The sequence below is a fragment of the Lithobates pipiens genome, unplaced genomic scaffold (genome assembly GCF_037356315.1).
Source record: "Lithobates pipiens isolate NorthernLeopardFrog02 unplaced genomic scaffold, aLitPip1_a1.2 Scaffold_10, whole genome shotgun sequence".
Lineage (NCBI taxonomy): Eukaryota > Metazoa > Chordata > Amphibia > Anura > Ranidae > Lithobates > Lithobates pipiens.
Window position 1 is genome coordinate 64,491,127 of NW_027507686.1, and position 72,089 is coordinate 64,563,215.

The 72,089-nt window shown below is 45.1% G+C and overlaps 1 protein-coding gene across 1 annotated transcript; it reads left to right on the plus strand.

The window, feature by feature from the left end:
• Positions 1 to 14,760: 14,760 nt before the first annotated feature.
• OTUB1 (OTU deubiquitinase, ubiquitin aldehyde binding 1) lies at positions 14,761 to 43,388 on the plus strand. The gene is made up of 7 exons (XM_077455766.1): positions 14,761 to 14,902; positions 25,645 to 25,706; positions 26,579 to 26,677; positions 41,128 to 41,246; positions 41,423 to 41,507; positions 41,726 to 41,920; positions 43,041 to 43,388. Exons 1-7 carry the CDS (start codon positions 14,854 to 14,856, stop codon positions 43,236 to 43,238), a joined length of 807 nt encoding a protein of 268 aa, XP_077311892.1. The 5' UTR covers positions 14,761 to 14,853; the 3' UTR covers positions 43,239 to 43,388.
• The last annotated feature ends 28,701 nt before the right edge of the window (positions 43,389 to 72,089 follow it).

A 72,089-nucleotide genomic window follows, 5' to 3' on the forward strand; every position in this document is an offset into this window, starting at 1 on the left:
ATCGGCTGTTGAAAGCACTATACTAAAGATCAGATAATTCACTGACCGTTCATCGTAAGAATTTTTTTTCTCAATCTTCCTATTGTGTGTGCAGGCCTTATGCCGCGTACACACGACTGGACTTTTCGAGGGACTAGGTCCGGCGGTCTTTCCGACGGACTTTAGACGGAGTTCCGACGGACTTTCCGAATGAACGGACTTGGCCACACACAATCACACCAAAGTCCGACGTATTCGAATGTGATGACGACCGGACTAGAATAAGGAAGTTCATAGCCAGTAGCCAATAGCTGCCCTAGCATCGGTTTTTGTCCGTCGGACTAGCATACACACGAACAGATTTCTTGGTCCGGCGGAGTTCCAGTGGGAAAATTTAAAACGTTCTATTTCTAAAGTCCGCCGGATTTTTGGCAAGCAAATGTCCAATGGAGCCCACACACGATCGAATTGTCCGAGGGACTAGTTCTGTCGGACCTTTGCTGTCAAAAAGTCCGGTTGTGTGTATGTGGCATAAGAGTCACTACAAAGGACAGGCAGATGTCTCCAAATCTAGTGCTTTTGGAGAACAAGGTCTCATCTAGGGCAAGGCTAAAAATCATCTTGATGAAAGGGTTTTATTTATAGTCAACCTTTTATGATCCGTGCAGTAAGATAAAAGCATTTGACTGCCAGAAGAATGCAGTTCTCTTGTTTACTACTGGTCTAAAATTATTAGCATTCAACAAAAAAAACATTCCAAAGGACAAAAAAATATGAAACCAACCATGCTTTATTTTAACGTGCCTTACTTTTGGTAAGAAATTATAAGAAAAAAAGCAAGTAGCAATCTGATACAGTCTGAACACTGCATGTCTTTTTTTTACAGACCTGGGAAATGTAAACAAACCATTTAATTATATATACTGTTTCCATCTTGATGTTTAGAGAGGCACAAGGACACACTAAGCACCCCTTTTAGACATTGTGTAAATGAGGCCAAAACATACCCCAATGGCTTCTCCCAATGTTGCACAAAACCCTTGGGATGAGAGGAAATGAAGCAGATGTATAAGAAAGGCTGTGAAGGACCTCTGATAAAGTGTTAGATACATTTAAAAGCATATAGTTTATTTCATTGAAATACTGTATGTCAAATATCTTAAGAAAAGAGAACTCATGAGTGACACTGGTAGGACACCAACCAATGAAGTCAATGAAAAAGCCTTTAGCTTGAAATACTTATGTTTAGAGCAGTGATTCTCAACCAGGGTTCCTCCAGAGGTTGCTAGGCGTTCCTTCAGCATTGGGCCATTTCTGCCTCTCGGATAAGTTCCCACTGACACCATTGATCTTTTTAGCTATCTGTAAGGAGGTAATTTTTCCCAAGGACCATTCTTCCCACTGACCATCACACTAATGTATCATAAGTTGTAGATTTCAAATCTTTAGCAGGGGTTCCCCCGAGACTGGAGAAATATTTCAAGGGTTCCTCTGTGTTGAAAAGGTTGAGAAAGGCTGGTTTAGATGATAGGGCCTCTTAACTTTTTTGCAATAGGCAAGTATACGCCTTAAAAAAATACTTTTGAAAAAAAGTTTTGAGACCTCTGGTACATATGTTTTAATGTCTTTCAGTATACCAAAGAATACAAATTTTAACATGATAAGCAATTAATTCCGTTTTTTGGCTCATAAAGTGTGGAATAAACACAGCAAAAGTAGTGTTTGGCTTTCTTTGTCTGGAGGTGAAGGACTCCACAATTAAAATGTAGGTAAAATCCTTAAAGCTATTTTAACTTCAAACATTTTTTTTGGTGGGAAGTCTTATGCCGCGTACACACGACCGGACTTTTCAACATCAAAGGTCCGACGGAACAATTCCGGCAGACTATTCGATCGTGTGTGGGCTGCAGCGGACTTTTGATTTGCAAAAGTCTGACAGACTTTAGAAATGGAACATGTTTCAAATTTTTCCGCCAGAACTCCGCCGGACCCAGTTCCTACCGAGAAATCCGCTCGTGTGTATGCTAGTCCGACGGACAAAAACTGACGCTAGGGCAGCTATTGGCTACTGGCTATGAATTTCCTTATTCTAGTCCGGTCGTACGTCATCACGTTCGAATCTGTCGGACTTTGGTGTGATTGTGTGTGGCCAAGTCCGTTCATTAGGAAAGTCCGTCAGAACTCTGTCAGAACTCCATCAGAACTCCGTCGAAAGTCTGTCGGACCTAAGTCCAGTCGTGTGTACGCGGCATTAATGGCCAAACTTTGTAGCTCACTGTTTTGAGCAGAAGCCAACAAAAGTAAAACCAAGAATGAAAGAGATTGCTTACTGGAGGTCATATGTTTGTTGCTCCATTAATGCATGTTTTAGTGAATTCTAAAGGCAAAACTGGAGAGGGTGTTGAGGGATTTGAACACCTGCCAGGTTTTTGTTGCTGTCTGTGCCAGTATTTGAAATTCACCCTCTCTATTTGTCCTGTTTACCATGATCTGTACAAACAAACGGCAACTGCCCCAACCTATAACTGGCATTAACAGAAAGGAGCACATGGGAGGGCGATGCATGTCAAACAACAAAGAAAAATTCTCAGGTCAACTTACCAACCAGCCTGCAACAATCCGACTTGTTCTGTCTAAGCCCTTGTACACACGGTCGGACATTCCGACGGAAAATGTCCGATCGGACCATGTTGTCAGATAATCCGACCGCGTGTGGGTCATAGGACTTTTTCCGACCAATGTCCGACCAACAAAGTTTGAGAGCTGGATATGAAAAATTTCTGACAACATGATCCGATCGGACTTTGTCTGATCGTTTGTAGAGAATTCCGATCGGACAAAGTGGCACGCATGCTCATATCAAATTCCTAGACCAATGCTATTGGCTACTAGCCTGAACATAGTCCCGTTGTAACTAAATAACGTCATGTTACGAACGATCGGATTTTCCGACAACTTTGACCGCGTGTATGCAACACCAGTTTTGGACAAAATCTGTCGGACAAAATCCGACGGATTTTGTTGTCGGAATGTTTGACCGTGTGTACAAGGGCTAACATTTCACATTAAAACAAGGTTTTAGTTTGCACACAGTTGCAAATACATGTGTAAGCCACAGAAGCTGCAACAAGGCACCCCAGCATTTTCTGAAGTCCTACCTCTATACAGTACCTTGTGAAAGTATTCGGCCCCCTTGAACTTTTCAACCTTTTGCCACATTTCAGGCTTCAAACATAAAAATATAAAAAAATGTATTTTTGTGAAGAATCATCAACAAGTGGGACACAATTGTGAAGTGGAACGAAATCTATTGGATTTTTTAAACTTTTTTAACTAATAAAAAAATGAAAAGTGGGGCGTGCAAAATTATTCGGCCCCTTGCGTTAATACTTTGTAGAGCCACCTTTTGCTGCGATTACAGCTGCAAGTCGCTTGGGGTATGTCTCTATCAGTTTTGCACATCGAGAGACTGAAATTCTTGCCCATTCTTCCTTGCAAAACAGCTCGAGCTCAGTGAGGTTGGATGGAGAGCGTTTGTGAACAGCAGTTTTCAGCTCTTTCCACAGATTCTCGATTGGATTCAGGTCTGTACTTTGACTTGGCCATTCTAACACCTGGATACGTTTATTTGTGAACCATTCCTTTGTAGATTTTGCTGTATGTTTGGGATAATTGTCTTGTTGGAAGATAAATCTCCGTCCCAGTTTCAGGTCTTTTGCAGACTCCAACAGGTTTTCACCCAGAATGGTCCTGTATTTGGCTGCATCCATCTTCCCCTCAATTTTAACCATCTTCCCTGTCCCTGCTGAAGAAAAGCAGGCCCAAACCATGATGCTGCCACCACCATGTTTGACAGTGGGGATGGTGTGTTGAGGGTGATGAGCTGTGTTGCTTTTACGCCAAACATATCGTTTTGCATTGTGGGCAAAAAGTTCGATTTTGGTTTCATCTGACCAGAGCACCTTCTTCCACATGTTTGGTGTGTCTCCCAGGTGGCTTGTGGCAAACTTTAGACGAGACTTTTTATGAATATCTTTGAGAAATGGCTTTCTTCTTGCCACTCTTCCATAAAGGCCAGATTTGTGCAGTGTACGACTGATTGTTGTCCTATGGACAGACTCTCCCACCTCAGCTGTAGTTCTCTGCAGTTCATCCAGAGTGATCATGGGCCTCTTGGCTGCATCTCTGATCAGTCTTCTCCTTGTCTGAGCTGAAAGTTTAGAGGGACGGCCAGGTCTTGGTAGATTTGCAGTGGTCTGATACTCCTTCCATTTCAAAATGATCGTTTGCACAGTGCTCCTTGGGATGTTTAAAGCTTGGGAAATCTTTTTGTATCCAAATCCGGCTTTAAACTTCTCCACAACAGTATTACGGACCTGCCTGGTGTGTTCCTTGGTCTTCATGATGCTCTCTGCGCTTTCAACAGAACCCTGAGACTATCACAGAGCAGGTGCATTTATACAGAGACTTGATTACACACAGGTGGATTCTATTTATCACCATCAGTCATTTAGGACAACATTGGATCATTCAGAGATCCTCGCTGAACTTCTGGAGTGAGTTTGCTGCACTGAAAGTAAAGGGGCCGAATAATTTTGCACCCACCACTTTTCAGTTTTTTATTTGCTAAAAAAGTTTAAATTATTCAATAGATTTCGTTCCACTTCACAATTGTGTCCCCCTGGTTGGTGATTCTTCACAAAAAATAAAATTTTTATATCTTTATGTTTGAAGCCTGAAATGTGGCAAAAGGTTGAAAAGTTCAAGGGGGCCGAATACTTTCGCAAGGCACTGTACATTTTGAGAGCCTCCTGAGAGCCTCTTGAGAGTAGTTTACCATTATCACAAAAAATTTAAGAAAATACCTAATTTTGGATTGTCATCAGACCTGGAATAGACTGAAAATATTTTAATAGGGGCACTAGTTTTGGTGATAACCTGGGATTCATTCCCATAAGTCAAGGGGAATCTCCCCAAAGGGACACAGATGGAAAAAACAGCCATAGATGGCCAGGTCAGGGACCAGCCCATATTCGAACCATGTATGAGCAGACTGAATGTACCCAAGTTGATCAATCGGTCAACTTGGGTGCAACCAGCCTGTCGGATTTTAGATGTGATTATTGCTAGCGGCTGTTATAGCTGCTAGCAATAATTATTGTGTTCTTCCAGTGGGATCAACTTCCCCTGTAGTCAGACTGAGTCTTGAATCAATCTCGGTAGCTTCACAGGTAGAAATCAGATAGAGAGATAAACCACTCTTACCAGATAAGTTGGATACAAGTATCATATGGCAATGTATCATACAGGCTTGAAGTGCTAGAACCACTAGCACACAGGGAGGACGGAGCCAGATGATCCAGGCTACAAGGTGGCCATCGTGGAGAGTAGCGCCTATCCACACCAAACGTCTTGTGATCAAAATGTCTCAGCAAAGGTTCCAGAATGGCTCAGAACAATTCTATGGTGTAAAAAACAAAAAGGCAAAGAATGCCAATAGTGCAGGTCAAAAATTATCTAAAACTTTATTCACATCTTAAAGTAAAACAGATGTGACATAAAATGTGATCACATAAAAAGATTAAAAGCAGTGTGGGAAGCGTAAGATAAGCGTACCCGACGCGTTTCGACACAATAGTCATCGACTGGGGCATATCTCAGGAGGCATATCCCAGCATCCTCTGGGACTGCGACATCATAAGGGCGGGGTCACCATGTGACATCACCCGGTGACCCCCCCCCCTCTTGTCCCTATATAAGTTGCCACACAACGCGTGCCTGCCATTACGGCCAGAGAGATGGCCTCCAAACATGTGCCCCATAGCACACAGCTTGTTATGAAGGCATACTCAGAGGAGCGAATAGCAATCTCTCATAATAACAATCTCTTAAAATGGCTGTTGTTTTAACCATTTCCCTGCTGTGCTCTGCCGTTCCTGAAAGAGTCTGATGGAGGTTGCAGCTTGGGAATGTAGAGAAGGTTGTAGATGCGTGCTACAGGGGAGATTAATATATTACTTCTTCTATTTCAGGGAAACTCCAATATGATTTTTGTTTGCAACTGGCAGGATCACTTTGAACCTACTGGGCCTTTTTTCACCACTACTTTTCTTTTTTATTAGTATTTAAAAATAACCAATGCAGTATTGCAGGATTATTGAAAAATTTTGAGCATTATAAGCAACTCTAGGTATTAAATATTATCTTTATGTACAGTATACAGATCTTTACACTAGAACCAAAGGATGGACATTTAGGGCTAGTTCAATTCCTGAGTTCAGTGTACGTTTCCACATATGCATTTATACATTTTTTTTAATGTGTTTTAACCACTTCAGCCCTGGAAGGTTTTACTCCCTTAATGACCAGGCCATTTTTGCGCTATACGGCACTATGTTACTTTAACTGACACTTGCACGGTCGTGCGATGCTGTACCAAAATAACATTTATGTTCTTTTTTTCCCACAAATATAGCTTCCTTTTGGTGGTATCTGATCACCTCTGTGGTCTATAGTTTTTGCGCTATAAGCAAAAAAAAGTGACAATCTTGAAAAAAAAAAAATTTTTTTTACTTTTTGCTATAAAATACATCCAATAAAAAATTGTAAAAATGTCTTCATCAATTTAGGCCCATATGTATTCAGCTACATATTTTTGGTAAAAAAAATCCCAATAAGCGTACATTGATTGGTTATCGCGTCTACAAACTATGGGATATTTCTGTGGCATTTTTTTTTACTAGCAATGTTGGTGATCAGCGATTTGTTTTTTAATCGAAAAAACTAACTTTATTGAAAAAAAGAAGGAAACAGAGAAGATGACATACATAGTAGGCATACATACGGTACATCTAGTGACAAGGGTCGTTCTGGCCAAAGCAGTGTTGCATACATGAGTGCTTTGGGTTAGCTGCGCTGTATAGGGTTCAGACATCCATCATAGGTAGAGTCAGCATAGAGCTAATGTGTATCAACCAGGGGAGGGGGAGCAGACAAAGAAAGAAAGAAGGGGGAAGGGGAAGGGGACATAATACAAGTAGGCCCATGAGGTGGAGGAAGCACAGAAAGGGGAGGGGGGCAAGGGATCAATATAACAACATTTCAAGTACATGTCTCCCCATCCCCCAACCATCTACCCCAGACCCGCTCGTATTTAAGTGGACATCCTCTATGCGTATAGATCAGTTTCTTATACGGGAGGGTATCGTTAACCTCTTTCTTCCAGCATTGGACCGTGGGGGGGGAGGGCCTGCATCCAGCCACGAGCAATCACTTTTCTCGCCAGGAACAGCGTTTCATGCAAAAAGGTGCAAAGGGATTTGTCAGCGTCTAATTCTGGCAATAGACCAAGCAGGCACAGCTTTGGGTCAAGGCTAGCAGGAGAGCCCATCTGGTCATGGAGAAAGCGAATTACCTGTATCCAGTATGTTTGGATAACCGGACAGGACCATATGAGGTGATAGAAAGAGCCTGGAGCGTGGTCGCATAAGCGGCATCCTGGATTATACATGGGTTTGAACCTTGCTATCTTCTGGGGGGTCAGGTATGTCCTATGGATAATGTACAGCTGTGTGAGGTGGTCCGACAGCCTGCGGGAGACTCTCTTCACATCCCCCAAGACTTCATCCCACTCCTCATCCTCAATTATTCCAACATCCACCTCCCATCTGGCGTTAGCAGCATAAGCCAATGCACCGGTGCCTAGGAGACGGATGGTGGAGTAAAGGGTGGAGATCAACTTGGTTGGCTCAGGACCTGTGATTATATCCACTATAGGGGGGACTGTCAGGATGGGGTTGGAAGTGATCAGCGATTTTTAGCAGGACTGCAACATTGCGGTGCCCAAATCAGACACCTAACTGACACTTTTGACACTTCTTTGGGAACCAGTGACATTATTACAGTGATCAGTACTAAAAATATGCACTGTTACTTAACTGATGTCCGCCGGACCCGCTGATCCCCTGTGTCCAATCAGCATGTATTTGTGCCTCCGGCACTGCGTGATCACGTACCACCCAGTGGAGATTGTGGGAAATTACGTACAGGTACATGATTTCACGCAATAGAGCCAACCTGCAGCAGTAAATATGCAGTAGGCGGCTGGCAAGTGGTTAATGCATTTGTAGGGTATTTGTAATGCATTGCAGTGAGATTTTGTCATTATTCTGGCTTGAAAAATGTGTTTTTCTGCATTTCAGTGTGTTTACACGTGGTCTGGTGCAAAAAAATGTATGCTGCGCATTTTCCACAGCTAGCCCCTGGCTGTAAAGTGAAGGGGATTGGCCACCGCCGAAAAATTGGACCACATCAACTGGCTTCAGGATGACAAAAGGAGGAGGGAAGACAGAGGAATGACTATTCTGGATCTTCTCTACACTGAATGGAGCCAGAAGCGATGATGATTTTGTCACTTTGGGGGTTCTGAGCTGTCATTCCCTGGCTGACACAGCCATGGAAACAGGAGGGCAGGGGAGACATTCAGGTCTATTAGACCTCCAGTGTCTCCAAAAAGAGTACCTGTCATATGCCCAAATATTGTTTGCTAACCCACTGTGATAACAATAAAGTTAAATAAGAACTAGTTTAAGAGAAAGTTACAGTATAATACAAATGTATTAAAATAAAATTAAATATACCCCCTGTTGCCCTGCACACACCAGCAAATGCAAATGCGAGCACAAGGTAAGCATGTGTATATAAACTGCGATTGCACACCACATTGCGCTCACTCGGCGAACGTTGGGGTGACAGCATTAATTTTAGCACCATAGCTCAGGGGCTCATTCACACCATATGTGCATGAGAACTGATGGGAAAACCGCACAGATTTCACTTGTAGAGACATGAGTTCACATCAATTTTCATGCACATTACAATGAGTTTTCATGCATGTCAGTTATGTGTCCTGTTCACACCAATGTTGATTTCATGTCAGGTTTTTTTCTGTGCAGAAAACTGCATACACATTCCAGATTCCTGTTCAGAAAAATCCACACATTGTTGTGTGAACAGGGCACATGGAGAACTATTGTTTTCTCTGCTCTTGCAGAACGCATGCAGAAAAACTGACGTCTCTGCACCATGGTGTGAACGAGCCCTAAATTCAAGGCATTCTGTGATTCAGAACTGTCACAGACCGTGGCTGGTATCATACCTGATCACATGTGCAGCATCATGGCAGTTGCAGATCAAACAGAGACTAAAGCCCCTTTTCGCACTGGGGCGGGAGCGGCATCTGTGGTAAAATGGCGCTATTTTTAGCGCTGCTTTATCGGCACTATCCGGCCTGCTAGCGGGGGTAAAACCCCCCCTAACGGCCAAATACCGCCTCTAAATTGACAGAAAGGGTTAAAGCAGCACTTTGCCGGCGGTATAGCCGCGCTGCCCCATTGATTTCAATGGGCAGGAGCGGTGTATACACAGCTTCAAAGATGCTGCTAGCAGGACTTTTTTTTTATCGTCCTGCTAACGCACCACTCCAGTGTGAAAGCCCCGAGAGACAGCAGCGGCTGTTTCAGGTCGGTTTGCAGGCGCTATTTTTAGCGCAATAGCACCTGCAAAACGACCCAGTGTGAAAGGGGTCTAAGATGGCAGCTTCCTTGGCTGGAAGGGATAGAAGGGTTTAGTTTCACTTTAAAGTGGAACTTTAGTCAGAAAATGATGTCCTGCTATATCACTTCTTGCTGTCCTCTTTTGCAGGTATAGCTATGTAAAAAATTGAAAATAGGTGTCTATGCTGTTTCAAATCCACTAATACATTGTCTCACTCTGCTCTACACATTCTTAAAGTGGTTGTAACCCTAGATTAAGGCGTACTGAGCATGCCGCTGCTAACGGCGATCATGCCGTTAGTGGCGGCTCCCGCGCGGGAGTGACGTCATCGCGGGTCCGGCCAGTCACAGCGCCGCAATGCCCGGAAGTCATTCCGGGATAGATGGCGGCATCGGAGGAGGACAATGAGGGTCGCTTCGGGGGCTTCCATCTCAGGTAAGTTATTCATAATGAGCTAGTATGCTATGCATACTAGCTCATTATGCCTTTGCCTTGCATGGTCTATTTTATTTTTATTCGTTTGGCTTTACTTCCTCTTTAAGGCATGTGGATTTGGTGTATCTGGATTTTGCAAGGGCATTTGATATAGTTCCCCATAAACATGGATCATAGGGTATGTACCTGGATTGAAAACTGGCTACAGGAGCAGGTCCAAAGAGTGGTAATAAATAGTTAGTATTCGGAATGGTCTGGTGTGGTAAGTGGAGTCCCCGAGGGATCTGTGTAGTGGGACCAATTCTGTGCATTTGGGTGCTAAAAATAGGAACACAAGTTACTCGATAGGGGGAGAACCTCTGGAGGAATCTAGGATGGAAAAAGGACCTGGGGTCCTAGTAGATGACAGGCTCAGAAACCGCATGCAATGCCAAGCTGCTGCATGCAAAGCCAACAAAATATTAGCATGCATTAAAAAGGGGATTTACTCCAGAGATAAAACGATAATTCTCTCTGGAGAAGAGACGCTTGAGAGGGGATATGATAGTGATATACAAATACCATACTGGTGATGGTGACCCTAGCATAGGGAAAAAACTTTTCAATGAAAGGGAGTTTAAAAAACGTGGCCATTCACTGAAATTGGAAGAGAAGCAGTTTAACCGTAATCATTCTGCATAGAGGCTTCTTTATTGTCAAAACAGTAAGGATGTGGAATTCTCTTCCACAAGCAGTGGTATCAGCAGGAATCGTAGATAGTTTAAAAAACTATTAGATGGGCATCCTAATGATCAAAACATACAGGGGTATACAATTTACTATTGACATAAACCCATGCACATCCACAAACCGCAGGTACCGACTACGCAGCTATGCTTAGTTGCTCTTTATTAGGGATGAGCTTCGAGTTCGAGTCGAATTCATGTTCTACTCGAACATTGCCTGTTCGCCTGTTCAGCGAACAGTGAACAATTTGGGCTGTTTGCAGCAAATTCGAAAAGCCGGAACACCCTATACAAGTCTATGGGAGAAATCTAAAGTGCTAATTTTAAAGGGTAATATGCAGGTTACTGTCTTAAAAAGTGTTTGGGGACCTGGGTCCTGCCCCAGGGGACATGGATCAATGCAAAAAAAAGTTTTAAAAACGGCCGTTTTTTCAGGAGCAGTGATTTTAATAATGATTAAAGTGAAACAATAAAAGTGTAATATTCCTTTAAATTTCGTAGCTGGGGGGTATCTATAGTATGCCTGTGAAGGGGCGCATGTTTCTGGTGCTTAGAACTGTCCCTGCACAAAGTGTCATTTGTGCAGGAAAAAAAGTCTTTTAAAATCACTTGCGGCAATTGTCGGGTCCCGTAATACAGAGAACACTCAATGAGTGTTCTCTGCATTAGCCGACAATTCATTCATTCATTGATAAAAAAAAAAAAAAAAAAAAAAAAGCGTGAGGGTTCCCCTAAATTCAATTACCAGTCCCTTCAGGTCTGACATGGATATTAAGGGGAACCCTGTGTCAATTAAAAAAAAAATTGACGTGGGGGTCCCCCTAAATATCCATAACCAGACCCTTCAGGTCTGATATGGATATTAAGGGGAACCCCGCATCAAATTTAAAAAAAATTGATGTGGGGGTCCCCCTAAAAATCCATATCAGACCCTTTATCCGAGCACGCAACCTGGCAGGCCGCAGGAAAAGAGGGGGGGACGAGAGAACGGAAACTGCGTTACATCAGAGGGGGCGGGGTCACCCACACGTCACTGGGGAACCCCTGGCTTCCCTCTCCAGCGTCAGAGGGGCGGGGTCATGTGACGGGTGGCCCCGCCCTCCTAATATAAGAAACGTCAGCGCTGGGATCTCTGCAGTGTCTCCGGAGTGGAGACAGAAGAAGGATGTATGGACAGCGCTGGACTGAGAGATCCCCCGTCGCTGGATATGATCATCCATCGCTGGACCCCGGAGACCCGTCGCTGGATAGCAAGAGTGGATTAGCACCGCTGGAATCTTTTTTTTATTTTTTTTATTTTTAATAAAGGAATTTTTCAAAAGTGTGTTTGTGTTATTTAACCATTTTGACACTTTCTTTGTGAAATGGTAGGGGTACTTTTGTACCCCCTTACCATTTCAAACAGGGGGGGGGCCGGGATCTGGGGGTCCCCTTGTTAAAGGGGGCTTCCAGATTCTGATAAGCCCCCCGCCCGCAGACCCTCACAACCAACGGCCAGGGTTGTGAGGATGAGGCCCTTGTCCTCATCAACATGGGGACAAGGTGCTTTGAGGGGTCGCAGACCCCCAAAGCATCCTCCCAATGTTGAGGGTGTGTGGCCTGGTACGGTTCAGGAGGGAGGGGGGCCGCTCTCTCGTCCCCCCCTCTTTTCCTGCGGCCTGCCAGGTTGCGTGCTTGGATAAAGGGTCTGATATGGATTTTTAGGGGGACCCCCACGTCAATTTTTTTTTAATTTGATGCGGGGTTCCCCTTAATATCCATATCAGACCTGAAGGGTCTGGTTATGGATATTTAGGGGGACCCCCACGTCAATTATTTTTTTTTATTTGACACGGGGTTCCCCTTAATATCCATGTCAGACCTGAAGGGCCTGGTAATTGAATTTAGGGGAACCCCCACGCTTTTTTATTTTTATTTTTTTTATTTTTTTTATTTTTTTATCAATGAATGAATGAATTGTCGGCTAATGCAGAGAACACTCATTGAGTGTTCTCTGTATTACGGGACCCGACAATAGCCGCAAGTGATTTTAAAAGACTTTTTTTCCTGCACAAATGACACTTTGTGCAGGGACAGTTCTAAGCACCAGAAACATGCGCCCCTTCACAGGCATACTATAGATACCCCCCAGCTACGAAATTTAAAGGAATATTACACTTTTATTGTTTCACTTTAATCATTATTAAAATCACTGCTCCTGAAAAAACGGCCGTTTTTAAAACTTTTTTTTGCATTGATCCATGTCCCCTGGGGCAGGACCCGGGTCCCCAAACACTTTTTAGGACAGTAACCTGCATATTACCCTTTAAAATGAGCACTTTAGATTGTGAACGTTCGAGTCCCATAGACTTTAATAGGGTTCTAAAGTTCACACGAAGTTTAGGTCTGTTCGCAGGTTCTGGTGCGAACCGAACAGGGGGGTGTTCGGCTCATCCCTACTCTTTATTTTTAGGCACTGCCGAATTTGTAGAGGCTGATCTGCTGACAGCTTCCTATTCTTTACAGCCAAGGAAGCTGCTTCCATTTAATCTTCAACAGCCATGGTGCTGCACAAGTGATCAGTTATGACACCAGCCATCGTGGGCGCCCTGGACAGATAAGTGTCCTTATTAAAAGTCAGCAGCTACAGTGTTTGTAGCTGCTGACTTAAAAAAATTAATTTTCTGCTGGAACACCCTTTAAAAATAAGTGTCTATACTGTTTCAAATACAGTAACACACGGTTTCACCCTGCTCTGCACATGCTCAGCTGATCTCTATTTTAGGCATTTTTAGGCACTGCTGGGTTTGTAGAGGGTGATCTGCTGACAGCCTTAAAGCAGAATTAAACCTTCCTATCCTTTACAGCCAAGGGAGCTGCTTCTGCAACTGCTGTGATGCTGCACATGTGATCAGTTATGAAACCAACTGTTTAACAGTTTGTTTGAGGGCACAAGCAAATGTGACCGTTTGCAATCCCAGCATTCCAGGAATGTAATAAATCTATGTAATAGATGGGAACTAAACCCATCTATTAAATAGATGGGTTTAGTTTAGGATTTACTGCTGTTCAGGGGCTTTGGGCTTCAGAAAAATGGCAGTCTCCAGTAAGAAGAAACAGAAGCAATGCTGGAGGCAATTTACAGCACACACTCATTTTGGTACATAATTATTAATGCGGAATGTATGTTCCTTGCTAAAGAACATTATTTTTTCATCAAGTTGTTATGAATAAAGTTCCACTCTAAAGGGGTTTTTAGAGTTTTAAAGTTCCACTCTAAATTTAATGCATCCTATGCATTGAGGTGAAAAAACTTCTGACACTGCCCAGCTCCCCCGTTATACTTACTTGATTCCATTCGTTCCCTTGGCAGAGACGGTTAGATTTATAGCAGCACAGCCATTGGCTCCCACTGCTATCAATCAAATTCAATGACGCGGGCACCGGGAGGTAGGGGCGAGTCCCATTTTCTGTGTGAATACACGCAGAAGCAGGGCTCGGGAGCACGCCCACAAATGTGTCCACCAAGGAGAGCGCTTCTCCAACGTGGACATCTGTTGCAGGGAGGAGCTACCAGCGTTGCTGGGGGACCCCAGAAGAGGAGGATCATGGCAACTCTGTGCAAAATGAACTGCACAGTGGAAGTATGACATGTTCGCTATTATTATTATTATTTTTTTTTTTTACACAAGGGTTTACAAATCTTTAACTCCAAACTAGTGAGCTGATAACAAGGGCACACCCAATTTTATGTCCTGACATGTTCAAGATCTATTCACTTGATGCAACTTTATGTTTTATATTGTGTGTGTTTGCGCTAAAATTAATTTTATATCTTTTCCTTAAAACATGGGTTTGATAAACAGTTGCGCAAAAGTTGTGACATAAAAAAAAAAAAAAAATCAGCTTTCAGAAAATATATAAAATTTTGGGGTTTTAAGAAATGTTATCCCCAAGCCCAGACCAGCAACATGGGAGTCCCAGCATGTCCTGGCAGCCATAGCCTGGAGCTGGTGTGCAGCATGTCAGCAGGCCATGTGGCCTCTGGAGGGCAGGGTTTAGGGTTACTGCGCAGTTTCCATGGTGACCACTGCATCCGGAGCGCAGGGGTGAAAGGACAGTGGAGTTTCCGGTATGCGGCTCCCGGAAGTGGTGTAGGAAGAGGCGGACCGGAGAAAAGATGGCGGCCGAGGAACCTGAGCGGCAGCAGAAGTTGCAGTGTACTGACGGTGAGAGGAGACGCTGCGTGTGAATGTGTGAGGGGAGGAGGCGGCGGCCGCTGGAGCTTGTTCCCGGAGTGTGTCTACCTTCCCTCAGGGCTGAGTGTGAGCAGCCCCGGCCGGCTCTTTGTATCGCTCGGCTCTGGGTGTCCTTGTGTCTCCACATCCCACCATCACCGGGCAATGCATTTATGTACGGGGGGGGGGGGGGCCCTGTGTGCTCAGTCCTCCCTGCCACCCTCATACATGGCACTGCGCAGTGTGGAGCTGGAGGGGAGGGTAGAATGTTCTGGTAGGGGTCCCTCTATATTCTTCCTGTGTACAGAGTCTGTGGCACATTGCAGCGAATGCGCTCTTTGTATCACTAAGCCTAGGTTCACACTTGTGTGTGGTGTTCATGCGCTTTTGCATGGGCTTTGCGGGCAAATTCTCAGAACGGCCTGCTGTACCCATAAGAAACGCGGGCTAAGAAGTCCCTAACCCTGGTTTTTAGAAACACGGCTGTGTGGAATCGCAGGGTGCCGTGGCACAGTGCAGTTTTGCCCACGTGAAAGTGCACAGCGTTTTACAATGTGTGGTGGTGTCATTAAGAATTGGGCTTCGTTCACACCTTGTGTTCTGGGAAACGCACACAGAAATGGGTGTTTCTGTACATGTTCCTGAAAACTCGCCAAAACACGCATTCTGCCTTGCAGAGACATTATTTCAAAGGCTAGGTTTACACCTGCAACAAATAAAGAAAAGACAGAAATGTTGAAAATAAATAAAAATAATTTTTCTTTGTTTCTGTTACTGATTGGGGGGGGGGGGGCACTGGTATGCGTCACTGATGGGTGGGCACTAGGGGTGCAACGGATCGAAAAACTCTCGGATAAGAGTCACGGATCGGATCACTTTTCGGATCAGCAAATAATAATTGAATTCACAAAAACCTGTGAAAAATTACACCACAATATAGCCCCCAGTGTAATATCCACATCATCGTCCCCCCCCAGTGTATTATCCACATCATCGTCCCCCCCCCCAGTGTATTATCCACATCATCGTCCCCCCCCCCCCCAGTGTATTATCCACATCATCGTCCCCCCCCCCAGTGTATTATCCACATCATCGTCCCCCCCCCCAGTGTATTATCCACGTCATCGTCCCCCCAGTGTATTATCCACGTCATCGTCCCCCCCCCCAATGTAATATCCACGTCATCGTCCCCCCCCCCAGTGTAATATCCACGTCATCGTCCCCCCCCAGTGTAATATCCACGTCATCGTCCCCCCCAGTGTAATATCCACGTCATCGCTCCCCCCCAGTGTAATATCCACGTCATCGCTCCCCCCCAGTGTAATATCCACGTCATCGCTCCCCCCCAGTGTAATATCCACGTCATCGCTTCCCCCCCAGTGTAATATCCACGTCATCGCTTCCCCCCCAGTGTAATATCCACGTCATCGCTTCCCCCCCAGTGTAATATCCACGTCATCGCTTCCCCCCCAGTGTAATATCCACGTCATCGCTTCCCCCCCAGTGTAATATCCACGTCATCGCTTCCCCCCCAGTGTAATATTCACGTCATCGCTCCCCCCCCAGTGTAATATCCACGTCATCGCTCCCCCCCCCCCCAGTGTAATATCCACGTCATCGCTCCCCTCCCCCCAGTGTAATATCCACGTCATCGCTCCCCTCCCCCCAGTGTAATATCCACGTCATCGCTCCCCTCCCCCCAGTGTAATATCCACGTCATCGCTCCCCTCCCCCCAGTGTAATATCCACGTCATCGCTCCCCTCCCCCCAGTGTAATATCCACGTCATCGCTCCCCTCCCCCCAGTGTAATATCCACGTCATCGCTCCCCTCCCCCCAGTGTAATATCCACGTCATCGCTCCCCTCCCCCCAGTGTAATATCCACGTCATCGCTCCCCTCCCCCCAGTGTAATATCCACGTCATCGCTCCCCTCCCCCCAGTGTAATATCCACGTCATCGCTCCCCTCCCCCCAGTGTAATATCCACGTCATCGCTCCCCTCCCCCCAGTGTAATATCCACGTCATCGCTCCCCTCCCCCCGGTGTAATATCCACGTCATCGCTCCCCTCCCCCCGGTGTAATATCCACGTCATCGCTCCCCTCCCCCCGGTGTAATATCCACGTCATCGCTCCCCTCCCCCCAGTGTAATATCCACGTCATCGCTCCCCTCCCCCCAGTGTAATATCCACGTCATCGCTCCCCTCCCCCCAGTGTAATATCCACGTCATCGTCCTCCCCCCCCCCCCCCCCAGTGTAATATCCACGTCATCGTCCTCCCCCCCCCCCCAGTGTAATATCCACGTCATCGTCCCCCCCCCCCCCAGTGTAATATCCACGTCATCGCTCCCCTCCCCCCAGTGTAATATCCACGTCATCGCTCCCCTCCCCCCAGTGTAATATCCACGTCATCGCTCCCCTCCCACCAGTGTAATATCCATGTCATCGCTCCCCTCCCCCCAGTGTAATATCCACGTCATCGCTCCCCTCCCCCCAGTGTAATATCCACGTCATCGCTCCCCTCCCCCCAGTGTAATATCCACGTCATCGCTCCCCTCCCCCCAGTGTAATATCCACGTCATCGCTCCCCTCCCCCCAGTGTAATATCCACGTCATCGCTCCCCTCCCCCCAGTGTAATATCCACGTCATCGCTCCCCTCCCCCCAGTGTAATATCCACGTCATCGTCCTCCCCCCCCCCCCAGTGTAATATCCACGTCATCGTCCTCCCCCCCCCCCCCCCCCCAGTGTAATATCCACGTCATCGTCCCCCCCCCCCCCAGTGTAATATCCACGTCATCGCCCCCCCCCCCCCAGTGTAATATCCACGTCATCGCCCCCCCCCCCCAGTGTAATATCCACGTCATCGTCCCCCCCCCAGTGTAATATCCACGTCATCGTCCCCCCCAGTGTAATATCCACGTCATCGTTCCCCCCCCCCCCGCCCAGTGTAATATCCACGTCATCGTTCCCCCCCCCCCAGTGTAATATCCACGTCATCGTTCCCCCCCCCCCAGTGTAATATCCACGTCGTCGTTCCCCCCCCAGTGTAATATCCAAGTCGTCGTTTTTGATTCCTGTGAACTTCAATCAACAGCCGGGCTGGGTGAAAGGCAGGATAATATAGATCCTTAGTCTCCCTAGCCTGGCCATCGAGCATGAGCATGACCTAGCTACGCGCTGGGTCAGCCATGACATGCCCCATTTATTCCAGGGGCAGCCGGTGAGCTATATGCTCTGGGGCACACATATGACTGGGCTACTGCTGTGTTACAGTGTGCCTATGGATGCACTGTCGGCGGTCCTGGAGGCCTTTGTTGCCGTGGCGTGCGGAGCAAGGGGGGGGTAAAAAATGCCCCCACCATCTTCTGGGGAAAGCTCTGATTCAGACTTGGGCTGTGACTGGTGGCCCCTGTTGTGATGTATCAGAGGATGCGGACCAGGACCGTTCAGACAGTGAGGATGACTCCGTGTCTGGGTCAGCGCAGGAAAAGGCACTTGTAGGAGAACTTATTACAGCAGTGTGGGATACCCTAAAAATGGAGGCTATGGCGGGGGCATCTACAGAGGTGTCTGTCCCTTTCGGGTCCCACAAGCTGGCCCGCACGCCTAAGGTGTTTCCTTACCTAACTTATTTTGATAAGTTTATTTACAAGGAATGGGGAAAACCGCAGTGGGCCTTTCAATCCCAAAACGCATGGTGGTGCGTTACCCCTTTGAGGAGAGTTTCCTGAAGAAACTGAAATCTCCTCCGATTGTCTTCGTCTTCTGGCTCGTCGGGAGGCCCTGTTTGGGGCAGTACAGGACCTGCTTCTGCGCGTGGGTGATAGTACCTGTACCGACTCCGGAAAGGTTTCAGGGGTTCTACTCCAATCTGTTTGTAGTCCCAAAGAAAGAAGGGGTGCGTCCGGTCCTGGACCTCGAAGCCCTCAAAATCTTTGTAAAAGTACAATGGTTCAGGATGGTCGCTGCACTCTATCAGGGGGATTTTCTGGCATCCCTGGACATCAAGGGTGCATACTTGCATGTCCCCATATGCATCAAGCATCAGAGGTTTCTGCGATGTGTGGTCGGAGACGAGCACTACCAATTTGTAGCTCTCCCTTTTGGCCTGGCGTCGGCACAGACGGTCTTCACCAAGGTGCTAGCCCCAATTTTGGCTTTGAGGCAGCGAGGGATAGCAATTGTGGGTTACATGGAACATCCTTCTGAGGGCAGCTTCCGAGGATGTGGCAATCACCATGCATACTGTTCGGGAGTTTAGTTGGGTGCTGATGCAACGCCTGGAGTACCTGGGCTTGCTTCTGGACTCAGAGGCGAGAGTCTTTCTCCCTTCGGACAAGTTGCAGACTCTTCAAGCTGCGGTAAAGTTGTTGGTGTCCAGCTGGTGGTCGTCGCTGCGTTTTGCATGCGAGTCCTGGGTCTCATGGTAGCCACTTTCGAGGCAGTACCATATGCTCAATTCCACACTTGAGTCTTGCAAAAGAAGATACTGTCCAAATGGGACAAATCTTAAATCTCCGTTGTCCCTGTATTGTCAAATTCGGATGAGCCAGCTAGTCGGGGATTTCCTGCTCTGGTGGCTGAGGTCTCTGGCACTTCTGTCCAGGAAGTCAATCCTTCCTCTTCATTGGATGGTGATCACAACGGATGCCAGCCTGACCGGTTGGGGAGGAGTTTGGGGCATACAGTCAGCCCAGGGTCGGTGGACCCAGGAAGAATCCTGCCTGCCGATCAATGTACTGGAGCTTCAGGCAATTGGGCGGTGCCTCTCCACAAGGTCACAGAGGCTGCAGGGGCGTCCGGTCAGGATCCAGACGGACAACACCACGGCGGTGGCGTCAACCATCAAGGAGGAAAAAGGAGCTTTGCTGCAGCACTGGAGGTCGCTCACATCCTGAGGTGGGCAGAGCGGCGTGTGCCAACTCTGTCAGCCGTGTACATTCCAGGCATAGAAAACTGGCAAGCGGACTACCTAAGTCAAGAGATGCTGGACTAAGGGGAATGGTCACTACATACGGATGTATTTCGGCTCCTTTGCCCAAGGGGCACGCCAAATTGGATCTCCCGATTGAGTTGAGAAGCCAGAAGTTAGAGGTTTGTGGCCAGGTCAAAGGATCCCTGGGCGGTCCGCAGACAGTGACTCAACCTGCAGACATGTTGGTGGCTCCATGGGGGCATTATCGGCTGATTTATACCTTGGCTTCCCCCCCCCCCCTCCCACCCAGAGTGGAGGCCGAGGGGATTCCGGTGATTCTGATTGCCCCAGATTGGCCCCAGCGTCCATACGCCGACATAGTACGAATGGTGGCAGATGTTCCTTGGCGGCTGCCGATGCGAGAGGACCTTCTGTCCTGCTTTACTGTCACTGCTAAGGGACAGAGGTCTGTCGGATTTGGTAATATCCACTATATTGAGGACACGGATCCTGCTGGTTTTGCAACGAGGAGTGGATCAGAAACTTGCATTAAGCACCATTAAGGGGCAGATATCAGTTTTTGTTTATCTTTTTTCAGCGGCCCTTGGGGACTTGTTCATTGGTGAGTATGTTCAGGGGGTTCGACATGTGGCCCCCCCCCCCCCGATTTGGCAACACCGATACCTCCGTGGGATTTGAATCTGGTGCTCTCGGTGCTTCAGAAACTGCCATTTGAAAACATTAGGGAGATTCCGTTATTGACACTCTCTCAGACGGTGGTCTTGCCAGTGGCCATTACATCTGCCAGGAGGGTTTCTGAGTTGGTGGTCTTTTTTTCAAGTCTCCCTACTTGATCCTCCACAAGGATAAGGTGGTGCTGCGTCTGCAGCCTTCGTTTCTTCCAAAGGCTGTTTTGGCCGTTCATCTAAATGAGGACATTGTGCTTCCATCCTTATATCCTCAGCCGTCACACCCTAAAGAGGTGGCTTTGCACTCCCTGCACGTGGTCCAGGCTCTGCGAGTGTATCTGTCTGCTACGGCTCCTTTTCGGAGGTCGGACTCGCTGTTTGTATCAGTGGCTGGTCCAAAGAAGGGACTGGCGGTCTCATCGGCCACCATCTCTCGGTCGATCAGACAGACTGTAGTTCAGGCTTATGCCATAAGGGGATGGGCGCCTCCCTTTCCTGTCATGGTGCGTTCTACCAGGGCAATTAGTGCCTGGACGTCCGTTCACACTTTTCCTAAATTTTACAAGGTTGATGTGAATGCATCTTCGGATGCTTGCTTCGGCCACAAGGTTTTGCAGGCAGCTGTTCAAGGTTACGACTCCTCCGTTGAGCTCTGGCTGTTTTGGGTGGATTTATTGTTTGCTGTTCCCACCCCTCCTTCTTTAACACTGCTTAGGGGCGTCCCTAAGGTCAAGAAGAGCTGCTGTGTCCGTCAATGAATGATGGAGAAAATAGGATTTTTGTACTCGCCGTAAAAACCTTTTCTCTGAAGTTCATTGACGGACACAGCACCCACCCCTCCTATTTCTGTTGGTACTGCTTTTGACGAACTGAGGTGCTGGATGCAGTGTGAGGGGTTATAGTCAGTAGGACCGCCCCCTGGGCGGTACTGTGCAAGTGTTGCTGTTTTTAACACTTTCTGCCTAGTCCTCTCCTAAAGGGGCAATATAACCCTAAGGTCAAGAAGAGCTGCTGTGTCCATCAATGAACTTCAGAGAAAAGGATTATATGGATTATCCTATTTTCTCCTTGGCAGGTTTAGTGGCTCAACCTGCAGTGGCGGCACTTGGGGTATGTCAGTCCTTGAATTCCCTGAACAGCAGGCCCAGGATTTAGCTGAGCTGCCAGCAGCTTTGTGTTTTGTAATTGACGCAATCAGAGATTCTATTCAAATCTCTTGCCTTACGCTTGGGTTGGTACATATGCATAGAATCTTATGGTTGAAAAGTTGGTCAGCCGAAGCGGCATGCAAAAAGCTCCTGGCTGGTTTTCCTTTCCGTGGTGAAAGCTGTTTGGGGAGGAAACACACAAGACAGAATGCTAAAGCTTCTTTAAAAAGGGGCACCCCGTGCTTGCTCGAGTGGGGGTGGGGGGGGGGGGACTTCTGCAGTTCTCAAAGTTTTGGCAGGAAGGATTTTGGGACAGATGGGTTGTCTCCACAATAGCTCTAGGTTACAAACTAGAGTTCTAAGAATTCCCGTCTCCTTGTTTCCTCAGGTCAAATGTCCCCAAAGATCCAGAGAAAAAGAAGTCTCTTTCTAGCTGTAGACCGGATTTTGCTGCAAAAAGTGATCATGGTAGTCCCTGTGGAAGAACAGGGGTTGGGGTTTTATTCAAACCTTTTCATGGTGCCAAAACCAAATGGGGATGTCGGACCCATTCTAGATCTCAAAGATCTAAACCGGTTCCTGGATAACCTACTCTTGATAGACCGGTCAGTAGTCCACTTGGAACAAAGCATGATCACCACAGTCAACTACCTGGAATACCTAGGTTGGGTCCTCAACCTAGAGAAATCTTCTCTAAAGCCAGTAAGAAGATTAGAGTACTTGGACCTGGTCATAGATACAGCCTAGAAGAAGGTGTTTTTACCCCAGGCAAAGATCAGTGCCATAAAGGAGCTGGTTCAGAGGGTCTAGGCAAAGAAGGGTCCCTCCATTTGCCTTTGTATGAGGTTGTGGGGAAAGATGGTGGCTTCATCCAAAGCAGTTCACTATGCACAGCTCCATTCGAGACTGCTGCAAAACAGTATCCTATCAGCCTGGAACAAGAAGATTCAGGCACTAGATTTTGCAATGCATTTGTCGCCAAAAGTGCGACAGAGCCTCAGTTGGTGGAGGATATCCGAGAATCTGCAGAAGGGGAAATCCTTCTTACCGGTTACCTGGAAGATAGTAACAGATGCCAGCCTTTTAGGTTGGGGAGCAGTCCCGGAAGAAGAGTTTGTCCAAGGGAAATGGCCCAGAACTGAAAGGACGTTGCCCATTAACATTCTAGAGATTCAGGCAGCGCGTCTAGCCCTAAGGTCCTGTATTTTCAGGTTGCAGAATTCTGTCAGGATTCAATCCGACAATGCCACAGCAGTGGCATGTATCATTCACCAAGGGGGCACCAGAAGTTAGGCAACCTAGGGACAGGTAAACCATATCCTAACCTGGGCAGAAAAACATGTGCTGTGCATATCAGCAATCTTCATTCCAGGGGTAGAGAACTGGCAGGCAGACTACTTAAGTCGCCACCTGTTGTTCCCGGGGAATGATCCCTTCACCCGACATCTTACTGGCTATATGCCAAAGATGGGGGATCCCAGATGTAGATCTGTTTGTGTCCAGGTTCAACAACATAGTCGACAACTTTGTGTCAAGAACAAGGGATCCACTCACATGCGTAACAGATGCGTTTGTGAACCCGTGGGATCAGTTCTCACTGATTTATGCATTCCCTCCTATTCTTCTGCTACCTCGACTTCTTTGCAGGATTAAGTGGGAAAGGAAGTCAGTAGTTCTTGTGGCCCAGAAGATCTTGGTATGTAGAAATGGTAAAGATAGTGGTAGGGGCCCCATGGCCCCTACCACCACGTCCAGACCTGCTATCGCAAGGACCAGTGTTCCATCCTACTTTACAAAAGCTAAATTTAATGGTTTGGCTATTGAAACCCACATTCTAAAGAATTGTGGGCTTTCAGGCTCAGTGATGCCTAACTTGATTAATGCCAGGAATCCAGCTTCCAGAGTCTGGAAGGCATATGTTTCTTGGTGTGAATCCAGGGATTGGCATCCTAGAGAGTGTCATAGGTAGAATCCCTTGCCTTTCTGCAAATGGGGATAGAAATGAAGCTCAAGGGCCAGGTCTCGACCTTATCAGTATTGTTTCAACATCTGCTTGCTTCGCATTCTTTGGTCCAGAGCTTTATACAGTTGGTAACACGACTTAATCTGGTTAGAGCACCCCTGAAGCCTTGCGACTTGAGTTCAGTTCGGTAGGCATTACAGAAACAGCCTTTTGAGTCGATATGACATATTCCTTTTAGTTCTTTTGACAAGGAAGCTAGTTTTTTCTGGTAGCCATTTCTTCTGCAAGAAGGCTATCAGAGTTGGCCCTTTCTTGTAAAGAGCCATATTTAACCGTTCACCTGGATAGAGTAGTATTGCATCCTCATCCTAGCTTTCTGGTGGTTTCAGGTTTTCACCTAAACCAGGATATGGTTTTACCTTGTTTCCAGAACCCTGTTCTCTGGAGGAAAAGTCACTACATTCTTTGGATGTAGGGAGAGCAGTCAAGATCTATTTAAAGGCGACTGCTCAGATTCGGAAAACAGAGGTTTTGTTTGTGTTGCCTGAAGGTCCTAGGAAAGGACAGGCAGCAACGAAATCCACTATTGCCAAATTGATTCGGCAGGTAGTTTATTCAAGCTTATGCCTTGAAGAGGAATGTTCCACCTTTTCAGGTCAAAGCGCACTCCACCAGGGTTGTTAGTGCTTCGTGGGCAGGGCATCACCAAGCCTCCATGGCTCAAATCTGCAAGGCCGCAACTGGGTCTTCAGTCCATACATTCACCAGATTCTATCAGGTGGATGTAAGAAGGCATGAGGATATCACCTTTGGACGCAGTGTGCTGCAGACAGCAGTATAGGTCTTCAGGTCTGATTGCACCCTACTTTTGTTTGTGTCCCCTTCCCTCAGGTGGCATTGCTCTGGGACATCCCATACAGTTATTACTGTGGCTCTGTGTCCTGTGATGTACAATAAAGAAAATTAGGATTTTTATAACGGCTCACCTGTAAAATCCTTTTTCTTGGAGTACATCACGGGACACAGAGGCCCCTCCCTCTTTCTGGTTACACGTTTTATTGCTTTGCTACAAAACTGAGGTACTCCCGGTAAGGGGAGGGGTTATATGGGGAATAGAACTTCCAGTTGAGGGTGTGCCAGTGTCCATCACCTGAAGGTGCCATATAACTTAGACAGTTATTACTGTGGCTCTGTGTCCCGTGATGTACTCCAAGAAAAGGATTTTACAGGTAAGCTCTTATAAAAATCCTATTATGGTGAAAACAAACTAAGAAGACTTTCCCTTATATTTTCGATTTCCTCTCACTTCCTGCAAAAAGGAAATCTTTTCTGTGGCATCCAGGCACATGACACAGAAAATGTTTTTTTTTTTTTAATGGTTTCTAAATTCATTCATACCCAATAAAAAAAAAAAAAAAAAAAAAAATATATATAATATATATATATATATATATATATATATATATATATATATATATATATATATATATATATATATATATATATATATATATATATATATATATATATATTTTAGGCCTCATGTACACTGCTGATCCACAGTCTTGATCCACAGTGGTGTTAATGTACCTGGTTGAGTGTATTCCTGTTATCTTGTGGGCTGCACTGTGTAAGAACTAGAATCTGAGTGGTGAGAATACTTGTATTGCCTGCCCCACACCTTGTTGCTTTTTTAGGAATCTGTTGATAGTATTTTTGTAGGACAGAGGGGCATGGTTCCCTGCAAATCCTTGCAATGGTGCCATTGTTGTGGTGATGTAGGTACTGTGCATTCAAAGTACAATAGAATGTTTGCAATTAATAAATGTTAATTAAAAAAAAATACCCATACATCTTTATTTAGATTCAGTTGGTCCCACGTAAGTTCAAGGCATGGAACATTTTTGTTCAGTTGCTTAGTATATGACAAGGAAAATGAAATCTATTTCTGTTGAAATGTATGGATGTTTTTTTCCCTTTATCAGTTAACTATACTAATCTTTTAATTTATGTGTAGGTGTGAATTGCCTCACATATGACGAAGCTATTATTGCCCAGCAGGACCGTATACAGCAAGAGGTTAGTGTGACACAATATTGGATAACTGCATGAGAGCTGGGGCACATGGATTCTTTTATGCACTACTGTCATTGTAAGCTCACTTAAATTAATTTAGGAATTACAAAAAAAAAAAACCTTTCTGCAAGGGTTAGTTGCTAGTTATTTTAGGGGTTGAGGAATAAATTGTAATACTAGTTACTCCACACTCCAGCAGGCTCCATTCACGTGTGTGATTGGTCCCCTAAAACTTCTTCTCTAAGATGCTCTAGGCTGCTGTTGCATGATGATGTCAAGTACAGTTCAGAGCCTATAGTCCTTCATTGTACGTGAGAATGGTGAGGGACTACCTACAACCTGGAGCGGAGGAAAGTGCGGGAATCTACCGGAGCAAGGAATAAGGTAAGTATTCTATTTTAATCTGAGTGAAGAGTAAGATGAGCATTCTATGTTTAGTCTGATTCCTCAGAGAGAAAGTGACACTAAACAATATCCTTATTCTCCAAAAATAATCCATACACATCTGCTACTTAGTGTCCCTGTAATCTATTTTTGTACCTTTTTTATTGTGTCTTCCTTTTCCACCTTCCTTCTGTTTGTTTGGAACAAGCAGTGCATATTAGTTGCAGTCATATGCACTCTACAGATTCCATAGTCCCTAGTCCAACTCAGCAAGCATAAGGGGGTGGCAGTGCTCCTGCATACATGGACCATGGAGAATAAACATAGCCACCCTCTAACAGGTAGTTAGATTAGAGCAGCAACTAAAGGAATTTGGAGATTAGGATGAGGCTGAGAGTAATAGAAGGTACATTTTTGTCAGTTAGAAAAATTAGCTGATGTTTCTACAAATCAGTCATACAATTTACAGTTTTTTAAAAATGTTATCTTAGATTGCTGGACAGACTCCACTACTCTCAGATCGGTTGGACCTTTCTGTACTGTATCAGGAATATGCTCCCGAAGATCAGGTGTACCAAGGCAAAATTAAGGTAATATTACACTGTACAAAGTTGCTTTGATTTAGATGTTCAGACAACCAAAAGATATAATTAAAGCCTAAGCTTGTCAAAAATTACAAACTGGAAAATATGCACGAGGGATATACGTTACAGTTAGTATGATGTGTCCCTTGTGTTGATTATTCTCCTTTAAGCCAAATTGTTGCTCTGTGCTGATATCTCTGCTCCTTTCATTCAGAGATCCAGTGTCATTCATGGAAGCTGTAATATGACTTCAATGAATGGCAGATCTAGCAGGAAGCTGTCTTGGTGAGAGCTCCTTACAGCCGCTTAACTGTATTAACCCCTGCAGCATTGGAAGGATACGGGGTGAGGGGTAGGACAGAGTTAGATTTCAGCTGAAAGGAGAAGAATGAAGACAAGGGACACATCATATTAACTGTAACTTGCATCTTTTGTGCCTTTTCATTTGTAATTTTAGCTAAAATTAGGTTTTACCAGAAATAAGAGGGATGCATTATTGTTTGAGGTTCTTAAGATTTCAGGGTTTTTCTTACAAAACACTCTGGGAATAGGCATTATAAAAGGGATATGTTATCGGTGGGTCTCTTACCAGCTTAGGCGTGCTGTCTGTTTCCCTGCTGGGGAGAGTCATCCCTCTGTACAGGTTACCATTGTCACTCAGGCAAAAATTAATGGCAAATCCTAAAATGTAAAGTGAGAGCTAAAGATTATGGGATCTATTTCAATGGGGACAAATTTTGGTGACAACTGTCTAAGATGGGAATATCCCCCTTACTTTTGTGGAGATTTCTTTCCACTTCATGTTCTGTCTTCAAGACCGGAAGTGAAGAGAAGTTTTCCCAGTAGGGCACAGAGACCATAAATATCTAGATAGCAGTTTAAACCCTTCCTACTGCAAAAGGACATTTTGGCTATATGTGCATTATAAGAGGTGCTAGACAACTACATTTCTGTTCTATTCACTGACCGACACAGCTCCTCTCTGTGACTAAATGGTTTGTTAGCCCTATCACTGGAGATACTAGGCAAGTTGTAATACAACACTTCAGAACTTTTAGTTCCGCCCATGGGGTGGTCCCTAGGGCACAACCCCAACAGCCTGCTCAGGCAGAACCCAGTTTTTTTCTTGCCTAGTGATGGAGATAGACCTAGCAACCCTGCGGGCCCATCGGTCCGTGTTTTTTTTGAGGTAGAAGCTTGGCTTTTTTGCGCAAGATGAATGATCCTGTGATCTTCTATCAACAGCCGGCTGGGTGACAGGCCGGTTCACTTATCCTTGTAGTCTCCCCAGTCCAGCCATCGAGCGTGTACAGGTCGCAGCTAAGGCTCGGCAAGCCACGACATACCTCAGCTCCAGAGGTGGTCGGTGAGCTTATGCTTCAGGGCGTACATATGACCGGGCTACTGATGTCTGTGTCACAGTATGCCGAGGCCAGTAGTCTTCCCTGTACTGATCAGAAGTTGACTACCGTGGAATGTCTCCCAGCTTCAGGACTGGTAAGTACAGCTCTCCCTGCCTGGCAGGGTGGAGCAGCTGGGCATTCCCTGGGAGGTCGATTCGGGGGCCCCCCTCACCCCCCTCTCTTCTCTCCCCTGTCCCTAACTCCCTCCTCCCCACCCCCGCTGTACATGTGCTGGGCGGTGTGTGTGTCTGGGCTCTCACCTGGGGTTTTTATCTGTGCTGGGTGCCTGGGTCCTGGAGCTTAGTCCCGCTGGATGCCTGTTTAGTCATGCCCCTGTGTCGGTGCAGCGCTGTGCATGCCACATGTTCTCTCTAGTCCCTCATAGCGCTGTTCGGCGGCCATTTTAAGTATGGGCAAGGGTCAGGCTGGCTTCAGTTGGCCATTTTCCTGGTGATTCCCTATTGAGAACACCAGTGGCCATTTTCTTGTAGCAAGACCACGTTTTTGTGCTCTAGCAGCGGCACTTGGACTCTCTACTTCCTGTTTGGTCATCACAGGGCGCTGGGAAGGTTATCCTGTGTTCTGAACATGTGTGTTTGATTGCCCATCGATCGTTCACCGATCATGCGACAGGCCGCCCAGCCACTGACACAGTTTTCTGCTATCTCTGCATCTGGGAGCGCTGGGGATCACCAGGCATTGCGGTAATACAGCGCAGAACGGCCCAGGGTGGTGAGTCCAGCGGGTTAGAGCCCCTCAGCCAGCAGCAGCAGGGGGGTGGGACTGTCACTGTCCTAAGTCCCCTTCGGGTGGCAGACAGGGTAGGGCCAGCATGGCTTCAGAAACTGGTGTTTCTTCCCCCGAAATCCAGGCAATTGCAACCGGGTCACCTGCGGACTGCGTGGCCCCTATGGGACATTCTTACAGCGGTCCTCAATTAGTTCATTGCCAAGATAGAGGTGGTACGTGGGAATAAAGGTGCTAAAAAGCGGCCCCTGCCCCCCCCCCCCTCCTCTGGGGAGAGCTCTGACGCAGACTTGGGTCCTGCTGAGGCTGGTGACCCCTGCTCTGTCTTGTCAGATGACGCTGACCAGGACCGTTTGGACAGTGAGGATGAGTCCCCGTCCGGGTCCGTGTGTAACAAAGCGCTAGTTGGAGCACTTATCACAGCTGTGCCTGATACCCTGAAGATTCAGGAGCCAGCGGATCCCTCTGCTGATGTACCGGTCCCTTTTGGGTCCCGCAAGCCAGCACGTTCACCTAAGGTGTTCCCGTATCTGACTTATTTTGATAAGTTCATTTACAAGGAATGGGGTCGCACGCAACAGACCTTTTCGGTCCCCAAATACATGGCGGTGCGTTACCCCTTTGAGGAAAGCCTTCTCAAAAATGGTCGGCTTTTCTAGTCGTGGACCCCTCGGTATCCAGGTTAAACAAAGTAACCACGATCCCGGTTGAGGGGACTCCTGCATTCAAGGATCCCATGGACAGGAAGACCGAGGCGGTGGCTCGTTCCTTGTTTACGGTTGTGGGGTCAGCCGTGTGACCTGTACTTGCATCTGCACTGGTGTCGCAGACACTGACTGAGTGGGCAAAACTTTTGCATCGTGAATTGGGAGAGCAACAGGCTTCCCCTGTCTGCGTGGAACTAGCAGACCAACTAGTGCAAGGCCTTAAGTAAGTCTGTGACGCAGCCCTGGATACTCTCCCTCTGTTATCCATGGCTTCGGTGTCAGCTGTGGTGCTGAGCCGCCTGATTTGGCTCAAATGCTGGTCTGCTGACCAGGTATCCAAGAAAGCCCTTCCTTGGCGACCGGCTCTTTGGAGCCTCGTTAGCAGGCCAGGAAGGCTAAGGAGCCACGCCGCAGGCAAGGGCCCTCTTTCTGCTCACAAGCGGCTTTTTCATCCGCCCGGTGCTTCGACTAAACGTCCCCAGCCCGACAGGATGCCCACGGATGGTCAAAAGCGTCCCTGGAACAGCAAGCCTAACAAGCCTGCGAACAAAAGTGCTACCGCATGAAGGTTTGCCCCCACCCATGTCTCGGGTGGGGGGGTCGCCTTCGGGAGTTTGCAGACCGATGGTCCTCCCGGTTATCCGACCAGTGAGTGTGCGACCTGATTTCCACAGGCTACAAGATAGTTTCTCTCTTGGCCGCCAAACAGATTCTTCCCCTCCAGCATACCCGTATCCCCAGTTCGCCGGGAGGCCCTGTTAGGGGCAGTGAGGGACTTGCTGAATCAGGGGGTGATTGTACCAGTTCCAGACTCGGAACGCTTCCAGGGATTCTACTCAAATCTGTTTGTGGTTCCCAAGATGGAAGCGGTACGTCCTATCTTGGACTTAAAAGCCCTCAATCACTTTGTAAAAGTGCAGAGGTTCAGAATGGAATCAGTTTGCTCAGTAGTTGCTGCACTCCATCAAGGGGACTCCCTGGCGTCCTTAGACATCCAGGATGCGTACCTGCACATACCCATATGCCTGCGGCATAAAAAATATCTACGTTTGGCAGTTGGGGAAGCCCACTATCAATTTGTGGCTCTTCCCTTTGGCCTGGCATCAGGTCCCCGGGTCTTTAACAAGGTACTGGCTCCAGTATTGGCGTTGCTGCGACAAAGAACAAGAAGCTCAGCCGCTGCTCAGGAGGTTGCTCACACTTCGGTGGGCAGAGCGACACGTACCGGCCCTGTAGGCCATTTACATCCCGAGGGTGGAAAATTGGCAGCCGGACTATCTGAGTCGACAGATGCTGGACCCAGGAGAATGGGCGTGGCATCCGGAGATATTCAGGCTGTTGTGCCTGAAGTGGGGCACACCAGATGTGGATCTATTGGCTTCCCGTCTCAATCGGAAGGTGCCAAGATTTGTGTCCAGGACAAGAGATCCGTGGGCAGACACGTCAGACGCGCTGGTGGCTCTGTGGGATCAGTACCAGCTGATCTACACTTTTCCTCCACTGAAACTGTTGCCATGTCTGCTTCGCAGAGTGGAAACCGAGGGTATTCCAGTAATCTTGGTAGCCCCAGATTGGCCTCAGCGGCCCTGGTACGCAGACGCTTCCTGGCGACTGCCATTGAGAGAGGACCTCCTGTCTCAAGGTCCGATCTTTCATCCTGCTTTACCATCGCTGGCTTTAACGGCATGGCTATTGAGAGCCAGGTGTTGCGGAACCGGGGTCGGTCGGACTCGGCGATTCCAACTATGTTGAGGGCATGGAAATCTTGTTCTCGGAAGATATACCATGGTACCTGGAAGGCCTACATCTCCATGTGTGAGGAGAAAGGATGGCACCTGCACTCCTTTTCCATATCCAGGATCCTGCTGTTTCTCCAGCAAGGAGTTGACCAGAGATTGGCATTAAGCACCATCAAAGGGAAAAATTTCAGCTTTGGCTGTCTTTTTTTTTTTTTCCCAACGGCCCCTGGCATCGCACTCCTTAGTGAGTACCTTCATTCAGGGGGTACTACACGTAGTCCCTCCGGTGCTTCCACAGTTACCCCCATTGGCACTTCAAAAACCATTTGAAAACATCAAGGAGATTCCCCCTGTTGACTCTTTCCCAGAAAGTGGTCTTTCTAGTGGCCATCACATCGGCCAGGAGGGTTTCGGAATTGGCAGCCTTGTCCTCCAAGTTGCCTTATCTGGTCATCCACAGGGATAAGGTGGTGTTGCGTCCGTAACCGTCCTTTCTACCAAAGGTGGTGTCGACTTTTCATATCAATGAGGACATTGTATTACCATTGTTGTGTCCTAAGCTGAAGCACCCCAAAGAGGTGGCGCTTCACGCTCTTGACCTGGTTAGGGCTCTGAAGGTGTATTTGTCTGCCACGGCTCCCTTTCGGAAGTCAGACTTGCTGTTTGTTTCGGTGGCTGGTCCAAAGAAGGGTATGGCGGTCTCGCCGGCCTCCATTTTCAGGTGGATCAGACCGATTGTAGTACAAGCCTGTGCCTTGAAGGGGCTGGTGCCCCCCTTTCTGGTCACGGCCCACTCTACAAGGGCAATCGGAACGTCTGGGGCCTTCCGACACCAAGCGTCGGTCGCTCAGGTGTGTAAGGCGGCAACCTGGTCGTTCATACGTTTACCAAGTTAGACGTCGGTGCATCGGCTGATGCCCGTTTTGGTCGCAAAGTTTTGCAGGCGGCCGTGTAGTTGCAATTATATATGTAATTGAGATTTTTCCTGGTTTTTCGATAGACACTGTTTTGTTAATGCACTGTTGCATTACTTCCACAAATGGTTGCGGTTTTGGGGATCTCTCCTGTTGAATACCCAGTTATGTGGTGGTGTGTTTTTACATACACTGCTGTTTTTTTGTGGGTTTAGTTTCACTAGTTCCCACTTGCCATGGTGGATGAAGTTTTAATGCTGTTTTTCCCACCCCCTCGTTTAGCACTGCTTGGGGACGTGCCATTTAGTTGCAGAGAGGAGCTGTGTCGGTCGGTGAATAGAAGAGAAAATAGGATTTTTGTACTCACCGTAAAATCCTTTTCTCTGTAATTCACCGACCGACACAGCACCCACTCCTCCTTTTTCTCTTTACGTTTTACTGCTTGTTGACGTACTGAGTTCTGCCTGAGCAGGCTGTGGGGTTGTGCCCTAGGGACCGCCCCATGGGCAGAACTAAAAGTTCTGAAGTGTTGTATTACAACTTGCCTAGTATCTCCAGTGATAGGGCTAACTACCTATTTAGTTACAGAGAGGAGCTGTGTCGGTTGGTGAATTACAGAGAAAATGATTTTACAGTGAGTACAAAAATCCTATTTTTGGAGTTAGAGTGTTTACTTAAATACATAATCTTTTTTCCTTATTTTTCTTTTTAAACCTACTGTAAAATCTGAAAGTAAATTTGAGTTGGTTCTCCCCTTAGTTCCATCATAATATAGAAGTTTTGTGTATTAAAATACAGAAATGTAGACTGTTCCTCCTTTCCACATTTTCCCAATACTTGGGCCAAATATGAAATCTTGAACTCTCCATTCCTTTTTAAAGTGTAACTAAAATTTCATTTTGTATAGAGTAAGGGAGGGTCTTATAGCCCAAAACAAACAGGAAATGAGAGGAAATCCCTGCAAAGTGAGGGAATCTTGTCTCATCAAGGTCACCAGAACTGGTGTCCCCATTGGAATCTCCCTAACAGGAGCTCAGTAAAAACTGCCGGATGTTCTAATCCCTCTCCACTCTATTCAAAAGGAAAAAACATTTGGCCTTTAGTTAACCACTTGTTGCCAAATCAGTGGTGTCCTCAATGTTGAGATATACAGGCAGATACTTATCCATCATGCCATACCATCATGGAGGCATGTGATTTTATTCTGCAGCAGAGCAAGGACCCCAAACGTACAGCCAATGTCATGAAGAACTACCTTCAGCATAAATAAGAACCAGGAGTCTTGGAAGTGATGGTTTGGCCCCCACAAAGCCCTGATCTCAACACCAAGTCTGTCTGGGATTACATGAAGAGACAGAAGGATTTGAGGCAGCCTATATGCACAGAAGATCAGTGGTTTTCCAATATGTTTGGCACAACCTACCTACCCAGTTCCTTCAAAATCTTTGTGCATATTTCTCTGGCCTCATGCACGCAAGATGGTTTTTATAGCTGCTCCTAGGGGCTTCTGACATCTATTTTTTTTTCCCCTGCCTCTAAATGCCCCTGCATGTTCGCTTATGTGTCCATGCACACATAGGCTTTAAGCAGCTTTTTAGAGGCAGGAAAAAAAAAACACTGCCAAGTGCGTTCAGGGGCAGCAGTCTGGGCAGAAAAAAAAGCTTGCAGCATTAATGCATTTCAATGACCAGATTAAATTCTTTATTTTGGCCAATTAAATGAATTGATAACTATAAGCTCCGAAAAGCCTTTAAACGATTTAGACCCTTTTAGAAGCCTCAGGCTTTTTTTTTTTTTTTTTTTTTTTTTTTTTTTTTTTTTTTTTTGCTAAAACACCGCTGGCTTCTAGGAAAGTTATTAGTCCTGTTTGCATGAGGCCTGAGAATGCTTTCAGAAATAGAATGGAAAGTAAATGATCAAGCAAAACTTCACCCAAGAGGATGGGAGGTAGAGAGAGTAGATCGGGTACCTGATTTTGACAGGTATCCTCTCCCACTTCTGGCAGAAGTTTGCCCACCCCCCTCCTCCTCCTCGGCTTGTTGCGACGCATCAAAGCCCAGGAGATTTCAGGACCGTTCATGGGGCACAGTGCAGCTCACATATGCACAGTGTTCAGCCAGCTGTGAAGCTGCAAGCAGAGTCAGATGGCTGCCCACAGTTAAGATGGCAGCGCCTGGACCTGAAGACTGACAAAGGAGTAAGTGTTGGCACAGGAGGGGACAGGCTACTTATAAGAAAAATAAGTTAAGGCTGGATTCTAGCTTTAACTTTATTTCGGCCACATAGAAGGCCAATAGCCTCTTATGTCCACAGCATGCTGTAATAAAAAGGTTCTCTTTTTAATGGGACATCAGAGGTCAATTAGACAGCTAGTGCTCCATTATCATCTTTTTTTCCTAATTGTCTTCCAGGGCAGCATCCGAGAGATAGGCTCCTCTTCCCTGAAACAGAAAACACGTTGGTCCACCATTATAAATGTTTTATTCTTGCCTGCTTGCCTCAGTTGTTTGTGTTTCCTCCAGACCCACAGGAGCTGCAAAAACGTTTATTATTTTCCAAATCTCTGTGCTTGTTGCAGGAGACTCCCTATCCAAATCGCTCTGCCTGAAGTTTCACCCCTACAGAGGGGTCTGCAACCACTCCCCCAAGCTGGAGCACATGCACTGGCATTCTCCCCGGGATACCGCACTCCTTGCTGGTGAAGGGGACCCGTCTGCGGCTTGCAAACGGGCACGAGTGGCAACCGCACTGGAAGGCTTCTGGCACAACTTCTTTCCCGGTCCACTCCAGCCAGTGTACCGCTGCGATCAGTGTCCACTGCACTCTGCCTCGGCTCATCTCCCTCATGGAGGCCCCACAGGGTGTTTCAAGATGGCGCCGACCCCGGAAACATTTACAGCCATTTTCTCGAAGACTGGAGGCCTAGGGAAACAATAGAGTGGGGCGCTTCTGGTCACGTCCTTTCCGGCCGGCGGTGCAAATTACAAAAAAAAAAACAGGCAAAAAATGCGGAGGTCCCCCTTCCTAATGAAAAGCCAGGCAGGAGGACACCAGCAGGAGCGGCATGTACAGGTATGTCCATCAACCTGCACGGGGTCGGGGCAGGAGCTTACGCAGGAAGCAGTTAAAAAGGTCCCTCTAAGCAGAGGATCCTGGTGGCTGACCATGTCTGACGCTTCTCCACTCTGCCCTGCAGATCCTGCAAACCAGGACAGCTCCAAGGTAAGCCAGAGTACTCTGGAGTCACCTCCTGCCTTTACCTCACTACAAATTTTCCTATTTACATGCAGTTTGATAATCGCCTAACTCACGGGGACCTTTGTGCTTGATTTCAGACAAGGACCCCAGAGGAAAGGAAAGAGAACAACCGCAGCAAAGCATGCACTTCGTGTGGCCACCGTTTTCCACCTGATTGGAAAAAACCTTTATGCAAAAAATGCATAGACAGGAGGGTGGCCAAAGAATCGCAAGGTTACCTAAAAGACCTGCTCAGCTCTTTCAAAAAAGAAATAAAGAGCACCATTACACCCCTATGCTCAGCATTTGAGAAGTTAGAGACTCCAGCCAGTACCCCATCAACCAGTGGAACATGCATCCCTTCGGGAAGCAGGGAGCGGCAAGAGGAATATTTTGAGGAATCTGAGGATGGCCTATGCTCAGACTCTGAGGAGGAAAATCCGGCATTAGAGGGCAACTTATTTCTCTCAGAATATACGGACAGCCTTCTAAAAGTTATAGCCGACGCGCTGGGTATCAGAGCAAAAAGCCGCAGAACTTACCCTACATGAGATGTATAAAGGACTGCAGCCCAGGAAACAGAACGTTTCCTGTACCCCAAACTCTTAAAGACATTGTCAAAAAAGAGTGGGAAGAACCAGATAAAAAAAACTCCTCATACCAGTGGCGGTCAAGCGCAGATATCCACTCGCAGAGACAGACTCCAAAACCTGGGATAAATGCCCCAAAGTGGATGCCTCCTTGGCAAGAGTCGCAAGCAAATCCGACTTAGCTTTTGACGATGCGGGTACCTTAAGCGACCCCATGGATAAGAAGATAGAAGCCCTCCTGAAGAGAAGCAGGGGCGGCAAACCTGAATCCAGCGATAGCTTCCATCTGCACAGCCCGCACCTTACTAATTTGGTTGACCCAGCTACAAACAAGAATTATTGGAAAGTGACACACCAAGAGAAGAATTAGTAAGAACCATCCCTACACTGACCAGAGCGGCAGCTTTTCTGACATAGAAACTGTGCTAGACGGGACCGCAGAAAAAAAACAAGCTTTCCCCAAACTAAAAAGGATCAAGGGAAGGTGCCCTTTTGGCAATTCAAAAAATTCAACAAGCTGGGAGCAAAAAAGGCAAGGGTGAATTCATCCTCAAGCCTCTTAACCCAAAGAACAAAAAACAAAAAAAAAGGTCTTCAGGTGGGGGGCAGACTTGCAGCTTTTGCCCACCAGTGGACTACAAAATCCCAACGCTTGATGAGGCTGACCGAAAAATCGTATATGGGCAGAAGCAAACATAAGATCAATATCAGGCATCCACCTTAAAGGAACAGACAATACGCTAGCAGACTTCCTGAGCCGTTAGACTATAAAACAGAGTGGTCGCTAAACCAAGCAACCTTCTCGCAGATCACGCAAACATGGGGGGTACCCGAGTTGGATCTATTTGCTTCCGAGGCAAACACAAACTCTGCAACGTTCTTTTCACTGGATCCAACATATGGCAGCAGCAGAGTACATGCTTTCAGCCAAATCTGGGGATAGCAGTTGTGTTATGCATTCCCTTCAACTGCCATAATACCAAGAGTGATTCACAAAATCAAGGCAGAGAAAGCTACAGTGACACTCGGCACCGCACTGGCCTCAAAGAGCATGGTTCAGCCACTTGAAGAACCTCAGCATCCAGCCACAACTGACCCTGCCGGACCGTCCAGCTCTCTTATCACAGGGGCCATTCAACCATCTGAACCACATCAGTAACCAAGTTGAACGCTTCAGAATTCTAAGGGTAAGACTACAGACCAAAGGGCTCTGAGTGATCAACACCATCCTAGACAGCAGGAAACTCGAGACTAGAGCAATCTAGAAGAAGGTGAGGAAAAAGTTTGTCTCCTGGTATACAAACGAACAGATTTCCAACAGAGGGATAATCCCGATGATTCTGGATTTCCTACAGGAAGGAGCAGACAAGAACATCTCTCAGAGCACGCTTAAGGTACAAGTGGCAGCACTCTCCTCCTTAATGGACACCATACTTGCAAAGGACCTGCTGATAAAGCTATTCCTAATGTCACTAAGCAGAGCTAGACCTACAAAAATTGACAGAACTCCAACAGGGGATAAGTCCACAGTACTCAGAGGGTTTCTCTCTCCCCTATGTGTGAGTGCTTTCCATGATGGAACCATACTGCCTGATACAAACAGACAAAATTATTCTCTCGCCAGACCCGGCTTTTCAACCCAAAGTCTCTTCAGCATTCCATAGGACCCAAAATGTCATCCCATCGCTCCCAAAATCTATGGGCAGCAAGGAAAGAGACACAAAAAACTAGATGTAAGAAATACACCATAACATACCTCCAGAGAACAAAGGATTGGCAAAGCACTACCCCTCTATTCGTTGTCTATGCAGGAGTCAACAGAGGAAAACGGGCATCCAAAAACGCCATGAGCAGATGGATAAGAATTGCTATACAGATGGCCTGTGAGGCACAAAACCTCATCACTCCAAGCGGGATCAGAGCACATGCAAGCAGAGGCAACTCTGGAGCAGATATGCAGGGCAGCGACATGATCAAGCTTCAGTACCTTCGCCAGGCGCTATCGTATAGACCAGCTGTCTGACCAAGATCAGGCATTTGGTCGCAAGGTGCTCCAGTCTTTATCCCCATCCTAGTAAGTATTGCTTGATACATCCTCTCGAATGCTACCCTGGAAGATGGTTCGAGAAAACAGAGTTGGGTACCTGGTAACTTTTTTTTCTAAGAAGTCTTCCAGAGTAGCACTAGTTCCCACCCTAAAGTGATAATACCAGGTATAGTGGAGAAGCTTTAGCTTACTGAGAGTTCCTTCAGTGCTTTAATATAACTGATGCACGCAGGTAAGGCTAACAAATTTATAATGGTGGACTAATGTGTTTCCTGTTTCAGGGAGGAGGAGCCTATCTCTCAGATGCTGCCCTGGAAGACTTCTTAGAAAAAGAGTTACCAGGTACCTAACTGTTTTCTGGCCATAGCAGCCGTATACAAGCTATGTTTAAAATCCCTTTCTACTAGCTGCCATTTATGAACAACGCTGGTGGACAAGTCTTTGAAAAATACCTTAATGTGCTTTTTAAAGATGTAAGTAAGGTGCTCCTTGAATTTTAAGCTCCTCTAAGTGGCCAGGCTGTAAAAAAAAACCAAAAAAAAGCAAACAATTCATGCACATGGTATCCCCATACTCCAGAAAAATGGCAGAATGTATTTTGGGGTGTAACGTTAAGTTTGCACATTCTGTGGGCTAGGATTATTGTATTAAAGTGGATGTGCATAAGAGTCTCTGCTGTCTCGGGACAACCTCTCATTGGCTCTTACTGCTGTCAATAACAGCAAGTGAGACCATGAGGAGTGCAGGGGACGGGCCGAGCCACAGCTCTGGGTTATGGACGCATAGAGCAGGGCTTGGGAGCGACACACACCAGTGCCCCCATAGGAAGCGCCTTGCATTTGAGGGCACTGGTCAAGGGGAGAACCCAGGAGCACCAGTGGGGGACCCGAGAAGATGAGAATAGTGGCTGCTCTGTGCAAAACCACTGCACAGAGCAGGTAAGTATAACAGGTTTGTTTTTTATTCTTAAAAGACAATACCACTTACAAAAAACCTTCAAAAGACTTGCCCCACCTCTATAAATGAGATAATATAAATTTTATATATATATATATATACTGTATAATATGTGATATGATGTAAATCGGGGTCTGCTTTCCAAAATGTGATAATTTTGTGGGTGTTTCTCCAGTCCTGGGACTAAAGAGCTTCAAGAAATGTGATGGTTATTCAGGAGATCAGATGCGTAATTTATTCCCCTTGAAAGGCTAAGGTGCAACTTGGGTTTTTAAGGCACCTCCTGTGTCTAGGTAGCAAAGTATTATGGAAGTGGTATCCCTATACATACGTAAGGAGTAGAACAATATGTTTTGAGGTGTAAATCTAAGTATGGCAACTTTGTAAAAAAAAAAAACGTAATTTCCCAAAATTGTGGCAAAAAAATTACAACTTCAAAAAACTCACAATGCCTTCTACTAAATAACTTTGAGTGTCTAATTTCCAAAAATGTGTTATTTTGTAGGTGTTTGTACTGTCTGGGAATTTTAGGGCCTCCAGAAAAAAATATGGGGACAGTGTTCAAAACGCTTCCAGTGTATAGAGCTATATCTTAAAGCCTACTTGTGCAGTGTATCATCAAAAGCAATGAAATGGCATTCTTCTGGTATTATTTATTGGGCCCTCCTCAGATCAGGGAATCTGGTAGACAAGCGTAAAAGCAAACGCTTAGTGCATTACCAAGGGTTCATTGTAAAAAAAAAAAAAAACATACATACAAATGGATACTCACTAAAAATACATGTATACAAGCGTTGAATGACACTAAATCTCAATCCAATGCATCCGGGAACTGCTGTTCACAGCACAGGGCTCTGCAAGAACAGCACCGGTATGCCGTTTTAAAAAAATAAATAAAAAGATAACAGAAGTACACTTGTAAAGGTGTGCAATTGAACATTAGGGAATGCAAACAATACAAATCGTAAATAAAAGGGAGAGATTATAAGGAAAAGGAAAGAAAAAGGGAGAGAGAAAAAAAAAGATTTTGTACCATCGAAACAATAGAGATTTCCATCACAGTTCGCTGCGAATACATATGTCAAAAGAGGTAGGGAGTAAGAACATTGCTATCAGGTATGAGAGTGTTCAGTAGATAGGTACACAAATTTAAGCAGTTAACATATCGTTAGAGGGCATAGAGTAAGAACCAGGATTAAGTTCGGAGTGATCCCATAGATCCCAAGTTTTAGAGAACTGTGGTAGGGTATTATGGACTATTGCAGTGAGACGTTCCATTCAGCAAATTTGTTCCAGGCTCTGTAGAACTTGGGAGAGAATGGGTGGAGTAGGGGAGAGCCATTGTACAGGGATGGCTCTTTTAGCTGCTAATAGAATAAAGATAGTAGTTTATGGGCATGTTTGGAGAGTCCAGGGATCGGCAGGCCCAGTAAAAGATGCATAGGGTCTAATGGGAGGGAGATTTCGAACAGATCTTGGATGAATGTCTGAATCGTCAACCAAAATGGGCGGATCAAGGGGCAGTCCCAAAAAATGTGAAAGTGGGATCCTATGTCTCCCTGGCATCTCCAACACACCCTAGGGGTCCTGGGGTCATATTTGTGTATAATTTCAGGCGTTTTATACCAGAGAAGTAGTATCTTATAGGCTGTCTCTTTCTGTTCCACACATTGCGACAACTTGGGGATGACCTCCCAGATTTTCTGCCACTGCGGAAGTGGAATGGGGCGTTTTAGTACCTGGGTATGCCGTTTTACAGCACATGCGCTGGTGGCATCACTGGCGCCTTCAAAAGTAAATATCTCCTAAATGGTGCACTGTTTAGGAGATATTTACTATAGGCTTACCTATAGGTAAAAATCAACCATGGGCGTTTACGTCCACTTTAGAAATTTAGAGGTGTGTAGCTGAACTATAGGAGCCAGGGAACAATGCATCTTGCATAATACGACAAACTTTTACTCTCCCTCTCCTACATCTCATCACTTGCATTAATAATGGTTTACCACACTTGCGATATACTAGTTAACATACATTTAGATAATAACAGAGTGATTCTAATGTCTACAAATGCTAAATTTAAGATGCATGTCACTAGTCTGGTGTTTGTTATAGGATTTACACAGACGATATTCTCACATACGCCGAACGCGACCAGATGGAAATTGCTTTTATCGTGCATTTGGCTATTCATACTTAGAAGCTTTATTGGAGGGAGGTCCTGACCTAACAAGGTAAGATAGAAATGATTTTTCTACATTTGCTTATAAAGTGTCTTCACTTTCACTTTGGTAGTTTACTTGTACGGTTATCACTGCGGGGCTCTTCTCTGTGATGAAACGTTCCCTTTATTCCGTGCACACTTCGTCTTCCTATCTTCAGCGCCTGTCTTTCCCTTTCACTTTTGAAGGTTTAAGGAAGTGTCACTGCACAGCAAGGAAGAGCTCATCAAACAAGGTTTTACAGAGTTTACTATAGAAGATTTTCACAATACGGTGAGCACTGGTCTTGACAATGTTATCCAGACTGATCATCCCTAAGGCTTATTTGTTACTTTAAGATAAATCTGCATAAATTCTATTGTGTTTTTTGTAAATATTCTCATTTTGTAATTGATGCAAGTCTGAGAGTGTATGTACTGCTTGCTTTAGAAAATGGCAGTTTTATAATATTTAATATGACCTCTGGTGTTCTCTTCCGTCTACACACTCAGTTCATGGATTTAATCGCTCTTGTGGAGAAGCGTCCTGCAGTGTCAGAGCTACTAGTTGCATTTAATGAGCAGACTGTTTCAGACTATGTGGTTGTCTACCTGCGTCTTCTGACTTCTGGTCACCTGCAGAGAGACAGTGTCTTCTACCAGCACTTTATAGAAGGGGGAAGAAGCGTCAAGGAATTCTGCCAGCAGGTAAAGAAAAGCTGCGCTTTGTTTTTCATAGCTCACCCTCTCTTGGGAATAGTCTATCAGATGGCTTACTCCATTTCCTTTCTGTATTAAGAAAAGTAATGGAAATATTTTGATGTGAAACTATATAGTAGTATTGTACATTTAGTACTTTGCAGAAATGTACCTTATCTGGATAGTAAAGCATACCGACGGTGGGACGTCTATATATTTTGTGGAAAATAGAAGAGTTTGGGTTAACACTATGGAACTGTAACTGATCTTTCAGCAATCCACAGCAGTAAATAAAAAGGGATGTGCTGACTATTAAACCTATGCTGTCAGCATTCAGATGGAGCAAGAATCTGCCCAAGTACCTACTATCTACATTTGGTAGATACCTTAAGTGCATTTCTAAAGAAAAGATGTGTTTTATAACCACCCCAGGGTTTCTTTATTCCCAGGATCTAACTCTGTTCTATTTTCATTAAATGGAGACCTATAGTCAAACATGCTGCCCTGCAGCCCATCTTATGTCCTAGAAGTCATTAGATTTCTTAGAAGTCTGAAAATACCTTCACTGCTGCCCTGAGACACAATAATGGCTGACTCGATGGTATTTTAGTCTGTTTGAAAAGTGCTAATCGGATTTATTATCTGTAAGCATTTGGTCAAAGTACCAGCTACTAGGAGGATCCCAGAGCAGCAGGGGAAGTGAAGGTAAGTATTCATGACCTTTCTTCTGTGAATGCTTTAGGGCCGGTTCACACTGCAGGCGAGGCGACTCCGACTTGCCTCGCCGCGACCTCAGCGGCAACTTGCAGATGACTTCTGTATAGAAGTCAATGCAAGTCGCCCCGAGGTCGCCCAAAAGTAGTACAGGAACCTTTTTTCTGAGTCGGAGCGACTCGAGTCGCTCCTCAGAACGGTTCCATTGTACAGAACGGGGGCGACTTGCGAGAGCGAGGCGAGTCGTGTCGCCTCGCATCGCCCGCTGTGTGAACCGGCTCTTAATGTGTGTACCTTGCAGTTGTAGACACTGGTTTTAATATATATATATATTTTTTTTCTCCATCTGTCTTTTCTTATTGTTTCTGCTGTTTTCCTCAACCATGGTGGTGTTTTCTTCTGTTTCTCTGCTTAGGAAGTGGAGCCCATGTGTAAGGAAAGTGATCACATCCACATCATTGCTCTCTCCCAGGCCTTGAATGTTTCCATCCAGGTTGAATATATGGACAGGGGTGAGGGGGGAAGCACAGTCACCCATGTGTTTCCGGAGGGATCAAATCCACAGGTTTTCCTGCTCTACCGACCTGGACACTACGACATTCTCTATAAGTGACCAATTCCGAATTGTTCAGCTCTTCCCCTACATGAAGTCATCTTCTATTCTCTTCACCTTCTGTGCTTTGACCTGCTTCCCCTTGTCTGTAAATTACCCCCTGTCTGTTACATTTTATCTCAGTGGAGCAAAATAAATGAATTCTACAGAGTGGTGAATGTATATATGTACTGGTACTGCATGGGTAGTTGTGGGACGCAGAGGGCACCTGTCAATTTAGGTGAAATAATTTTATTCATCATAGTGATGTTCGTGCTCTTGGAAAAAATCTAAACTCCAAAATGTTAGAAATGGAATCAATAGAGCCTCACATTTTTCTTTTGAATTTGTAATTCTCTGACAATCCAGTGTGTATTCATTATTAAGATTTGTGTGCATAGTTGCTAATTTTGTGACACTAGTATTTCAGAATTCTCTGAACCTGGGAGTGTTTTGTTGGAGAACTTGTAATTGCTTTAAAACTTTGGTTAGTGCTTTAAAGGGGCACAAGTGGTAATAATTTTGAAATAAATTTTATTTAGCATTATGCTAAGTGTTACATTAGCTTTACCCATTTTCTTTTGCTGGGAAGACTTGCGTACTACACTTCGTCTTTATTTCCTGTTTACAAGCCATTCTTTCTTTAAAGAGGAAGTAAACAATTTTTTAATTTTTTTTTCTTGCCTGCAAAGGCATAATGTGTTAGTATGCATTGCATGCTAGCATATTATGTGAAACTTACCTGCAAACAAAGCCTTTGTCATCCCCACTGGAGGCTGTATTCATCTTCGCCTGTCTTCCTTCAGGGTCCGCGGACTCTAGGCTGTGTGACTGGCCTGAGCCTCATGACGTCACGGCCGCGTATGTGTGCAGGAGCCGCCGGTCACGGCCGCGTATGTGTGCGGGAGCCGCCGGTCACGGCACACAGCTCTGAAGAAACTGCACGGGTGGCCGTTCCTTCAGTGCATGCGCTGATTACTTCAACAGTATACAGTAAACATCTCCTAAACTGTGCATTTTTAGGCGATATTTACAGTACCTATAGGTACACAAAATAGGGGAAAGTTTGCTTCCTCTTTAACCACTTCAGCCCAGAAGATTTGGCTGCTCAATGACCAGGCCGTTTTTTGTGATACGTCGCTGCGTCACTTTATTTGCCAATTGCGCAGTCATGCAATGGTGTACCCAAACAAAATTGACGTCCTTTTTTCCCCAAAAATAGAGCTTTCTTTTGGTGGTATTTGATCACCTCTGCAGTTTTTGTTTTTTGCACTATAAAGAGTGACAATTTTGAAAAAAAACACCATATATTTTACTTTTTGCTATAATATCCCACATTTTTTTTTTCTTCAAAAAAACTACTTTTTTCCCTCTGTTTAGGCCAGTGCTTCTCAATTATTTTCTGTCATGCCCCCCCTAGGAAGAAGAAAACATTTTGCGCCCCCCGCGCGACTGTAAATAGTATCATTTGTCTATAAAATTGTTATAAGTACACCTCTACATAACACTGTATCCTTATTAACATATATGAGAATAAAAAAAGAAAGAAATGTGGATCAATTTACAAGAAAAAATAGCTTTATTAACTGTAGCAGAAAAGATTTAAAGGAGCACAGGATTTAACGGAGCACAATAAAAGCCTTTTCATCAGAACACTGACCTTTTTTGGCTGAATCGGCAGTGTCCCCTTTTATGTGTCTTCAACTCCTTTCTTTTAGGCGTTTTTCTGTACAGAGGACCGATTTCCGGGTTTAAAAGTCACACGGTGCGGGTTTGGCCAATCAGGATAGAGCATCATGTCTATCCAATCGGGTCCTCTGCATGTGTCATGTGCGTTGGCGGTCACGTGGTCCTCCGCGTCGGGCTGCTACTGGGGCTGCGCTGGGACAAACTCCAGTGTTCACGCCGCGCTGGCCCCTCTCTCCAGCCGTAGAGTTGCTAGGCAACCAACGCCGTGTGGGACGCCGCTTGCGAGTGAGTCGGATGATCCGATCTAGACATCCAATATGACAGTATTTGCCAAGGTCAAACGAGCCCCCCTTTATGGAGCCTCGTGCCCCCCACTATTTGAGAAGCACTGGTTTAGGCCAATATGTATTCTTCTACATATTTTTGGTAAATAAATTGCAATAAGCGTATATTGATGGGTTTGCGCAAAAGTTATAGTGTCTACAAAATAGGGGATGGATTTATGGATTTTTTTTTTTTTACTAGTAATACCTGTGATCTGTGATTTTTAACGGGACTGCGATATTGCGGCAGACAAATTGGACACTTTTGACACATTTTTGGGACCATTGACAATTTATACAACAATCGGTGCTATAAAAATGGCTTGATTACTGTATAAATGTCACTTGCAGGGAAGGAGTTAACTGTTTCCTCACTGTGTTCTAACTGAAGGGGGGGATGGGACTATCTAGGGGAGATGGATCGCTGTTCATGCGTTTTATGAGTACAGACCAGTCTCTTCTCCCCTAAAAAAACTGTCACGAGCGATCGCGGGTGCCCGGTGGTCATCGCACCCGCTGGGAACTCGCATCGGCTCTGGCGGCGAGTCCCATGCGTGTGCCCCCTAGTGGCCAGTATGGGAAGCGACGTAAGGTAACGTCGATTTGCCGACCCAACCTGCTGCAGTAAAACTGCGGCGGCTGGTCGGCAAGTGGTTGAGTAACCATGTCCGGGCAGCCTGAATTACTGAAATGTAATCAAAGATTAAAAAAGGGAAAAACCCTCACTTAAGGAATGTAGTGGGTGGGGTTTCTGGAGTAAAAATCAACAGAATACAAAAAAGAGGATATGGGCTCCACCCACTCACTGCACCATGTGTTTAGTTAAACTTTTTTTTTTGTAACAATAAAAAAAACTTTATCAAAAAAAAAAAAAACAAGCATTCACCACAGTAATACAAACATTTGTGATAACATTGTCAAGAACAGATAAAAAACAGCCTGAGCTCAGAAATTCATCCAACCATACCTTGGGGATAATGACAGATGAATGGGGACAAGCCAGCAGGTCAAAAAATAGCCATCAGCGGCCGATGATTTATTGCAAGGGCCACAAAGAGCAGAGCAATGGGGGCCACTGATGTCACACAGTCCATAATTAAATATAACGTGGATGGATGTAACCATTAAAAGGTAGAAGTGGACTGAAGGCTGAGATGAGATAAAGGCACTGGGCTACACGTATAAAGAGCTCATACAGCTAGAGACGTGCAGGCAAAGGGTATATAAGCAGGAGGGAGCAAATTGTAAGCAGCAGGCAGATATATATTCGTAGGTAGAGAGGTGTCCACACAGCGGCATTGAGTTCAAGCACTTAACATGCAGATCCGGGAACCGCATCCCATGAAACAATCTCACCCGTGATAAAGCTGAATCTGGTAACTGCTAGAAATGCTGATTTAAAGTGGCTGCAAGGTGTGTTGAACACCCCGTATGTGTCTCCCGACTTGTCGGTGTCAGAGCAAAGGTAGTGCTGATGCCATATTCAAAGTCCTTATCCACGCTGTTAGATCCCCTCGAGACAATGTGGAGCGGCAGATGTAGGTAGCCGAGTGAATGAGCTGGAGAAGCCGAGTCTGAGGACGTTGATGCATTTCGCTCACTGGGTCACATAAGCTTCATCAGTACACTGTGGAAGACTATCCTTAAGCTCCTTATGGAAAGCAGTGCTCCGCCCCATCAAGAAATGCGCCGCTATTTACCATAGTATTATAGAATCCACATCATGATTCGAAAGGTATGATTGGATGAATGTCTGTGAGCCTGGGCGGTTTTTATCTGTTCTTGATAACGTTGTCATGAATGTTTTTATTACTGTGCTGTGGTGAAGGTTTGTTTTTGTTGGTAAACATTAAAACTTTTTGTAACAATAAAACTTTAACTGTACACATGCTGAATGTCTATTTGGAGCCCTTTTCCTTTCCTTTTTTTTTTTTTTTTGTAGTATTCTGTTGCATTATTGAAATGCCCTTTTAGGTCTACACTTATCCATTCAGTCAGCGGTTACTTTGGCCTAATGCTGAAGGAAACCAGCACTAAGAGGTCTGCTGCATGTGTTTTTTAGAGGTTAGAAACTAGAGTAAGCCTTGGTTCATACTAGAACACAGTGCTGGAAACCTGCGATCCATGTGCACTTACCGCACCATGTTTAAAACGCTCTGCTGTTGTAATTGCAGCGGGTGTCAATGACGACACCCAAATGCGGATCACAAATGCAGTGTGCTTTCTTGCACTGGATCGCATGATACAAGAGTACCATACAATCCAGTTGCAGTGAATTTCCAAAAGTAGCTTGTGCGTTTTAAAAATGAATGGGCTCACATAGCACTGCACTGAATTGCACAGAAATGTGCTGTACATTCCTGTTGGATTCATAGTGTGCACCAAGGTTTGGGGTCCTTTTACACACATGCCCTCTGTTCCGTCATGAAAAAATAATGAACTACACATACAAACTGAATCCTTTTACATCAATTTGTACATCCATTTTTAGTTCAGTTTACATTAGTTTTATATCTGTATGCATACTTTTTTCACTTTTTTTTTTTTTTTATTTAATTTTTTTACGAAAATGGTCAAAGGTGGACAAAAGTATAAGCAAAAAATGTTTGTTCCCTTGAAAGTATCTGGACAACATTCATTTATGTCTGCAAAAAAAAAACAAAGGATGCAAACTTTTTTTTTCCTGTGGATGTATGTCTGTTTACATCCATATGCCTATAGACATACATTTTCTTTAGTCTAAATCCATCTGAAAAACTGACAGATCCAGACTGTGAACGCTCCTGTGAAAGGGCCTTTACACTTCACTTTAGCATCCAGAGAGAGTGAGAGCTTGTAAAACTTATTTTTTTCTGATTGTTAAGATTATCCAAATAGTTTATTGTCCATACACTGGGCACAAGTGCATTTTAAAGCTGAACTTCAAACAGTTCTAAACGAAAGCTGTTCTGTAATCATTAATACATTTCTAAAAGCAATATAAAGCTTCCTACCTGTACCTTATGGTTTTTCACCCACACAAGATTTGCATTGATCATATAGTTTCATGATGTAATTTGTTGGCCTGTACACACAGACTATAGTAGAGCAAATATTCATATTTCAATATTAGAAGTTTCAGTTCAAACATCAGGCATGTAATGTGGCACTGCACAGGTTAATGTGTGACCGCTGTATGCTAAGACCTTAGACTTCCTATGAGAGGCTACAGTCTGGTGTTCTGCAGGTGAAAGCCGCATAGTAATTAGACCTGCGCAGGCAATGAAGGGAAGAGATGTGTGCTCCTCACATTAGAGCTTCCACATTTGGGATGCAACACAAAGAAAATGGTGAGGCATGGTTTGGGCCATTATGGAGACGCTAGGTGCACAAATACATGGCTGTAGTGGAATTGATCAGACACTAGAAACTGCAGCCATAGCATGTGAGCCCATCATTACACGGTAAGGCAAACAAACAGTACAGGAAACCTAACTACACTAATATTTTTAAAACAAAAAAAAAATCTTTTGAAAGTGTACAGTGCCTTTTTAAATGCAGTTTTCAACTACCTGAATAAGTATTTGCATCTCACTTGGTATCAACCTCTTGCAGTCCCTTGTACAGCACAATGAAGACTCCAAATTTAACCCAGTTTTTCTGGGCGTTCTGTGGCAGCTGTACCTTTCTGCCAGTAGTGCTACTTCATGGGTATAGAATTGTTGTCCAATCTCACCATGCTGTCCCTTTTGGGCATGGGTTCTCAACACGTGGCCCTCCAGATGTTGCAGAACTGCAAGTCCCGGATGACTCCCAAAGGCATGATGGGGGTTGTAGTTTGGCAACAGCTGGAGAGCCACAGGTTGAGAAACCATGCTCTTGGGAAGGTGTCTCCAAACTATGGACCTCCAGTTGTTCAGGAACTACAATTCCCGTCATGACTGAATGTCAGAGTTTTACAATGCCTCATTGGAAGTGTAGTCCTGCAACAGCTGGAGGCCTGTAGTTTGGAGATCTCTGCTTTAGGGCAAGGTTTCTCAACACCAGTCCTCAAGTACCCCCCAAGAAGCCATGTTTTCATGCTTTCCGTTATTTTGCACAGGTAATTTGATCAGTTTCACTGCCTTGGTAATTACCACAGCTGTTTGAGGGAAATCCTGAAGGCCTGACCTGTTGGAGGTACTTAAAGAGGGATTCCACCTAAAAAAAAAAAAAAAAAAAAAATATTAAAAGCCAGCAGCTATAAATACTACAGCTGCTGACTTTTAATAAATGGACACTCACCTGTCCCGGGTTCCAGCGATGCCGGCAGCTGAGGCCAATCGATCTCTCGGCTGCTGCCGCCACCATTCTAGGTGAGGGAATCGGGAAGTGAAGCGAATCGGCTTCACTTCCCGGTTCCCTACTGCGCATGCGCGAGTCGTGCAGCGCAATAGGAATTGTCCGCGCTGTCACTGGGACCCGTGTGTGTCCCAGCAGACATCGCGGCAGGACAGGAAATGACAGACTCCCATGGGAGTCTATGCCCAGAACTGGGTGTAAATACCTGTCTTTGACAGGTATCTCCACCCCCCCTCCCCCCTGTAAGGTGCCAATTGTGACACCGGAGGGGGGAGGGTTCCGATCAGCGGAAGTTCCACTTTAGGGTGGAACCCCGCTTTAAGGACTGAGTTTGAGAAACCTTGCTCTAGGGCAGTGATGGCGAACCTTGGCACTCCAGATGTTTTGGAACTACATTTCCCATAATGCTCATGCACTCTGCAGTGTAGTGGAGCATCATGGGAAACGTAGTTCCAAAACATCTGGGGTGCCAAGGTTCGCCATCACTGCTCTAGGGCATGGGTGTGCAACCTGTGGCCCTCTAGCTGTTCTAGGACTGCAAGGCTGACAGTTACAAGCATGACTCCCAAAGGCAGAGGCATGATGGGAATTGTAGTTCTGCAACAGCTGGAGGGTCACAGGTTGTGCACCCATTCCCTAGGGATACACAGATGCTGATCTCTACAGTATAGGTACTGCATTTTACAGTAGTGGGCCTTTTTCTGTTCAATGTTTAAATCTGTAGTTTCTCTTTAGGGCCTTTTAGCTGTTAGTAAAATTAACTTGTTGCCCATCTGTAGTGCCCCTTCTTGCACATGCTATTGAAGTGTCTGTTAACAGTTGATGTGTACCGGTAGTGTGCTCCAGATTTTACCCATCATTTTAAGCAGACCTAGACAGAAATGTACTTTTAGGTGACCCCGAAGTCCAGTCTGTTAACTTTCTGGTCCTTTACCCACATCTTTTGTCAGAGATTAGCAGGAAATGGGAGAGCCTGTGCGATCTTGAGAGAGAACACTTCACGTTGCAGATAAGTAATAGGGAGTTGGTTTTGCCTTCTACTCAAGGTAGCCATCTTGGAAGACAGGTGGGCATAACTGTTTTTTGAGAGGCTTAGCCTTCTTCATCCATGGCCTGTGAACATCTGGCAAAAATCAAGAGTCATGTATAGAGGATTTCTGCAGTTCCGAGGTTGCTCAAAGAGTGGTAGATGTCTCCTCACCCATTGGCATTGATTTACTAAAGGCAAATCCACGTTGCACTGCAGATCCGAGGGCTACATGCAGGGAATTTTTTTTTTAACAAAGCGGTTTTTCTTGCACATGATTGGATGAGAAAATATGGGGCTGCACTATTCTGAAAATGCTAGTTCCTTGGCAGACATGCTAATCATAATATTCAATATCTTAAGTCACTGACCCTGAAAACGTATGCAGATCAGGAGTTCTAACTTTCCTGTGATTGCTTTAGCTGCATGCGTGTTCTGTGTCAGTGACTGGAAAGTATTTATGCTAAATACAGGTAAGTACCTAGCAGTTTAAAATAAAGGTCAGCAACGCAAACCTTTAATTAAAGTTAAAGGGGTTGTAAAGGCAGAAGGTTTTCTTTTATCTTAATGATTAGGATAAAAAGGCCTTCTGTGTGCAGCAGCTCCCTTGATACTTACCTGAGCCCCCTCTCTGTCCAGCGATGTCCACAAGTGTCTCGCCCATCTGAGCTTCTCTTCACGATTGGCTGAGACACATCAGTGGTGCCACTGGCTCCCGCTGCTGTCCAACTATCCAATCAGGAGAGAGAGGGGGTGGGTCAGGTCACGGTTCCATGTCTGAATGGACACAGGGAGCTGTGACTGCTTGGGTGCCCCTATAGCAAGCTGCTTGCTGTGGGGGCACTGGATAGGGAGGGTGGGATCTGGAGGATCTGGGCTGCTGTGTGCAAATCCTCTACAACAGAATAGGCCAGTATAAAATATTTGTTATTTTTATAGAAAAATAACAACAACAAAAAAAAAAAAAACAAGACTTTACAATCACTTTAACTGTCATCACTGCCAGCTAATTAAACTAACAGGTGTGTATAGTTGGCACTAGAACACTGATGGCGAACCTTGGCACCCCAGATGTTTTGGAACTACATTTCCCATGATGCTCAACTACACCGCAGAGTGCATGAGTATCATGGTAAATGTGGTTCCAAACATCTGGGGTACCAAGATTCACCATCACTGCACTAGAAGGTATTTTACTCTATTTTGGATAGCCACATTGGAATACTGAATTCAGGTTCATGCTTTACAGTGATTGTAAACCGCAGACACAAAATATGAACAAAGCATATCCCTCTATAGTGTGTACTTGTCTCAATTAAGAGTATCAAGTGTAATTTCTGTCTGCTGCATTTGTTTCTCTACTATCAGCATGAGTCACTTCTCAAAAGTTTTCCTGACGCGAAGAGAAAAATAGTGACCGGGGAGGCTGCTATAGCTGATTGACCACCTTGGTGCTGTTCCTGGGTGGTGGGTGTCTATGTGTGTGTGTCTCCACCCCCCTTCCCCTCCAGTCAGTTCTCAGACCTCTCCTCACTGAGCTCTGCAGAATGTAACTTCAGCTCTAGCTCTTTTACTTTTAGACGGATAGATTCAGCATTTTGAATGGATGAAGAGAAGACTGCAGATGAACAGACACAACTTCTATAGGAAGATTTGTTTCACCTCTGTGTATCACCTGGGGCCAGTCACTTCACTGGGTATATGGAAGGGTTTTCAGCCTAGAAAGGCAAGCCATGAGTTACACCCCCCCCCCCCCCCCCCCCCCCATGGCTCACTGTCAAGTGAGTCCACCTATCAATATGATGCACCAGTGGTGGAGGTGGGCTGGAAATTAGCTTTAGATGCTCCAGGTTTTAGGGCTCTGGGAAGCTGTATGTGCAGGGGTGCCCTTTATCCCCGCTGCTATTTGTTCTAGCAATGGAACCACTTGCAATAAAGATCTGTAACTGTCAAGATGTTAAGAGTATAGAATGCGGAGACAGGGAACATAAATACATACTTTTTGCTGAGGATATCTTGATGGTTGTGGCATCACCTATCACCTCCCTCCCCAACCTATATGCAATTCTGCAACCATTTTCAGGAATCTCAGGTCTTAAAATCAACCATAATAAATCAAGGGCACTGAACATCTCTTTGCAGAGCTCCACCCACAAAGCTCTCGAATGATCCTACCAATTTTATTAGGAGCTGGAAACTCGGCCTTACCTAGGAATAAAATTTGACCCCTTCCTTACATACCTTATACTCGCACAATTACCCTGCTCTGTATAGACATTTGACAGTGGACCTAGCCAGATGGCAAGTCCACCCTCCATTGTGGTTCGGCAAACTACACTTCCAAGAATCTTGTACTTGTTTCGCACTATACCAGTGACGCTTATTAGATCTGACCTGATGACATTCCAAAAAAAAGCTCCAGCTTATATGGATAGACAAGAGGCCCAGGGTGAACAGGCGTTCACTGTTCACATCAAAACAGAAGTGGGGTCTCAGACTTCCCAATCTGAAGAAATATGTCTATGCTGCTCAACTGGCCCAACTTACAAAATTTCACTCCCAGCAACCCCAGGCACTGTGGATGACAATGGAACCCTATTCCTGTCATCCCAAACCAATCTCATATTAGGTGGCTGCCGACGAAGGAAAGGCCAACAATTTTATGCCCCTTCATCTCCTTGACTCTAGACATTTGGGACAGACTGTTGAGGACCCAGAAATTCAAATTGCCCCACAATCAACTAGCTCCCGTTTTGCGAAATGGGGACTTCACCCTGGGCCTCACCCCCTCTGCATTTTGAATGGTGGTCCAACAAGAGCTTCTTACGGATTGCAGATCTTTGTGACTAAAAAGGTATGCTATCCTAAAGATTGCTGATTGAAAAACACCAATTACCAGACTCTGAACTCTTTAGATATACTCAAATACACCATTATCTGATGCAAACCCTATCACGCAAAGGTGACCTTGCAACTATGTCACCTATGGAACACGTGTCGACAATATGATAAAATTCAGGATCACATATTTGCAATATATACTAGTTTAATGTATGTTTCAGTAAAACTGAACTATATGACCCAATGGGAACAAGACAACCAGGAAACCCTGGAACTTGAGGAATGGCACATGACAGCTTCTAGATCACTTATCAACACTTCAATTGTAGAAGCAAATGACAAGGTTTTATTGAGTTGGTATTTGGTACTGGTGTTGTGTCGAATACTGTCCCCCCGTTAGACAGTGTCTGCCCTGTACTGCGCTTGCAGGAAAAGGAGATGCCGAAGGTCTCCAAAGATGAACAGCTCCTGCGCACTGAGTCCAGGTTCAAGCCCCACCATCCAAGTGGACATAGAGTTAGAATAAAAAATTGCAGTGTTTGGCACGAGGGTACATAATGCCAGATAAATTACACCAATTTCACAGGGAAGCCTCTAACGTATGTTGGAGGGGATGTGCAGAAATCGAAACTATGTTCCACATTTGGTGCACATGCCCTAAAATAAAAGTATACTGGAAAGAAGTAATACTAATTATAGAAGAAATCACTGGCATCAAAATACCTGAGGAGCCAAGGGTTTGTTTGTTCCATGGGGTTAGCATGTCCATTAAACAATATAGAAGATCATTGCTACCTCATCTATTAAATGCAGCAAAAAGTTTAATCCCCTGACAGTGGAAGGACCCCAAGAGCCCACCTCTGAAGAGCTGGCTAGATAAAATTAACAAAATTCATAACTTGGAGTTCCTAAGGTACAGTGGCAAAATAGAAGGGTTTGAATTGAGATGGAAAGACTGGGTCAAGTATTAGCAATTGCCGAGATGTGCCGAAAGGATGGTCGAAGGAAGTTAGTGAGAGCGAAGGTGAGGGGGTAGGACTGTAGATATATATTTGGAGAGATTCGGTGGTGGGTTGGAGGGGGGGGGACTTTGGGAAGGTGGGAGGTAGCAACTTGGGATTATTTGTACAATGAGAATTCGTTTTGTACGAAGTTTAAATGTTTTTAAAAATAATCTTAATAAAGAAACTGGAAAAAAAATTGCCAAGCAATGCGTGGTGAGCGAAGCGAGCCCGCGCGGGGCCCTGTTATTAAGTGCTACCGTATGTCCTCTTGCATGGTGGGGCTTGAACCTGGACTCAGGGCAGAAGGTACTACCAAGTGCGCAGGCGCCGTTCATCTTCGTAGACTTTAGTCTCCTTGTCCTCCGTACTGCGCAATCGCTGCGCCTGCGCAGTACGGGGCGGACACTATCTGATGGGGGGACAAAACACTGGCTAGACTGGCCACTTTTGTTCCCAGGCTTCTTCTAAGAGCTTTTGGGGCTGTGGTAAGGAAGGAACAGCATACCATATATGGTGGCAATGCCCCAAGGTACAGAGATTTTGGATCAGGGTCTATAACTTCATTCATACTCTCACCCAGATCAACCTGACCATGTCCCCAAAGTACGCACTCCTGGGTAGCAAGGTAGAGGAAGCCTCCAAAGCTCATAGATGGCTCCTTACGTTCATATTTATATCAGCCAAAATCACAATAGCAATAACAATAGCTAAGAACTGGAAGTCAGCAGCCATACCATTTGACCAACTTAAACATAAACTTTCTTGTCTTGTGCTAAATGAAAGGCTGATGGAAATTATGCAGGATAAAATGAAGTTGTTTAACACAGTATAGGACCCTTGGTTCAGATATTTAACAAATGATCCCCGGACAATCACTGACTAGGACTTTTCCTGATCGGCATAGCAAAGAGTGTGGAGTCCTCCCTCCCCCTTCTCCTTTCCTCCCCCTTCCTGCCTCAAACTCTTTGATCCCCTTTTCCCTTCCTCGCATTTTCTATCCTTATCTCTTCCTCTGGGACTCTGGTATTGTGTAACCTGTATTGCGCTCCTCCATGGTCTGGGGGGGGGGGGCAGGGTATCCCCGACTACCTGTTGGGGAGGCACGCATCTCCTGGCATGGGGTGGCATACTCTGGATACAGGGTATAGTATAAAGCTCAAGGCGGATAGTCCACTGAATAGCTTGCTATGTGGATCAACAACAAGATTGTAGATGAGACAATGTTATGATTTTGATATCTTGCCTCTAAAGTGTTGGAGGCGAATTGTCTTTGCCTAAATTGTATGTTTCACAGACTACGAAAACTACACTGTTAAAAATCAATGCCAAGATCTTTACTCTGTATTGTGAAAACTTGAATAAACACTATTGCAAACTAAAGGGGATAAAATACACGGTGTTAAGAACTGGGGTATGTAATCTTTTGATCAGGGTCACTTGGGTAGTGGCTGTTGCCATTATGATTTAAAGAGTAAACACAGTTGATTGATAATAAATGGCTTCAGCCAAACACTAACAATGCGTGAAAGAAACGTTTTTGTGTTATCATTCATATTCTCTGAAAAATGCCCAAGAAATCATAAATTCTGCCAGGGTATGTAAACTTATGAGCACAACTGTACATATAACTATGGGGTAGGGGAAAGGAGGGGCAGGGGACACTACTGTTTTAATGTGAAGAGCAGTAGAAGGATACTGCTTTTGAGGTGGAGAGGACACTGCTGTAGGGGAGAGTGATGTGAAGGGTGGTAATGTGAAGGGGTCAGAGGACACTGCTATGGGTAGAACTACAAACCTCAGCTGTCCTATAATGTTTTAGCAAAGGAGAAATTCTGGGATTTTCGACTGTATTGCGCATACACAATTCATTTTAGTCTAGTTAGTTTAAGGATGTGGTAAAAAAAAAACCTAATAAAAGAATATTTGCAAAAATGGACTTTATATGCACACACATATAAGATAAAAAATTGAATTTTAATTGAGTAAAGTTAACCACTTCAGCCCTGGAAGGATTTACCCCCTTCCTGATCAGAACACTTTTTGCAATTTGGCACTGCGTTGCCTTAATTGACAATTGCGCGGTCATGCGACGTTGCACCCAAACAAAATTGACGTTCTTTTTTTCCCACAAATAGAGCTTTCTTTTGGGGGTATTTGATCACCTCTGCGGTTTTTATTTTTTGCACTATATAACCCTTTCACGACTAAGCCTATTTTTGGCATTTGGTGTTTACAAGTTAAAATACATATTTTATGCTAGAAAATTACTTGGAACCCCCAAACATTATATATATATTTCTAGCAGAGACTCTAGAGAATAAAATGGCGATTGTTGCAATATTTTATGTCACACGGTATTTGCGCAGCGGTGTTTTAAATGCAACTTTTTGGGAAAAGGGACACTTTCATGAATTAAAAAAAAAACGAAACAGTAAAATTAGCCCAATTTTTTTGCATAATGTGAAAGATAATGTTACGCCGAGTAAATAGATACCAAAAATGTCACACTTTATAATCGCACGCACTCGTGGAATGACGACAAACTACGGTACCTAAAAATCTCAATAGGCAACGCTTAAATTTTTTTTTTTACGGTTACCAGGTTAGAGTTACAGAGGAGATCTAGTGTTAGAATTATTGCTCTCACTCTGACGATCGCGGCGATACCTCACATGTGTGATTTGAACATCGTTTACATATGCGGGCACGACTTCCGTATGCGTTTTCTTTGCTTTGTGAGCTCGCGGGGACGGCTGGTGCTTTAAAATTATTATTTTTTTAAAATCTATTTTAAAATTAATAAATTATTTAACCACTTGAGGACCGCCGTATTGCCATTGTACGTCAGCACAATGGCACAGGCAGGCATAATCACGTACATCTACGTGATTGCCTTCCAGCGGGTGGGGGGTCCCATCGGACCCCCTCCCGCTGGTTACGGCGGTCCGATTCGGTCCAGGAGCGCTCCGTGATGAGGGGATGGCCGTTCGTTTTCGGCCACCCCCTCTGGATCGCTCCTGGCCAATGAGAAGCTTCCTCCCCTGTGTATTGTTTACACAGGAAGGAGGAAGTGATGTCATTCTCCTCGGGGCGGTCTTTTTGACCGGACTACGAGGAGAAGAGTAAAAGTAAGTCTGCACGAACACTACACTGACATGTAGGTACACACAGGCACACAAACCCCCCCCGATTTTTTTAGGTTCACCGCCAGGTTTTTATAGCGCTAGGTACCCCGATATACTACCCAATAATGTTTTTAACCCCCTGATTGCCGCTAGTTAACCCTTTCACCCCCTTTTGCCAGTGTCACTAAGCGATCATTTTTCTGATCGCTGCATGTGTCGCTAGGTAGCTAGTTATTTTTTTAGGTTCACCGCCAGGTTTTTATATCGCTAGGTACCCCGATATACTACCCAATAATGTTTTTAACCCCCTGATTGCCGCTAGTTAACCCTTTCACCCCCTTTTGCCAGTGTCACTAAATGATCGTTTTTCTGATCGCTGCATTAGTGTCGCTACAGTCGCTAGGTAGCTAGTTATTTTTTTAGGTTCACCGCCAGGTTTTTATAGCGCTAGGTACCCCGATATACTACCCAATAATGGTTTTAACCCCCTGATTTCCGCTAGTTAACCCTTTCACCCCCTTTTGCCAGTGTCACTAAGCGATAATTTTTCTGAACGCTGCATCAGTGTCGCTAGTGTCGCTAGGTAGCTAGTTAACTAGGCTCCCAAAAAGTCCCCCACATGTGGTATCCCCGTACTCGGGAGAAGCAGCAGAATTTATTTTGGGGTGTAATTTGACTTCTGCCCATAGCATGTGTGAGCAATATATCATTTAGTGACAACTTTGTGCAAAAAAAAAAAAAGTTTGTAATATTCCCGCAACTTTTGGCAAAATATAAAATATTCCATGGACTCAACATGCCTCTCAGTAAATAGCTTGGGGTGTCTACTTTCCAAAATGGGGTCATTTGGGGGGGTTTTGTGCTATTTTGGCATTTTATGGCCTTCGAAACTGTGATAGGTAGTGAGGAGTTAAATCAAAAATTTGCACCCTTAGAAATCCTGAAGGTGGTGATTGGTTTTCGGGGTGCCGTGCGCGACTAGACTCCCAAAAAGTCCCACACATGTGGTATCCCCGTACTCGGGAGAAGCAGCAGAATGCATTTTGGGGTGTCATTTCACATATAACCATGGCATGTGTGAGCAATATATCATTTAGTGACAACTTTTTGTAAAAAAATTTTTTTTTTTTTTTTTTTGTCATTATTCAATCCCTTAGGACAAAAAAAATAAATATTCAATGGGCTCAACATACCCATCAGCAATTTCCTTGGGGTGTCTACTTTCCAAAATGGGGTCATTTGGGGGGGATTTGTACTGCCCTGCCATTTTAGCACCTCAAGAAATGAGATCGGCAGTCATAAATTAAAAGCTGTGTAAATTCCAGAAAATGTACTCTAGTTTGTAGACGCTATAACTTTTGCGCAAACCAAAAAATATACGCTTATTGACATTTTTTTTACTAAAGACATGTGGCTGAATAAATTTTGCCCTCAATGTATGACTAAAATTTAGTTTATTCGATTTTTCTTATAACAAAAAGAAGAAAATATCTTTTTTTTTCAAAATTTTCGCTCTTTTTCCATTTATATCGCAAAAAAAAAAAATCGCAGAGGCAATCAAATACCATCAAAAGAAAGCTCTATTTGTGGGAAGAAAAGGACGCAAATTTCGTTTGGGTGCAATATTGCATGACCGCGCAATTACCAGTTAAAGCAGCGCAGTGCGAAATTGCAAAAAGACCTCTGGTCCTTAAGGTGTTTATTGGTCCGGAGCTGAAGTGGTTAAAAAAATAAAAAAATTTTGATCACTTTTATTGCTGTCACAAGGAATGTAAACATCCCTTGTGACAGTAATAGGTGGTGACAGGTACTCTTTATGGAGGGATCGGGGGTCTAAAAGACCCCCGATCCCTCCTTTACACTTCAATGTATTCAGATCGCTGAAAACGGCGATTCTGAATACTGTATATTTTTTAAAAACCGGCGCTATTGGCAGCCGAGTAAACGGGAAGTGACGTCGCTTCCGTGTTTACTATTAGGAGACTGGAATGAAGCCACTTACGGCTTCATTCCAGTCCCTGCCCAGCAGCTGGAGGCATTGGATCATGCATCGGTGCTCCCGATTGAGCGGGAGCACCGGTAAGAGCGGCGGGAGGGGGGGACGTCCCCTCCCGCTCCTCCGGCATAACATCTGAGCGGCTTTTAGCCGCATCGGTTGTTATGGCTGGATAGCCGATCACCCGCTGTAAAAATCGGTACCGGGATCGGTGCGGGCATCATCCCGGTATAACCCCCGGAAGCCGAATATGCACATCTGCGTACGCTCGGCGGGAAGGGGATAAACAAAAAAAAGTGACAATTTTGAAAAAAAAAAAAAACACATCATTTTTTACTTTTTGCTATAATAAATATCCCCCAAAATATATATATAAAAAAATTTCCCTCAGTTTAGGCCGATACGTATTCTTCAACATAGTTTTGGTAAAAAAAATAGCAATAAGCGTTTATTGATTGGTTTGCGCAAAAGTTATAGCATCTACAAAATAGGGGATAGTTTTATGGCATTTTTATTAATAACTTTTTTTTTACTAGTAATGGCAGCGATCAGCGATTTTTATAATGACTGTGACATTATGTGGGACACATTGGACAATTTTGACACATTTTTGGGACCACTGGCATTAATACAGCGATCAATGCTATAAAAATGCATTGATTACTGTAAAAATGTCACTGGCAGTGAAGGGGTTAACCACTAGGGGCGGGGAGGGGTTAAATATGTCTTGGGGCATGTTTCTAACTGTCTGGGGGATGGGCTAGCAGTGACATGACACTGTTTGCTGCCCCCAATGATAGGGAGCAGACGATCGGTGTCCTGTCACTAGGCAGAATGGAGAAATGCTTTGTTTACATCGGCATCTCCCCGTTCTTCAGCTCAGTGACACGATCGCGGGTATTCCCGCGGACATGGAGTCCGCAGGTCCTGTGGACACGTTCACGGAGCTTGTGGCAGGCGCGTGCACGGTAGGAAATTCAAAGTAATGTATGGGTACATTACTTTTCCCAGCCGTGCCATTCTGCCAACGTATATATTCAGGAGGCGGTCAGCAAGCGGTTAAAATTGTATTTAACAAAACATAAAACAAAAACACATCATATTAATGAATGACCACAAAGACTCAAGTAACACCTCCAATTATTATATTCTGATCCAATGGAATGAAGTTAGAAATAACCAATAGCAGCATCCAAAAGAAATAAAGTGCATGGAGTGGTTGAGTCACAATACGAGGTTGCTCTACATGTTGCGCGCACAATTGCACTTCTTCAGGAGCTTACAGATCTAATAAACATATGGAGAAACATTGAATAAATATAAAAAAATATCCAATACATAAAACAAAACAGTATCAACATTGCACTGGAGGGAAGGGAAAACGCCCAAGTTCAGTGACCAACGGGGGGCAAAAAGCACAAAATTATACATAAAGTAGATTAAATTTATGAAAGAAATAGAGCGATTTATATATCAAAATAAATAATATAGACATATTTCAGGAAGCTGGATACTTACATAGTACAGAATTTTTTCAAAGGAATATATTTTATATGGGGGTCATGTTTTAGTTTGAGTTTGAGGATGTGAGCTGGAGTTGGGATTAAGGCTGGATTCACACTGCTGCGGCAGCGAGAACCGGATGTGATTCGCACCGCACTGCAGTGCAAATCACATCCGATCTCTGTGCGATGCGAGTTCAGCCATACAGATAGTATGGCTGAATTCGCATCGCACCCGCCGCAAACTCGCACGGGACCCTTTTTTTGGTCCGCAGCAGAATCAGATCGCATAGGTGTTCACACCATGCGATCCGATTCCTGTCCGAGTTGGCAGATCGCACTGCGATATGCGGACTGATCTGGGGGTGTCATTAACATTTCACTGACACTCCCAGCAGTCCGCATAGGGCAGTGTGAACTGCCGGCGGGAGGCATGCAATGCCGGAAAACGCCGCGGATTCGCGGCGTTCCCGCATCGCTCCGGTGTGAACCTGGCCTAAGTTTGTTAGTGTATCTAAATCTACGTACGTCTAACATTCCCCTCCCCCAGACTGACAATGCTGCCATCCAATGGTGCCCTCTGTGCTCCTTCACCCAGAGTATAGGCACTCTAATACAGGAGATGTTTTACTGGTCAGATCATCAGGTGAAACAGGGAAAAAAAGCCTAAAAACAGAAAATTAATGCATCCACCACAACTAATGACTGGTACTAATCTACAGTACTTGTAAACAAGGGGTACTAATGCGCAAACCAATAGGGAATCAAAGGTGAGAAACTGCCAACATGAAATGTGTTCTCACACTAATATTAAATTATAATTAAGAAAATGTGGTGCTTGCTGCATAAATAACAATAAAATTATGAATAAAAAGCTAATCAAAGTGATACAACTAGTGCAAATACCGCAATGTACAATAAAAATGCAAAATTCTAATAATTAAATGTGCAAAATAACAAATAGCAAATGTGTAATTAGCAATAACCAATGTGCACATAACACTCAGTGAATTGAATGTGCAAAAATATTATTGTAGAGAAGTATGCAATTCAACAGACTAATATAAAAAAATCTAATAAAAATATAGTCCAATTATTTTAGCGAATCCATATAAAAGACAGTATGAGCTTTTTATAGCTTCACAAAATGATGACCCTTTGGAGCTTTGGTTACTAAAGCCCCATACACACTATCAGATTATCTGCTGAGTTTTTCCTTCAGATTTACCAAAACCATATAATATGAGGACAAACCTTAGGAGTTTCAATGTGTATGTAATCAGGCAGGCCCTTGCACTACATGGTTTTGGTAAATCTGAAGGAAAAACTCAGCAGATAATCTGATAGTGTGTATGGGGCTTTACAGTACATGGTTAACAATTGAATAAGATTGACTTGAGTCTTTTTTTAAACTTGACTAAAATCATAACAAGATGGTCTTGTTTTGCCGTTTTCTACCTAATACTACTTAACAATCATACCTGCAGATTACATGACTGCATAATCTAGAAGTACATTACATGACAAGATATCAAACTCTTACAGACAGCTCTCCAGGTTTTAACATCCTTGTGAAAACTGAGTCACAAGTGCACTTGCAGTCCTGAATTGGGTATTCTTATTTTAGCTCCCTGAAGGCTTCCATTTCAGGCACCATAACCGGCAGCTGTTTCATTTGGTTTCTAGAAGGGTGACAACTGTTCCTGAGTGCTCAGTGAGAAGGCATGAAACAATAAAAACCATGTTTACACTAATTATGGTATAGTGTTCATTTATTAAAGGAGTAGAGCCTGAGCGTAGTAAATATGGTGAAACTTTGCTTACTTACAATCAACCAATCATGTTAGCGAAAATCCTGTTTTTTTTTCTCGCACAAGATTGGGTATTTAAAGTGAAAAAAGTAAATTTAATGTACCATCATTCACTTTGTAAAGTGAACATACATTTGCTAAATTAAGAGGCAACTCCACCTCTCTGTGAAAAAGAAAAGCAAATACAATAAAATAATATAGAGTATACAATTGCGACTCAAGTCTTACTGTAATTGAATGTTATTAAAAATGACCTTTCCCTTTCAAACTGCAGCCTCTAAGCCCTTGTACACACGGTCGGACATTCTGCCAACCAAATCTGTTGGATTTTGTCCGACGGATTGTGTCCGAAACTGTTGCATACACGCGGTCGGACCAAGTTGTTGGAAAATCCGATCGTTCAGAAAGTGATGATGTTATTTCGTTACGACAAAGTGATGATGTTATTTCGTTACGACGGGACTACGTTCACGCTAGTAGCCAATAGCTTTGGTGTAGGAATTTGATCTGAGCATGCGTGGCACTTTGTCCAATCAAAATTCTCTACACATGATCGGAGTATGTCCGACTGGACCAGTTTGTCGGAAAATATTTCCAACAAGTTGGAAAATTGGGTCCGACGGATATTCCGACGGAAACAGTCCGATGCATACCACACACAGTCGGATTATCCGACAAAACGGTCCGATAGGACACATTCCATCGGAATCTCCGACCGTGTGTACAAGGGCTAAGACTTTCTGTAAAATGCAATTCAATATGGCTACCTGGAGGCTTTCTGTATACAGAAATGTAATTTCCTGCTTGAGCGATTGGCTCCCAGAAGTCTGCACTAAGATAAAAGTCAGATTTTTGGCATCCCTTGCAACAAAATGTTTGTTTTTGGTGAGATACTCCCAAAAGGAAATAACATCTAAAGGGATGCAGACCCTGCAATTTCCTCATTAGAGCCCTGCAGCAGCTGATTGATAATTATAAAACCACTCCCGTACAGATTCACTCTGAACAAGGACACAGACAAACAGCTATTTCTTCATCGCCACTTAATTTCAGAAGGCAAGGGCCACCATAGTGTACTAATTTAACACCACAATAAATCCACCAAAGATTTAAAAGTTTGGATCATTGAGACCACTCCTTGGAACCTCCCTCTGGCCGAGCGTTTCCATAAGCTCTGCCAGAGAGAGACGTATTGGATATACGCCTTGAATGTTTATTCCTGTGGAGGCTTGAAGGAGGAGCTGGAAATTCATACTCTACTAGTGTGGATATAAAGAGGAGGGAGACCCTCCTGCAAGGACAGCCCTCTGGATATATCCACTCATCCACCACAATAAGGCTACTTTCACACAGAGGCGTTTTTTGCGTTAGAAATAGGGCCACTAAAGCGCCTGAAAGACACCTCCCATGCTTCCCCAGTGCAAAAGCCTGAGTGCTTTCACACTGGGGCAGTCCGTTTGCGGGACATTAGAAAAAGTTAGAAAAAGTCCTGCAAGCAACATCTTTGAAACGGTTTGTATACAGTGGTCCTAAATCGCCCCTGCCTATTGAAATCAATTGGCAGCGCTGCCAAAGCACCTGTAAATTGCTTTGGCAGCGCCGCAACACAGGAGATTTTAAGCCTTCCTTTGGCCACTAGCAGGGGTTAAAAGCGACCCACTAGCGGCCGAAAAGTGCTGCTAAAATGACGTTATCTCATTGAACATTTTTATTATTTGACTGTTTGTCCTTTCAAGACTGTCCCGGTCAGCACTTTCAATTGTGGTTGCTCCTGAATGTTTTTACAAGTCTTATTAAACTCCCTTCTGTGAAAACGTTTTATCCCTATTGTGGGGTCACCGGTAGGGATGAGCCGAACACTCCCCCGGTTCGGTTCGCACCAGAACTTTCGAACGGACCCCACGTTCGTTACGAACGTTAGAACCCCATTGAAGTCTATGGGACTCGAACGTTCGAAATGGAAAGTGCTAATTTTAACGGCTAATATGCAAGATACTGTCCTAAAAAGGGTTTGGGGACCTGACTCCTGCCTCAGGGGACATGGGTCAATGCAAAAAAAAGTTTTAAAAACGGCCGTTTTGGCGGGAGCACTGATTTTAATGACGATTAAAGTGAAAAAAAAAAAGTGAAATATTCCTTTAAATATGGTGCCTGGGGGGTGTCTGTAGTATGCCTGTGAAGTGCCACGTGTTTCCCGTGTTTAGAACAGTCCCTGCACAAAATGACATTAAACGGAAATAACACCATTTAAAACTGCTTGCGGTTTTAATGTTATATCTGGTTCCTGCAATATGGTTGAAAATCATTGAGAAAAATGGCATGGGTAGCCCTCCCTGCCCATTACCAGCCTATTTGGGTCTTGTACGCATATTAAGGGGAACCCTGTACCCATATTAAAAAAAGGAAATGCGTGTGGCCCCCAGGCCCTATATACTCAGAACAGCAGTATACAGGCGGTGCAAACAAGACAGGGACTGTGTAGGTTTGTTGTGTTAAGTTGAATCTGTTTGTAATTTTCAACTGGTACATTTTTAAAGTGTAGCTCCAGTCAAAAAAACTATTTTTAAGCTTTTTGGAAAACATAGGGAAGGGTTATCACCCCTGTATAATTTGTTTTGTCGTCCATCTTTTTTCATCTCACTTGCTGCTGTCTGATGTTTGTAAGTTGGATGTTTGAAAGTAGGGGCCTGCCCTATATGCTCTGCAGAAATGGCGGAACAAGGTGTTGGTTTTGCCACAACATTGTAAGCCCTCAAAGTGACTCTTGGTGGGCGCTGGAGCGCCCTGCTGTGAACGATTATATCAAGAATTGTAATTACATGCCATTGTTGAACAGTGGTAGAAAAATTGACCTTTGGTGGTTGTGGTGCTGGTGCCACAACACTATAAGTCCTCACCGTTACTCTGGGTGGGCACAGGAAGGGGCCCTCCTGTGAAATATTATATCAAGAATTGTAATTACATGTCCCTGTTAAACAGGGGCAGAAAAATTTGGCCTTAGGCACTGCTGCTGGTGCCACCACACTGCAACCTCTTCCATATACTCTAGTTTTTTTGCTGGAATTAGCCCTGCTGCAAAGCATTGCATCAAAAATTGTACTTAAACGCCCCTGTTAAACAGGGGCAGAAAAATTGGGCCTTAGGCTGAGGTGAATATCGCGGTGTATACTGCGGTCAGGGCACGCAGACAATAACCAGAAAACAGCAGAGATAAAGGGGTATATACAGATATATACTGTGCTGTGCTGGAGGCACACACAACTTCCAATAACTCCTGCAGATGGCAATTGGGCTCAAATAGAGAACAGCTATGTAGGTGGATTATAGCGGTATGTACTGGGTACAGAGCACGCAGACAGCACGCACTATCTCCTAACACTACTGACTGCAAGCTCTATTATTAAAGATAGATCACTAGCTATATAGGTGAGGTGAATATAGTGGTGTATACTGCGGTCAGGGCACAGACAATAACCACTACACAAGAGCAAGATAGGAAATCAGCCAAAAACGATCGGTGTGTAACTGTGTTGAAGGTACACAGAACACCCACTGCTTCAGATGCCAACACACTACACGAGGCCGCCTCAAAGGCGGCCTTATATCGTGTGGGGCATGCACTATACAGCCTGAGCTATGATTGGCCACAGGCATCCTGCCTGTGGCCAATCATGGCTCTCCTCGCTGCTGGCGCTGCGATTGGCCAAGCATGCGGGGTCACAGTGCATGCTTGGCCAATCATGAGCCAGCAATGCACCATCGCAGTGCATTGTGGGCCGTGAGCGCCACACGAATTTTGACGCGAACGGACCAAGAGTTCGGATTTCGCCGAACGGACGAACAGCCAATGTTCGAGTCGAACGTACGTTCGACTCGAACACGAAGCTCATCCCTAGTCACCAGTACGGTATTTACAAAATTGAAATCATATCCCCTCTAAACGTCTCTTCTCCAGAGAGAATAAGCTCAATGCTGGCAACCTTTCCTCATAACTAATATCCTCCAGACCCTTTATTAGCTTTTTTGCTCTTCTTTGTACTCGCTTCATTTCAAGTCCATCCTTCCTGAGGACTGCTCCCCAGAACTGGACAGCATACTCTAGGTGTGGCCATACCAGAGTCTTGTAGAGCGGGAGAATTATTGTTTTATCTCTGGAATTAATCCCCTTTTTAATGCATGCCAATATTCTGTTTGCTTTGTTAGCAGCAGCTTGGCATTGCATGCCATGCTGAGCCTATCATCTACTAGGGCCCCCAGGTCCTTTTCCATCCTAGATTCCCCCAGAGGTTTTCCCCCCAGTGTATAGATTGCATTGATATTTTTGCCACCCAAATGCATTATTTTTTTTTTTCAAATATACATTTTTATTAACACCTACAGCGGCAAAAACAGGTCAATACAGCCAGTATATACATCAGACAGCAGTGTAAACAATATTTATGGTCGGAGCCCTCTGCTGTAAGAGATATGAAAGAACACATAAACACGTCACAAGACTAACAACATAAAATAGACCTGAATTGTGCCCTTGGTCTGCTATAAGGTAAGCCCTGGTGAGCTGGGCGGTGAGCCCTGGTCTGCTGGGCGATATGCCAAGAGAAGGCCGCATACCTTAAGAAAGTAAATGGATGTTTCTATAGAGAAACGTGTTTTAAGTGAAGTACTCTGAGAAGGGAAATGGGCGGGTGGGTACCTTGCACTGGAACCGACACAGACCGTTGTGGGTGGTCTGATTATATACCCTCCGGGCTCCTCCCATAATTACGGGCCACCATACTGGCCCTCTTATTTATGGTCGGAGCCCTCCGCTGTAAGAGATATGAAAGAACACATAAACACGTCACAAGACTAACAACATAAAATAGACCTGAATTGTGCCCTTGGTCTGCTGTAAGGTAAGCCCTGGTGAGCTGGGCGGTGAGCCCTGGTCTGTTGGGCGATATGCCAAGAGAAGGCCTCAAAAGACTTGGTTTAGGGAGGTAATTATTAATTTATGTACAACAAGACACTACGGGGCAAAGTTGCTGAAGGCTCAGGACATTTCCACTTGTGGATTGGAGATGTATCGAGTAAAGCAGGTGGATTCCCGCCTGCCCATCTTTGATCGCGTGGACTGGAACCCCATTTCGTGAGGCTGCTGATGCTGCTCCAATGCGAAAGAATGTCCAAGAAAATGACCAAGGTCCTGGCCTAATTTGCTCAAAAGGAACCTGACGTGACTAATGAACTGGTTGCTGCCTGGGGTACTAATTGGGAACGGTAGTAATGGGCTGTCCTGCGAGGGATCAAACATATGGGCCAAAAATTGATCTAGGATGGACACGGAGCACCAGGCTTTGAGAGTTTGGAAAGGTTTGATGTCAACCCCTGGACGGGACTATTGTGTTTTGGACACCCTGAGGAGCAAGATGAAGTAAGTCTGATGGCGTGTGAGGTGGCGTCTACGTAACACTTTACAACTGGGATGGTGACAGTATTCACTGGGGCGTAAGAAGCTGTAGAAAGCCAGGTAGATGGCTGCTTGAACTATCAGGCTGAATTTAGCCAAAGGGGAATGTGACAGGATGAAAGACACGTCTCGGAATATGGCGCTGGTGACGGGTAGCCGTTTGATACTGATTTGGGGTCATTACCTGTGAATACCACACAACATGGTCTTGACCGTATGGGCGGCAAACAAGACGGTTTGTTAGGATCTCATAAGGGGATGAAATACTGGATGTCAGCTGAGTGGGGTCTAAGGTATTGTGTGACAATGCCAACTGTGTGTGGTGGCATAATATGAAGACCAGGATGTGATGGAGAACTCTTGGTATTGCTCTGGGGTTTGAGGCTAGTAACCTGACATAGAACCTCTAGGCTGCACGGTAGGCCTTCAAGGTGTTGTGAGATAGTGAAAGATTAATAAAGCAGGTAGCATCGTGAAAGTGTTGTTTGAATCCGAGGCTAGCTACGACCAGTGTGGGATAAGAGACATGGTCGGGTCGGTTCCAGGTTCCTGCAAAATAACGAAGCAAAGTTAACGGGTAGTGCGTCGGCCAGATTATTGCGTTTGTCTGGGATGTGGACGCATAGGACGTTAGATTGGTGCTGTGGGGATAGTGGCACCAGCCTGCGCAGGAAGGCCACGATGGCAGGCTACTAGGACCTCCTTTATTCATAATACTGGCTGTGGCTTGGTTGTCTGTGGCGAACGTCACTGTTTGTCCTGCCCAGTTGTTGCACCAGACTTGAGCTGCTGCGACAATGGGGTAGAGGTCGAACAAAAAGGAGGACTAACTGAACCCAGGAATCAAGAGGATTTCTGACGGCCATGGCCCTATAAACCCAATTTGGCCAAAATTGAGGCGAGGACCTGTGGAGGCTGTGGTGACCATGACTAACTGAGATGAAGAGAGAGATGCTGAGGGAATACACATTGGCATGCCATTCCAATTTGTGAGAAATTCGACTCCCATGGGCAGATCTGCTATAGCTGGCACATCTTAATTTAAGGATTTAGTCAGGGTCTTTGCCTGGAAGAGAAACACTAAAAGATGGGAGGTAAAAGATCCCCTTGAGTCTGGCTGCTGCCTTGGCTGAAAATGAGCGGTGATAGTCAAAGGATGGGCACCCTGCGTACTTGTGACCTGCTGCATGCAGATACGGGTCCAATTCTACCCTCCTGTTGGGGTTGCTCTGCCTAGCATGTCTCTGACTGTCCCCAAGGCCAGCACAAACTCTGTGACAGTGAGCTTGTGATTAAGTAAAGGGTCTCTGGCCTTCAGGATGACGGAGACATCTCCCCGTGAATATGATTTGTTCTAGGCCAAGTTGTGTACTGCTATGAGGAGGGATGCTAAGTTAACGTCGTTGTCATCCAAGATGTCCTCCTAGATGCCCTGCTAGGACAAGGTGTGCAGGGAAGACGATGGTGACTGACTGTGGTGACTGGAGCTGGTAGGGGCACGGCTGGGCGTACCTCCAGGGCTGTCACTCAGCTTGGACTTCGGCGACTGCTGTTGACAGTGTGGTTACCCAGGAGTGCAGCTGAGTAGTCGCAAAGAAGATAGACTGAAGTGGTGCCTGGAAGGGCTGCCACTGGCGGTGGAAACAGTAGCCTAAAGGCTTGGTTTCCTGGCTGCAGCAGGGTAGGATTTACTCCTGCGACACCGTTCTGCTATGAGTTTATTATTTTTATTTTTTTGTTTTTTATTTTTTTGTTTTTTTTATTGGTCCAAGCTCTTGTGAGACTGTAAACTGCCGCTTGCTGAGCCCGTAAAGGGTGATGGCAGGGCTGAGGCAAAGTCCTCACTGTCTGCCTGCGACATGGCGTCAACTAATAGCAGGGGGGGGGGGTGCGTTTGTTTGAGGTAAGTTGCAAAGGTAGGAGGGGATAGTTGCATTGGGTAGATAAGATGAAAGGCGGAAGGAAACAAGAAGAATAGGACAAGGAACGACAGCCATAGTGACAGTTGGTTTGCGCTCGAGCGCTGTTGAGTGTGACTTTAGAAAACTCAAAAGAATGTGTGACAACCGAGGTGAGCCAGGAGGTGACTGGCTAGGTAACCGATAGCTCGGGTGTCAGTCTGTGCTTGGCACAGACTAATGAACCAGAGGGCCCCAGGGTGGACTGGGGTGGGTAGCTGAAGTCTGGTATACTAAGTAGGAATGTTGCGATCTGTAGTTAATTGACGTGGGTTCGGTCTACTAATGCTTGCACTGCCAGCAAGTATGGAGATTAGGCGACCTTGTCTGCGTATTGAAGGCTTGTGCTTCGAAAACAGAGTGCACAGAAGTATGTGACAGTTGCTAACGCCTCAGGAGCAGGTCAAATTCTGTACGTGAAGTAAAAATATGTAGTGAAAGAGTGTTTAAGAGAAAGGGGGAATCCCGTTGAACTAAACACCTGACTTTATGCACTAGTTGTGAAGTCGACTGGTTGGGGTCAAGAACTGAGTTGACCGGGAGCCTGTAGTAAGGTGACATGAGAATTTCGTTTTGACAAGGGGGATTGCAAAGAGCTCTTTGGGGCAAAGCTGGCCTCCTGGTGAAGATGCAAGCCCTCGACAATGGGGTTTTTTTTTTTTTGGGAGATACTGTCCAAACCTGGTGCAGGGTGGACTAACTGGTGTTCTAACTGGCCTAAAAAGGGGAAAGCGACAGAGAAAATGATGAGCAGCCGTGTTGCTACTGGAGACGATGAGTGGCAGTTTGAGCCACTTGCTGAAATGCTTGCAGCGATTGCAAGGAAGCGGCCTTATTTGAATTATGAGGTGAGAATGAATGAATGGATGAATGAGGTGAGCAGCTGTGTTGCTACTGGAGATGAGTGGCCGTATTAAGCTATAGCAGAGATGCTTGCAGCGATTGCAAGAAAGCAGCTTTATTTGAATCTATAAATTAAATTATAAGTGTGTAGGAATGAGGAGAGCAGCCGTGTTGCTACTGGAGATGAGTGGCCGTATTGAGCCATTGCATTGATGCTTGCAGCGATTGCAAGGAGCTTTGTTGAAAGGCGAAAGAAAAGGTTATAGAGGAAATGTGATTATGTAGGAATGACCGTGCGCAACACTGAGTAAATTGGTGGAGAGAATTGTGTATGATCATGTATGGATAGACTGAGAATGTCAAACGTAAGTACTGCTGAATTCGTACAGTCGATGTGACTAGCTTGAACTGGGTTATAGCTATGGAATAGTCTACGAAAGATTTGACTCATTTGAGTCGGAGATGCAACAGGATTCGGCTTGGTTGTTAGAGTTGCATTTGGCAAGGACTGGAATCGTTGCGCCGATGCTGCGACTAGACTCGAATCCTCCGTAGATGCGACTGAGAGGCTCATATATGGGATCCGACCATATCGCTGAGGATATGGCTGGGTTCGGATTGATTGAATTGTGATGGTGGTTGAAGGGGCTGGTGATTGCCAATGATCCGAAACATAGAAGCGAAGTTGCGACTAGATTCAAATCGGCCATAGATGTGAGGTGACTACGGGGCTCGTATGACAGATCTGACCGTATTGCCGATGATATGGCTGGGTTCGAATCAACTAAATGGTGATGGCGGTTGAAGGGGCTTTGTGATTGTCAAGGATCCGAAACATAGAAGCGAAGTTGCGACTAGATTCGAATCGGCCATAGATGTGAGGTGACTACGGGGCTCGTATGACAGATCTGACCGTATTGCCGATGATATGGCTGGGTTCGAATCAACTAAATGGTGATGGCGTTTGAAGGGGCTTTGTGATTG

What these genes read in the sequence shown, in the direction of transcription:
- OTUB1 (XM_077455766.1), top strand. Translation starts at nt 14,854, where the DNA reads ATGGCGGCCGAGGAACCTGAGCGGCAGCAGAAGTTGCAGTGTACTGAC. An exon ending in TGTACCAAGGCAAAATTAAG is followed by an intron (nt 26,678 to 41,127) that starts GTAATATTACAC and finishes TGTTTGTTATAG; the next exon opens with GATTTACACAGACGATATTC. An exon ending in TCAAGGAATTCTGCCAGCAG is followed by an intron (nt 41,921 to 43,040) that starts GTAAAGAAAAGC and finishes TTCTCTGCTTAG; the next exon opens with GAAGTGGAGCCCATGTGTAA.